This window comes from Juglans microcarpa x Juglans regia, chromosome 6D (genome assembly GCF_004785595.1).
Source record: "Juglans microcarpa x Juglans regia isolate MS1-56 chromosome 6D, Jm3101_v1.0, whole genome shotgun sequence".
Classification (NCBI taxonomy): Eukaryota; Viridiplantae; Streptophyta; class Magnoliopsida; order Fagales; family Juglandaceae; genus Juglans; species Juglans microcarpa x Juglans regia.
The window spans coordinates 20506307-20578395 of NC_054604.1; the positions used below are offsets into that span (position 1 = coordinate 20506307).

Genomic DNA, 72089 nt, shown 5'->3' on the forward strand with positions numbered 1-72089 from the left:
ATCCAATACAAAGTCAGCCTAAGCATCATATATTAGAGAAAAGCCTTTTTTGTAAGACTTTTGGTTTGCATTAATAAAAAAAATATATGCAACCTTTCTTAAATAAATCATGGTACCCGAACACGATCAATGAGCTCATCTTTCTCCTCTTTGTGTACCATGGTCCAGCTTGCATGCCTCATGTTGGCATGACGTCTCACAATCGTTGTCACTCGTCCAGAAAAGACGTTGTAATTTTCGCACGAGGGACCTCTTTGTCCATCCTTAATATTTAAGGGTATCTTTCCAAATTTACGGAGGCGTTCAAACTCCGTGCCCTTTGCTGGTCCCCGACCACGTTTTCGAGTGGGCACATCTGATCAACAAAACCCCAATATCATTAATTGCAAAAGACCACAAATTGCCAAGTGAGTAAATGCCATAAATATAACTGTCAATAACAGTCAAACTTTCAACTTACCTTCAATATCTACACCCCTATGAGCCTCATTATCATCATCCATGGTATCATCTAGGCCAACAATCGGTGATTGAGTTGGATCATTTGATGATGTGTCCACTTCATTATCTCGCAGATTCAATACTGGAGGTTGTGCCTGTGTGCCTCTGCCTTCACCTATTGATACTTTTCCATAGCGTCCATGTCGTCCTTTCCGTCTTCCTCTTATGGATTGCCCCATTGTCAATACAGTGGATATTAGACCTGAACTTATGATAAGAGGAAAAATGGCTTATTAGTTTATTCCCCTATATTCATACACAAGCACTGACCATCAACCTCAAGAGGATTCAAAAGTAAAGAACCATGCTTACTAAATTAATCTCCCAACATAAATCTTACAATGACTCTCAGCTGATATTCTAAAAGTGAAAACTTCAATCTATTTATATAAATAAAAATCAACATATACATTAGAGGAACTTGCAGCATTGTATCCTATGATTGTCAACCATTAAATCATATAAAACATATGTAAACGAAAAGAGAAAAATTTGAAGGAAAAAAAAAAAAAAGCAAAAATGATCCATGAGAAACATTTGAATAACGGTAGGCAGCCATGGTAGAGGAAGGCGAGAATTTTTTTTTTTTTTTATAAGAAGAATTTATTAATCCACATAATTAGGCAAGGCCCAAGTGCACAGGAAGTATACAAGAGATGAACCTAATTACAAGCTAAGCGCTATGAAAAACAACATAAAAATCATTAAAACTAGTCCCATTCAATACAATAGCCGAAGCCCAAAGTAACAATGTATGAAAGAAAAAGTCCCTAAGCCCTCCGGATGAATGTTCCCTATTATCAAAGTAGGGACCATTCCTCTCGTTCCAAGTACACCACATTAAACATACAGGCACCATCTTCCAAACAACAGCAATTTGACGATTTCCCTGAATTCCTCTCCAACATGGCAATAAATCTACCACCCTCCTAGGCATTACCGATGCAATACCAAGCCTAGTGAAGATTTCATCCCATAAAGCCTTAACTACTTCGCAGTGAAGAAGACAACAATCCGCCGATTCACCATTTCTTTTACACATGAAACACCAATCTATTATGTAAAGGCCAGGCTTTCTCAACTTATTGATAGTCAATATTTTTCCATGGAAAGCCAGCCAGCCAGCCAGCCAGCCAGCCGAAAGCAATCTTGAGAGGAACATTACTCCTCCAAATACGCTTCCAAGGGAAAGCAATTGAAGAATGAGTTGACATAACCTTATAATAGGATCTGACCTAGAAGTTCTTATTCTCCGAATGAGTCCAAAGCAACCTATCCTCCCCTCCAGCCTTTACATTCAGCGTGTATAATGCACTGTAAAATGCAGTAATATCCCCCACCTCCCAATCCTGGACAGCTATAATAAACCTCACAAACCATTGAAGAGAACCAGTAGAAATGTCCATGTTGTCAGCCAATGAGGCACCCTTATCCAACGCAATCCTATAAAGAGAAGGGAAAGCATTCTTCAAACTTTCAAAGCAACTCACCACACCAAATATCATACCAGATTATTTGTGAGCCGGATCCCGACTAGATTTGTTCCTTGAGGGCCCTTTCGATTCGTTTTGAAGCTGTCTTTGGCCTTAAGGTGAATTTATCGAAATCTGAAATGGTTCATGTTGGCTTGGTTAATAATTTTGGCGAATTGGCTGGCTATCTTGGGCTGCAAGGTCTCATCTTTGCCCATGAAGTATCTTGGTCATCCCTTGGGGGCTTCTCATAAATCCAAGGCAATGTGGGATGGGATTGTTGAAAAGATCGAATGTAGATTGGCGGGTTGGAAGAGGATTTATTTGTCCAAAGGTGGTAGAATAACCTTAATCAAGAGCATGTTATCCAACCTCCCAACATACTTTCTATCTTTATTTCCTTCGTTGCAGGGGTGGCAAATAGATTGGAGAAGATTTTTCGTGATTTATTGTGGGGAGGTTTAGAGGATGAGAAAAAATTTCATTTGATTAAGTGGGATAAGATCTGTACCCCTTTATCTTGTTGTGGTTTGGGGGAGCCTTCAATAATGCCCTATTAGGTAAATGGTTATATCCAATGTTTTGAATACCGTACCGGTCAAGGCACTGGAACGAAATATTTCGATACCGGTACCGTTTCGGGATAGTCGATATATGAATAAATTATATATATAAATATATGTATATAAATTATATTTCAAAATAATAGTCTATATATAAATAAATTATATATAAATACATATATATATATAAATTATAAATAGCCTAGTCTTAATTGGGGGTCAAAAAATGAGCTTGGTAGTGTGAAAAAATGAAAAAAAAAAATTAAGACCGAAATATTGGCCAATACGGGCTGGTACAGCCGGTATTTGGGCCAGTACAAAATATATATAGTAGCTGTACCGGCCTAGTGGCCGGAACAGAAAATACCGGTCGTACTGGCCGGTACGGTACGGTATTAATAACAGTGGTTATATCAGTATCATCAGGAAGGTGATGCTCTTTGGAGGAATGTTATTGATGTTAAATAAGGGAGAATTTGGGGAGGTTGGTGCTCAAATGAAGTAAGAGGGGCATATGGTGTGGGAGAAATCCACATCATATGCCGAATATTTGTAGTCCCTGCCGAAGATAAAAAAGAAAGTGGTCGCTTTTTATATTCAAATGCAATTCATAACACCTGACACCTTTTTTACCCACAAAATCATGCGGCGAGCTGATTTTCACTAGAGTTAGGTGTTAATTGCAATCAAAACTACTTCCCCCGCAAAAGATTTGGCCTCAAAAATTAATATTTGTTGTAGATATAGGTCCCTAAAAATCCTGCTACAGTTACAAATACTACTATTCCCACACCACCCAAGAGACTATTGCTCCAACCATTGAGAAAACCAAAAATCTTCGAATAGCACAAGCATGGGAGTACAAATGAACTCACAACAACAAATATTGAACCAACAATGGCCAAAAGGTTCTCAAAATATGGAAATAATTGGGCAACAACAACCGTGCTAGTGAGTCATCCTATTCTGATAAGCATCAATTCTTTTGATTTTCTGATAGCCCATGTTGAAGGACAGTTGCTATTGGGGTTAACACTAATGCATACTTCATAACAGGAATAAGTAAAGTGGCATATATGTTAACAATGATGGTTACATGTGGCCACATGTGGCCACACACATTTCAATCCCATGCACAACGAAAAGAAAAGAATCTTTGTAAGTTAAATCTAGATAACTACAGGAGTAGAGAGCTTGGTGATTAGGGATTAGGAAAAAAAGAAATTAAACAAATTGGACAATTGTGTCTAGAGTACGATGAACAGATTGACGATTACTAAGTTATCGTTAGAGCTCTTGGTTATGCTATTCTTGCAGAAATCTCTCTCCATACAAGGAAAAACATATAATGATAAAAACAGAAGCTAAGAAAGACAAATAAAGCTAGAAGTTCACGCGATTAGGAGAAATATACACAACCATACAAGTTATAACTCACAGATTTATTCAAGGTACAATGGCTTGAATCTCAAAAAATGGCCCATACTTTCACATAAGAAAGCCCCAAAATTCAAGAATAAACTATGCTCTGCATATGTGCTAAACAGAAATCCATACCTGACCAAGTGACCAGAAATGGCCAAGTGAATAAATACCATAAATATTTTTTGATAACTGATAAATACCATAAATATTACTGTGAATAAGGGTCAAACTTTCAGCTTACCTTCAATATCTACACTCCTATGGGCCTCATTAGCATCATCCATGATATAATCTAGGCTAACATTCGGTGATTGAGTTGGATCATTTGATGATGTGTCCACTTCAGTATCTCGCAGATTCAATACTGGAGGTTGTGCCTGTGTGCCTCTGCCTTCACCTATTGATGCTTTTCCATAGCGTCCACGTCGTCCTTTCCGTCTTCCTCTTATGGATTTCCCCATTGTCAATACTATGGATATTAGTCCTAAACTTATGACAAAGAGGAAAAATGGCTTATTAGTTTATTCCCCTATATTCATACACAAGCACTGACCAGCAACCTCGAGGATTAAAAAGCAAACCATGCTTATTAAATTAATCTCCCAACCTAAATCTTAAAATGACTCTTGGCTGATATTCTAAAAGTGAAGACTTGAATCTATTTAAATAACTAATAGTCAACATATACATTAGAGGAACTTGCAGCATCATATCCTCTGATTGTCAACCATTAAATCATATGAAACATCTGTAAACGAAAAGAGAAAAAAATTTGAAGAAAAAAAAAAAGCAAAAATGATCCATGAGACAAACATTTGAACAACAGTAGGCAGCCATGGTAGAGGAAGGCAATATTATTATTTTTTATATAAGTAAGAAGAATTTATTAATCCACATAATTAGGCAAGGCCCAAGTACACAGGAAGTATCCCGGAGATGAACCTAATTACAAGCTAAGCACTGTGAAAACAACATAAAAGTCATTAAAACTAGTCCCATTCAATACAATAGCCAAGCCCAAAGTAACAATGTATGAAAGAAAAAGTCCCTGTTCAAGGGCAGTTGCTATTGGGGTTACCACTAACGCATACTTCATAACTTCATAACATGAATAAGTAAAGTGGCCTATATGCTAACAATGATGGTTACACGTGGCCACGCACATTTCAATCCCATGCACAATAAAAAGAAAAGAATATTTTTAAGTTCAATCCAGATAACTACAGGAGTAGAGCAGCTTGGTGATTAGGGATTAGAAAAAAAGCTCAACCCTTCTTTGGGCAAAGTATTGACTACTGATAATCTTAAAAGGAGAGGTCTGTTTATTGCTGATTGGTGTGTCATGTGCAAAAGGGAAGGAGAATCTGTAAATCACCTTTTTCTTCACTGCGAAGTGTCAAGATTCTTGTGGAATGAGGTTTTGAGTTGGACAGGATTACACTGGATAATGCCTAGAGAAGTGGTGGATTTATTGGTAGGGTGGAAGGGTTTGAGGGGCTGTAAGAAGGCGGCAAGAGTTTGGAAGATGATTCCTCCTTGTCTTATGTGGTGCATATGGCTTGAAAGAAATGGGAGATGCTTTGAAGATAAAGAACACTCATTGGGAGATCTCAGGGATTTTTTCTTGAGTACTTTGAATTCTTGGGCTAAAGCTTTTGTAATGGCGGATAATTTTCTGCATCTGTTTTAGTTTTCTGGTGTCAGTTTCTTTTTGTTTTTGGAAGTTGTAGGTGTTTCCTTTGTATAAGTCCTGTGTACTTAGGCTTATGCCTATTTCTTTAAATAAAATTATTACTTATAAAAAAATAAATAAATAAACAAATCGGATAATTTATGTCTAGAGTACGATGAACAGATTGACGATTACTGAGTTATTTTTCGGGCTCTTGGTTATGCTATTCTCGCAGAAATCTCTCTCCCTACAAGGAAAAACATATACTGATAAAACAGAAGCTAAAAAAGAAAAATAAAGCTAGACGTTCACGCGATTAGGAGAAATATACACACAACCATACAAGATATAACTTACAGATTTATTGAAGGTACAATGACTTGAATCTCAAAAAATGGCCAATACTTTCACATAAGAAAGCCCCACAATTCATGAATAAACTATGCTTTGCATATGTGCTAAACAGAAATCCATACCTGAGCGTGGTTAAGTTGTTCGAAAATCTTGATACTGCGAGCCACCACAGATTTCCAAATCTGCACTACGTTATGACAATTTCCATTAGGAGCAAAACCATAAATTTTACATACGCATCTAGGGAGAGAGGAGAGACAGAGAGAGAAATAGAGAGGTAGACACGCAGAGAGAGAGAGAGAGAGGGGGGGGGAGAGACCGGAAGAAGTCCGGAATGAAGAATCCTTTAAGAGAGATCGACCATCCAGAGGGCTAAATCAGAAGTTCGAGATGAATATCGTAGAGAGAGGACCGCTTTATCGTACTATTCTGTAACTATGCCGATCGATCTAGGGTTTGGTACACAATGACAAGGATCGGGGTCTCTCAGAGACTGAAGGAGAAGGTTCGGGATGGGAGCCGTGTACTTCCTACTGAAAGTTTAGCTCAACTGAACTCTAGCGAAGCACGTGGGTGAAGATGGGCCGGGCCTGTGGGCCCTGAATCAGGCAACCAGCTTGTGCACCTTCAATTATAGCATTAGTATTAGATTGGTTAACTGTTCTTTAAATTTTAACTAATATATAATTTTTTTACTTTTAATTAATCATTTAAAACTTAAAGTTTATATTAAATTAGTCATCACATTCTCTATAATAATAAAATTTTATTATTTTTTATTATTTTTTATTATTTTTTATTATTTATATTTTATTATTTTATTTTTATAATCTCCAATAACTTCCAACAAATCTTATTCATTTTTATTTTCATAATCTAACAATTTATAATATAATAATCTCATATATATATAGATGGTAAAATCTCATATGAATAAAAATTCTCATATTTATAATATAATAATATCAAAAAATAATTTTAGACTTGTTATAGTTCTTTTCATATTTAAAAAGAATAATAGATTTACTGTAGTCTATAGTTTGGATGAAAATAATTTAACTAATTTAATGTAAAGTAAATATGGATGATATTTGTTAAATTTAAAGATAAAAATATATTTGACTAATCCAATACCAATGTTATTAGGCATGCAACTTTTTACTTCATGCTTGTTTATTTACTGTTTTGTTCTTGTGGTTAATCTTGTTATGAATTTTTAATTGTAATTGCACCAATCGTATTAAAGTATAATTTTAGTAAGAATGAAATCGAATTTATATAAATTTTAAAAAACGTAGGAAATCAATTAAATATAAATCAAATAAATTTTAATCTAGTTCAAAAAGATAAGTTGTAAAATAAAATAAGAAATTCAGAATTAATAAACTAATCACAATAAAAAGAAGTAAAATAAATTCTAAGAATGTAAATTAATCTAAACAAAGAATAAACTATTAATGGAGAATGAATTAAGATTTTGGGATCCACTTCATTAGTTCATAGTAATATATTTATAAGGGTGTGACTACTATGCCGCCCCATATTGACCGTTGGGCGTATTGTCCAATGTAAAATTTTTTTTTTATATTTTTTTTTAATACATTTAAATATTTTTAAAAAATAAAAAAAAATCAATACACTTAAAATCACTTCCTTAATCACTAAGTAAAAAAAAAAAATTACCAAACTGTTAAATGGAGCGGTCACAATGAGTGAGCAAAGTAGTGTTTCTCTATTTATAATAATTTATTCTCTCTCGAATATCTATGTGATAATCTAGAAGTCAATCTTGTTATCATAAAAAATATCATCATTGAATTCTCATTTTTTAAGATAATATCTAAAGTATGTTATTATTCGCTCAAAATTTTTTAAATCAAATTATCACTTATGTCTGTTAAAACAAATCATAAAAAAGATTAGATTTTATTTTTAACAAAACTATAAATCAGTCTCTCAACTGATTAAGATTATTCTAGATCATGAGAAAAATATGATCGAACTCACGTAAAGAATTTTATCTCTCTCAATTAATATGAAGCAAAAATAATATATCGTGAAACATATAAATAGTTAAGGAAAAAATAATCTCATAAATAATATTAATAATCTTCAATGAGATTTCATCCTCAACTTTAGTTGTAAATTTAGCTAGATATATTTAAAAAAAATAAATTCTAAAAATTGCACGTAAATAAACATTAACACTATTTAAAAGAAGAAAAATATTGATAGTTAAGGAAATGTGTGTTAGTGAATATATATTTTTTCGACCGACTGCTGAGCTCCCGTCTCTCGTGCAGTACGTGATCTATTTATAGAGCTTGGCCAAGTCAATCTCCTTTCTCGTTCACTGCCTCAGAGCATTGAATGAGTTATGCATCTTTATATTTATTTTTATATTTATATAATACCTTTTTAAATTTATCTATATTAAATTATGTATCTTTAAAATTTTACATAACTATAAATAGTATTTCTTTAAATTTAAAAAAAATACTATTTACTCTCCAAATATTATTTTACTATTTTTTCTCTCTCCTACCATTTCAATAGCAGCTCTTAAAATATAAAATTTGTATTAAGTTAATGATACAAAATATTTCTAGCACATGTTAATATTTATTGATAAAATTACTCATTTTAATATATGAAATTGATAATATTTGAATATATGGAATTGGTGTTTTTGAGCATAGGTTAAATAATAGAATTTACAGTGAATATTAATTATATTTTATTATTATTTAGTTTATAGGTACATAATTCAATATAATTTTTTTTATATATATACAAAATTAATGCTTGTGCTCTCAGTGCCTCCTCCTTCTCCTCCTCTTTCTTTACCTGATCATCACGACAGCCTTCTCTCTGTCTTTTTTTTATTCACCTTCCCGTTGGTGATTGTCAGAGCAGCCTTCCCTTCACATTGTCAAGTTCACGTTTCCTGGCGTGCTTTGTTTCCAAGTTCACGTTTCCTTCATGTGCATGTGCATGTGCATGTGCATGTGCAGCACGCCAGCTGCTTTGTTTCTTTTGTTTTTTTGTTTTTTTACTCCTATTAATGCATGAGACACATTTGTCTTGTTTTATTATTGTTGATACGATAAAAATTGTTCAACAGGCCGGAATGGGAGAAATAATCATTCCCAGCCCACTAGGCCGACTTAGGCCTCGATCGGCGTTGTATAGAGTCCTCGTGCGTGAACTTGTTTCCCAAGCTTAATAAATCCTAGGCAGAGGAGTCCCGAGGAGATCATGAGGTATCGAGTGGGTAACTCTAGAGCAAGTGAGGTGTTGTCCCGAGCTGGTGGGGTGCCGAGTAGGTCATCTCCCAAGCAAGTGGAGGTGGAGGTTCCCAAGCAGAGGTGCAGAGCAAAGGAGGGATCCCGAGCTAAGTTTCATTTGTTTCCCGAGCTTAACAAATCCTGGGCAGAGGAGTCCCGATGAGATCATGAGGTACCAAGCAAGTAACTTCAGAGCAAACTGAGGTGTTGTCCCGAGCTGGTGGGGTGCCAAGCAAGTCATCTTCGAGCAAGTGTCTCTTGAGCAAAGTAAGGGTCTGTCCCGAGCAGCCGTTTCCCAAGATGCTTCCTGAGCCATGCTTCCTGAGATGGTTCCCTAGCCGTACTTCCCAAGCTTAGTAAGTCCCAGGTAGAGGAAGTGCCAAGCAGGTTTCTCCCGAGCAGGTGACTCCCAACCCGGTGGCTCCCAAGCAGGTGGTTCCTAAGCATATGGCTCCCAAGCTGGTGGGCTAAGGAGGGATCCCAAGCTGAGGGAGGCTGCGATGGAGAAAGAGTCATTTCCTGGGGCGACTTGGGCCTCGATTGGCATTATATAAAACTCCTGACAGTGTTCCGGTGCAGCTCCTCCCTCATCTACATGCGAGCAACCCGAAATGGGTCTCGATACCAGGTTCTCCACCCTTGCACCACCGCGGCTCAGCCCCCGTTCCACCAAGCACCATCATTGAGTTCCCCTCATGTTATGGACCACTTCCATGGAACCCACGACTCGTAACTCATCCCTAGCCCAATGCACAAGTTTATCCTCGTAGCACCTCCGTTAGCCATCCCCACGCCACCGCACCACCACCACCACCAGCCTCCTCCCTCACTGACGACCTCTCCCCTTACTCCTTTCCTCCAGCCAAAGCCCCAGCTCCTCTCATTCACTCTCTCTTCATGAGATCTCAGATCCACCGTCATAGAACCAACACAACGCCGTCGTATGCCACCTCTAGCTGCCACCATGAGGCCACCCACGATGCAGCTTCCCAATCTGCATCCCTCTCTCACAAAGTCTATCTCTATCTCACAGGTTCTTGCTGTCGCATGGCCTAGATCTATCGCCTACAGCCCACGACGCCACCACCAGCCCTTCACGGTGCCTCCCCTGCTCCTCCATGCCTAGACGAGCCTCTACGTCTCACTTGCTCTGTTGTGTGGTGATTTTGTGAAGACGATAATTGTTGTGAGGTTGTACAGAGGGACATAAGTGGAAGAAGAAAGTGTCAAACAAAATTACTATTCATTCATTGATAGGCTCTTTTAAGTCTAAGGAGATATACAGTCGTAGAGTGCGCAAGTGTCGTGCAATCCTTTTAAAAAATGATGAGATCCACTATTAAAAAATTAATTTTTATTTTATGTGAGTCCCTTATTTATTTATTTTTTTCAAAATAATTACACAGCGCTTACACACTCAAGACCGCAGTTATCATTTCTTGTCAATAAAAGTCTATCTTTTGAATGCATCAATATTATATTAGCCTTACAATTCTTCATCACTTCAATTCCTTCGTTGAGATTAAAAAAATTTAAATAAAAATAAGAATAAATAAATATTTCAAAACTAATAAAATTATAAAGATTAACACTACATAATTGTGATAATGTTTTATTTAATTTAGTAAAATTATGCACAATTCGACTATTATCACATTCCCTAACCAACTTATTGATAATCTCTAACAATTAAAGCAACTAAAAATTACAGATAAAAAACTATATATTTTTTTCTTCTTTTTTATTTTTTATTTTCCATTTTCCTAAGCAAAAAGTTTAACGAAATGTTAAAACACTACAAATATTAAAGAAATTTCATATGCCTTCCATACTCATTATGAGTAAAAGTTTTAACCAACACAAAACACACCGCCCGGTTTAGGATACATGTGACTTGAATTTCTATTTGAAAGTATGTTTCAACTCAAATCTTAGGAAAAATCTCATCGTAAACATATTTGCGCACTAATATGCACATCAATATTGAGACACACTAATGCTGAGGTAGAAATATAGACTTTAATAAAATGATCTCTTTCTTTTTTCTTTAATTAACATCTGACAAAATATTTCACGTCAATATTGGTGCACAAATTGGTCCGCGAATCCGCTTGTATGTAGAAGAGTTCCAAATCTTACTAGGGTGTACACTCAATAAATAAAATCACTCTAATTAGGGTATAATAGTATTAACAATATAATATGTGAGTGGAATAATGTACAAAAAATCAAATATCTCACATATAAATTATAAGAAGAAACGCTTCGTAAGAAAAAAATAGATAGTCTCTTGAAATGCTTGGTAAGAAAAAATAGATAGTCTCGTGAAAGGATGCCAAAAATAGAATTTATACCACACTATATTATATAGCCATGTCAATATCTAAATTATGCAATCCTCAAGATCGAATAAGAATGCACATAATGTAAGGTCAAAGAGAGGAAACATATAATATGTGGATAATGGTAAAAATAAGAAGTGTTTTCAAGAATAATTGGACTTAAACTCTTTTTGGCATTTTCATTGCATTAATTTTTCTATCTAAGTGCATGTTTGGAGTTATAGTAAGAAATATAGCTTATAACTTTAGGACTTATAACTTATAACTTATAGCTTAAGTAATAAGTTCTATTACTAAAAAATTATTACTAATCATATGTTTAAACACTTTCAAATATGCTACGTTTGTTTAAAAACAAATTAAAAATGTGCTTTTTGAGGTAGAAATAACGATTATTTGATTTTTTAAAATTATAATCATATCATTGAAAGTTTGAAAATTGTAATTATCTGAAAGTTATATGGATATTTTCGCCTATTGACAATCTTTTTAAAATTCAAATTATGTTCTGCATTATACTGAAAATCAAGTTTGAGAAATATGCTTTTCCTCAAACGTAGTTTTTAACTTATTTGAGATTAAAAAATACTTTAATATGTAACACAAAAATAATTTAATTTTTTCATTAAAGAATTTTTAAGGCCATTTAAGTACTTTTTTAGACTCTAACGCAGCTCCAAACAGGTTTTAATTATTATAACTTCTTCAAATTTCAAAAAAAATATAATCTTTTCAAATTTTAAAACAAAAATAATATTAAAAGAATGAATTATGCTACGTCCACTGAGAATTCTTATAGAATTCTTACCGAACATGTAAAATTTTCTTTTTTTATTTTTTCAAACATTTTTTAAACTATTTAGATATTTAAAAAAAAATACAAAGTCATTAAAAAATATTTTCTTAATTATTAAGTAAAAAAAGTATAATCCGTATTTACTCTCCATGGGTATTATTGGTAGGACTAGCTTTTTTCTAAAAAATAAAATAAAATCATATTATAACAATATTTTAAATTTATAATATTTATATTTAACTTTTTCTTTCTCATTTATGAAAATACTATAAAATATTTTAATTCAAAATATTTTATTATTATTCACAAAATTCTCGTCTCAACTAAGAAATTTAGAAAAAGTTAATTTTATAATATTTATTAAGTAAAATCTTTGCATACAATAATAAATATTATAATGTTTCAAAAAATATATATTATAAGTTTTTTTTATAAGTTATTTTATAGACTTGCCCATCTGCACAAGATGTATCTAGGGGTGATCTCGGTCCGGTTCCAGTCCAGTCTTAGGTGATTTTTTGGACCGGACCGGACCTATTCGGTCCAGGGATTTTCCACTCTGGACCGGACCAAGTAATGTATAGGATCGGACCGGTCCGGTCCATTTTGGTCCGGTCGGTTCATTCGGTCTAGACCATGCCCAAAACGGGCCGTTCAACCCATCTAAATTTGGTTTTTTTTTTTTTGCCCAAAACTTAATAACTTAACATATAATGGGTACATGGCATGAATACCATATTTTTCAATAATATGAAGACCATATTTTCCAGCAATATGAAGATGTTCTTGCAGAGAAAGAGAGAGAGTTTAGAGGAATCCGTCGTAATGAAACTCTATGTTTATCCATTCATTTGTTTTCTTAAAAACCCAAGTCTTTTTATAATTATACTATCACACCATATCAAAATAAAATGAAAAAGAAGTAAAAATTAGGATTTGTTATGGTATATAAACTCATTTTACCCGCCACTTCAATTGTAAAGATTCAAAGAATTTATAATGAAGGTATATCAAACTATACGTGTGTATATATATATAGTGATACTAATATGATATATTATATAATAATACATTAATACTATAGACTTATAGTGATTAGTTATTATGAATTATGATTAGTATAACTATATAATAGTATTAGTATTAGACTAGTAATATAGTATAGATATATATTAGTAATATTAGTTATACTGATTTAGTATAAGTTATAACTATGTTAATATAAGTTTATAACTATAGTCTATATTGGACTATTAGTATTTTTCTTTTTATACCATATTAGAGTCTAGAGTCTAGACTATTAATGGAATACTTGTATTAGTATAAATATTAGTATTAGTATAAAATTATAAATATTGGTAGTAGTATAAAATTATAAATATTAGTACTAGTTAATAATTACTTAACGGTGAGTTAGTGATAGGATTAGGTTAAATGAAAATTATATAATTAATATATTTAAATTATAATATATATATTTTTTAATTTTCATCCAGTCCGATCTGATTTGAAAAACCTCTGGTATTTTAGGACATCTTTCTACCTCTATCAGTATTGATAAGTCGAGTAGTAGAGGCACATGAAGATTATCAACAAACTCAAAGAAGACAGGCCAGCTCTAGACTAGCTTCAAACCAACAGATCACTACATTATGGGAAGCTCCACCTGCAAATTGGATCAAAATTAATTGAGACATAACAGTTAGAGAGGCAAGCAATAGAATTGGTGTGGGAGTGGCTTTTCGAGACATTAAAGGTGAAATACTGGCTACTTTGATGTAGCCACTGTGTTTTTGTTCACAACCTACTATTGCAGAAGCAAGAGGATTAGTATCTGCTGCAATTTTATGTATAGAGTTAGATTTGCATAATGTTGTGTTTGTAGGCGACTCAATGTAGGTTGTGAAGGCAATGTGACAACACACAGAAAACCATAGGTTGTTAAGATGCCTAGTGCAAGATGTCAAGATCATATTGACTGGTACACACTGGCTTATTAAACATGTCAAAAAGGATGCAAGTGGAGTGGCACATCGATTGGCACAACAAGTTGTTATTTTGGATACTAAAATGATAAACATTAATAACATCAATCCATGTATTGAGCCTCTGATTCTAGCTGAATGTAATAGATCTAGTTTAGAGACTTATGTAAGCCATAGTATGGTTTAATGGAATGAAGTAGCAACTTCTCCGAAAAGAAAAAAAAAAAAAAATACCTCTCGTATTAATTATTTAACATATAGCTAAAGGTTATATCGGTCATTAGCAACTCCGACAGACAGACCAAAGTTGAACTCGAGTCCCCAATATCCAATGGAGGCCCTCAAGTTCAACTGCGCACTTAGGAATTTTAGAGGCAGAGGAGGATTAGCTGTAAGTGGCAGAATTTCTCCGGGGTTGAAGCCTAGCCCACCTGAGATTTTGTGCTCTTACAGGTTAGTAGATTTTTTAGAGATTACCCATTTGGAAAATCTCGTTTTCATCAACATCCACTTATCGTTTTGAGTTCATGCTCTCAACGCATATTCTGGTTGGGCTTTTGATTTTTTCCCCATATATTTTTGACGTCTTAGGGTCATCATTTTTATTGGAGCTTCAGTGGAAAAGAAAATTAGGGAAAGAAATGTTGGGCTATGTTCTTCTTAAAGAATCTGTTTCAAAAATTTACTGTAATGGTTATTTAAAAATAAAAATTGATACGTAACTGGCAGTGGCAGAATTGTTAGACTACAAGTGTTGTTAGCAATATTAGCTTTAGTATGCAGGGTTCCATTTGGCTAACATGAGAGTGGTCTGGAAAGTTGAAATTTTTTAATCGATCATGTTCTATTGTGCAAGTTTGATCAGTAACAGGTCGGGGGAGGATATAGGAAAAGTGACTAAATAATGCACTATTGTAGGATTGTTGAACTTTCTCGATAGGCTGGCGCTGTGTGCTTAATTCATGATAAATTGATTGGCTAATTTTCTTATTTCATATAAAAAAAAAAATTTGATCGGCTAATGTCCAGCTCTCCTTTGAAGTGTTACGACTGTGTATAAAGAAATTATAAAGGGTTGTATCTCTGCCTTTGTGGACTGGGAAATGACTCAGATAGAGCTTGTTTTTGAAACCCCTAGGGGTTGGCTCAAGTGGTAAAGGCCTTGGTCTTGGTGGTATGCTCCCTCTAGGTTTAAGGTTCAAGACCTCTTGGGTGCAAAAAACTTCTAGGGGCCATCGGACTGGGGGAACTTTCCCTTGAATTACCCGAGGTGTGCTTATGAGAAACTCCTTACCAAGGGCCTGTGCACCCCTAGAATTAGTCAGGACTTTGTTCTTGGACACCCAGTGCCAATAAAAAAAGTTTTTGAGGCATAACACCGGAAGAATTAGTGGTAGTTTACCTTCGTTGAAATTTGAAAACAATGGCTTCTCTAACTGCTATGCCAATCAATTTAGGTGTATTTATCAGCCAACTTCTGATAGTGCTGATTTCAGGGCTTTCAGGACATACTTGTAGTTCCAGGGAACCTCTCTTTTTATAGCAATCTTAGCTTTCTTTTTTGCTTTTATGGAAACTGTGTAAATTTGTATTGATATAGGATTCCAAATAGAGGATTTTTCATTGTTGGAGATATGCACAATGGTGGCTGTGTTTGTACTAGTTTTCCAGTCCTTTATGCCCTGTTTGGATTCAGAGTTGATCTCAACTCATCTCATCTAATCGTTACAACTTTCCAAAATTTTCACACAAAATATAATAAACAATTCAACTTTTTCAAATTCCAAAATAATAGTAATATTAAAAAAATAATATTCTAACAATATTTTATTCAATTTTCAACTTTCAACTTTCATCTCAACTCACTATCCAAACCTAATCTAAGTGTATGAATTATTAGTACAACTATAATATATTCATATACAAAGGAATGACTGTAACTAACTAATTGACACCAGCTCATTTGCCATGTGGAAAAATAAAAAATACACATTCCTAATAGATTGGGGTTTCTTCTCTCTCCCTGTCTCTATGGATTTACTGAGTGCTCAAGCAATTGTAATCGTCCTCAAAACAAAATAGCTATTGTTAAAAAGTGGGGATAATTTATTTAATGGTTTCTGCAATCAGACAATCTAGGCATTATAAAAATTGCAGCCATGCTCCAAGGAACCATAACATGAGAAGTGGTAGTTCTCAGTTGTACGGAGTGTAGAATCATGCTCTTCTAGTTATACTGTTGAACTTCTAAAGATGAGAAATCTTACTTAACAAAAAAAAAAAAGATGAGAAATCATGTGATATCCTTTGAGTATGAATTATTTGTGTTTAAACCTATGCAGAATAGTCTTGAGAAAAATGGGCACAACACCATCACCAATATGCCGGGAATTCATTTCTGTGGAAGGAAATGATATCTATTCAAGAAGTAGACCTGATGGTATAATTAATTTTTCTCCCTTTCTTTTAGCCTTTATATTTCTTTTATGGACAATTTTTTATAAGCATTTCTTCTATAGGTTGTTATGAACATTTCAGCTTTTGTACACTTTTTTTTGGGCACTAAGTGTGATTTTTTTGCACTCAATACACCATATGACCACTCTCTCTCTCTCTCCCTGGTAATTTGTTAGTATATGATAACTATGTACGATAAACATAATATTTGATGACGGTTTACTATAAATTTAATGACAGGTGAAGTTTTATGATTTCAATTTGTGATTTGATCATGACATCTCTAATGTTATATTACAGGAATCAGATTCCGTCTTGTCTCATATAATATTTTAGCTCAGGTATGAAGACCAATTACCCAATGTACTTATATATTCTTTCTTATTCATTGCATTCACACATCTTCTTACTAGGTGTAAGAACCTTTTTTTTATTGGTAAATAACCAGGTGTAAGAACATTCTTTCAGGGGAAAATCAACCAAATATGACTTTGGAATGATATTAAAGAATTTCATCATGGCCTTTGTATGTCTTGGTTGCGAGTGAACCACATCGAGATCTCCTGTGGAACTCCAACCTTTGCCTCTCCTTTTGGACTTCTCCCTTGATTCCAACCACAATTCCTTCTTTTCTCTATCATCATTCAGGTGCATAAACTCCATAAATAACCAAATAGAAGCTATGTTCCACTTTTTGTAATAAACATGATATTATATGGTGACCTTCACCATCAAGTTTTTCCAACACCCTTTTATTCCACAAAATAATCCCACCGGCAGAGCCAACTACATTGACTGTTAATGACCCTTTCCTTTAATGACACCCCCTTTGATGCTAGATGCTAGTCTTTTAGACGTAACTTCAATCTTTATTTACTAAAGACAAGCCAAATCGCCTTTCTACTTTTGCAACGATATTTCTCACTGGTGACTTAGGGCATGTTTGTGTAATGAGATGAGAATTCTATGAATAGTAGTGAAATGGTTTGAGTTAAGATGTTTTATTGGGTTTTGGGAAATGAGAGAGAAAAAATTGAATAAAAATATTATAAAGTTAAAATATCCTTAGAATATAATTTTTTAATATTATTTTTGTTTTGAAATTTGAAAAATTTGTATTGTTTTTTGTGTTTTGTTTGGAAGTTTGGGAAAGTTGTAGTGATTAAGTAATGATTAGATGGAAAAGTTGAAGATTTGAAATTGAAAATTATTTGTGTTTGAGTGATGTTTGGGAAGGAAATTTTGAGAAAATTTGAGATGAGATGAAATCATCTCACTTCCCAAACAAGTCCTCATTCTAAGGATCCATAATTCCCTGGATATTTCAAGACATAATTCGAAGCTTTATTTTTTTTAAAGTGCAAAAAATCTGTCGCCTTGTTATTTTCCCCTTGGCTCCTTAAGCCGAATCTACTACTCGCACCATATGGTGCAAGGTAGCCCCCACCCCACCCCACCCCCTGCCCCTTGGGGTTTTCACCCCCATACCCCACCCCTACATCCTGGGGGCGGGGTGCGGAGCGGATTCCCAATCCGTCTCGCCTCATGTCTACTTAAAAAATGGACTACATTCCACTAGGTTTAAAAATTATTCCTAGGTCCAAAAGTGATTAAAAATACATTTTTAGACCCAAATTGTAAATTTAAATTTTGCAAATATGACTATAATTTAAAAAGTATGTAGTTTTTAAATTTGCTAGTGCATATTTTGTGCAAGTTGTAGTGTATTAGTTTTTAAACTATGTAGTTTTTAAATTTGCTAGTGCATACTTTGTGAACAAGTCTAATAAATTGTAATATATATTTATATATACACAATTTGTAAAATATAAATATATATTTATGTTTATATATATATATATATATAATATATCTATAAACATGTAAGCGGGGGTGGGGCGGGGTTGGGCCCTCTTGGCCCCCCACCCCCCGCTAGGGGCGCTATATGCCGAGCGGGGGCCCTTGCCCCCGCATAGGCGGAGCGGGGTTGTCCGCCCCGCCATGCGGGGGGCGGGGCGGACGGGGGAGGGGCAGTGGGGCGCGGGGCCCCGCTGCCCACCCCTAGGGCCCGAATCTCTTCACATCATAGTTAAACAAAGTAGTTTAAATTCCATAGTGTCCTAACAGCCCTAACTGAATTTCCAATATTGTGTTATTCAGAACATGGCTTCTCATTATCCTTCCATCTGTTTCTAATGTGATGGCAGAGCGTTAAATTGTTCGCCTGAGCTTGTTTTGGTTCTGATTTTCAGCCAATTACTATTTGGTTTATTTTATTTGAGTTTTTTAAAAGGGTTGTTTTATAGTCAAATGAGTCAATTAAATATCGTCAATTCAATGATTAGGGCAACAATAGGGTTTTGTTCTACCTATAAGTAGAGCTTAAGATTGTAAGCTATCATTTTTGTTTATTCTATCAGAAAAAAAAGAGCAGAGAAACTCGAGTCCAAAAAAACCCTAGAATCCTTGTTCCCTCCTTTAATCTTTATGCTTATGTTTCTTTATTTCTTTCAACTTTGTATTGAGTTATCTCCAATAATCCACTGGGAATTCTTTGCAATAGGAGATATGATTAGTTTAGTGCATTATATTTGGCATTGAAGCAGATTTCAGTCCATTCCCATGGCTGCTCATGGTAAAGGAAGATATGGAGGAGTAGGACTATGAGGCATACTGTTGAGTAGGTTTGGGCTGTTCAAGCTATCCAGTGATGTGAACATGTGGCCCCTTGGAAGGGTTAATCAAAAGGCAACCGCAATCCCTACAAGATGTGGTCTTGAGGATGAGGAGACCAATCCTTATGAAGATGTAAGTCCATTACATGGATGGGAATTTTTAGAAGAGCTGAATTGCCATCTTGGATTGGAGGAGAGATTAGTGAGAGATCTTGATTTAAGTATGGGTGGATTGGAGGTGGAGATTGCTGGATTTTATGGTGATATGTGTGCTGAAGATTTTTTGGATTGGGAATCTGACATTGAATACAATTTTGAGCATATACAAATTTCAGATGTATGAAAGGTGCAGTTTGTGAAGTTTAAAATTACGAGGGGCTGCTCTTCAATGGTTGAAGAGAATTAAGCAGTATGATTGTAAAGGTACGACATAAATCTGCACATGGGACCATATGATAACAAAGATGAGAAAACAGTTTTAGTCGGCTGACTATATGATGTATTTTTTCCAACAATTTCATTTGCTGCAACACAAGTTGATTGTAACGCCCCAATGGAAGACCCAAACCACATGACCTAAACTCTAAAAAGACTGGTCAATTATACAATTGGAGATTCGTTGAAACATTATAAAGAGCAAGAACTTCTTCTTCCCAAGCAATGTGGGATCCCATACACCACCTACCCTTATTCTTATCATATGGGGTATCACAATCTACCCCCCTCATAAATTCCCGACGTCTTTGTCAAGCCAGTCCATTGTAAGTCGCACGGTTCCAGTCCCACAATTTTGGTTGTGATAGGCTTTGATACTATTTGTAATGTTCCAATGGAAGGCCCAAACCACATGACCTATACTCCAAAATGACTAGTCAATGATACAATTGGAGCCCCGTTAGAGCATTATAAAGAGCAAGAACTTTTCCTTCCTAAGCAACGTGGGATCCTATCACCACCTACCCTTATTTTTATCATTTTTTTTATAAGCAAGAATTTTTTTATTAATCCCTATAATGAGGCATAGCCCAAGTACACATGGAGTACATAAGAGATAAACCTAATTACAAGCTAAGCGTTGTGAAAATCAGCATAAAATTCATTAAAGCTAGTCCCGTTCAATACAATGGCTGAAGCCCAAAGTAACAATGTATGATAGAAAAAGTCCCAAAACCCTCCCATTGACCGTAACCCTTATCTTTATCATATGGGGTATCACATTGACTGTAAACGCATATATGTCTGAATTTAATAACTTATCTATCTGAATTGATCCGAATGAAATTAACGAGCAACTTACAGCATGCTATCTTTCGGGATTGACTTGGGTTGTTATGCCTACAAATGTGGAGGATGTGGGGCAATATTCAATGTGGGCTGAAGCAAGGATATCAAGGCATGGACTAAGAAAATCTTTGACAACAAGGACAACTGGTTCAACAGTTCAACCATGGCTTCCTGTTGCTCATAGTTTAAGAGTGATAATAAAGCTTCACGCTATAAGGGCATAGTTGCTGGAAATTCCAACCATAATGGGATGCAACTAGATATGGGGTTGACTGACTGGAGAAAGGGATGGAAGTTGCTAGCATTAGCGTTTCGAATCCTAAAGGCAGCAACTCTACTTTCCGTTATTCCATTGTGGAGAAGAGGCCACATCTTGTTTATGTCTACAAGGAAGAAATCATTTGAGGTAGAAGAAGAGACAAAGAGCCTGGCATTCGATAATTATGGTGATGAAGGGCAGTAAATGGATGTGCTATGAACTTGTTTAGAGATTTTGGTGGTTAGAAGAATTTTAATAGTAGCTAAATTTGGGCAACACTGAGCATTTGTGGCATTGAAGTTTTTTTTTTTTTTCCGCATACGTGTACTAAATGGTGGAGATGTGAAAATATCATCTCCAAGGAAGCTGTTGGAAGAAAAAAGCTTCCTATAGATAAGCATCCGCATCCATAAAATATTGCTTGATTTTAGATACGTCATAAACTTCCCGTTACAATTCTTTGTTTGGTATAATCCATATTAGGAAATAAATATGATGAGGCTTGGTCTGATCTTGTCCCTTTCGATGCATGCCATATTTTACTTCAAAGACTGATTATTTGATCACGACTCATTCATTTAGCCAAAGATAAGACCTATACTTGTAAGAGGGATGGAAAAGTCTCACTGCTAGACCATTCAAGAAGGCAAACCTAGAAGTGGGTGTAGTGTATACGCTAGTTGGTAGAATTAAAGAGAGCAAATAGTTACCACCAAGGGTGTTGGCTTGGTGTCAAGATGCTTACTCCCATGTAGTTTGGTAGCTGAGAGGTCATGGGTTTGAGTCTCCATGGGTATGGTTAGTGATTTTGAAAGCCTTGAGCAAACTTAAGTGCAAATGCTACCGAAAGCCTAGGCTGAAATTTCAAAGCACAAGCATGTGCCTTTATTGAAGTAAAGATCACATAAAAAAACAAAGAATGTATAATAGCAAAATTTCCTTAAAATACAATAAAAAAAGGTTAAAAAGAGATAGTTATATATTTTTCCTTTTGACCAAGTTTTCAGAGTATCATTTCCGACTTGCTCATATAGAAGACAAATGACATGAACAAATTAATATTGACAATTGTCAACAACTATTACTGTACACCCTTTTTTCGATTTACTGGAATTTTAATATTTTTTAGAGATAAATAATAAGAGCAAAAAGAGAAAGAACAAGGAATATGATATTTGATAGGGTTGGTATTTGTTAGATTGGATGCCTTTTGAAGTTTGAGAGACCGGGAAAGCTTGATAGTGTTTTCCAAAGTTGACCTAAGAAGTGGTTATCCCCAAATTTTATGACCTGATTTATAGTAACTTTAGATGATAAATATCCTCCAATATGCCAATTTGTTGACAAAAAACTCGGTAGTTTTTTTTGGTCAGTAAATATGAATTTTATTAAAAGAGGCGAAGCCAAGTACATGGGACATACAAGAGCAATACCTATGCATGAGTGTCTAAAGATACAAGGAAATCATGTATATTCATGCCATTAAAGTCTATTACAATCAACTAATGGAATAAAGTTTGAAGAAAAAAGTTCTAAGCTTGTCCATTGTCCGTTCACGATCCTCAAAGCTGCGACTATTCCTCTCCATCCATATGTACTGCCATAGCTAGATTGGTATCATCTTCCACATTGTTGCAATTTGAGAGTTACCCCAGAGGCCTTATCAGCTGGCCAAAAATTAAACAACCCTCCGTGGCATCACCCAATGGAGCCCCGCTCTAGCAAAGATATCATTCGATAAACTCATTGCCACGTCACAATGCAATAATAGGTGATCCACAGACAAAAACCTTGGTAGTTATGTGCTTATTGTTACTATCCGTTCTAGTTTTGTATGTATAAACTTGCATCAATAATGCGGGGGCTTCCTACAAGTTATGTTTCTAGAAAGTGAAAGCCTTTACACTTTTTAGGATTATTTTAATTTTTTCCTCCCTTTTGGTGTAGGTCTACGTGAAGAGTTCTTTGTTTCCACACTCTCCATCTCCTTGTCTCAGGTGAATTTTTAAAAATAACCTTTCTTTGTTCCTAGAATTTTCTTTTCCTTCCTACTAACAATTTCCATTCTTTGTGGGTGCATCCAATTTGATATATTAATGGGATAAGAGAGTGCCTAGTATTCTATTGTTTATTATCCTCTTTTCTTTTCTTAATTGAAATATTATTTTGATGACGAGGAATCTTAGAGACCGTGTAAATGCCGCGTCTTTTTACTTACTTAAATCCCGGACCCTTGTAATGTGTTCCCATTACTTGGATCAGCTAATTTCCGCACCAAACATGGATCAGCTAATTTATCAGCTTTTCACTGATGGGTTTCACCGATGTGGCATGGGCAGCATGGCCCCTAGAAGTTGTTTGCACCTATGGATTTGAACCTTAGACCTAGATGGAGTATACCACCAAGACCAAAGCCCTTACCACTTGAGCCAACCCCTTAGGGGGGGTTGAAGAAATAATTAGAAATTATAACAAGTATAAAAATGAGTAACAACACATAGTAGAGACTGGTACAATTCAATCAAAACTTTTATTCGTTTGGGTTTGATTGTGTCATAGATCTAAAACTTGAGTGAAGTTTATTGTTGTGAATTGTATTGCTGATGTGACCATATATAAGAAACGATTGGTACAGCTTGTCCATGAGCAGCCAACCATCGTAACAACCGGATACATTCCATCATGGTCATTGGGGTCTCTCCTAAAAAGGCCAACTAAATTCATCTCGATTCTCCTTCTTACAAAGTATAAAATTTGCCAGTTATTACTGGAATTCCTTGTCAACTCTCTGTAACATACTTGTCTTTAAATGTTGAAAGATGAACAAGGGGGATAAATGTATTTGTGAACTACGAAGAGCTGGGATTTGTTTTTTATGTAAATATAACTTAAAAAATGCATTTTTCCCTGAAGAGATGTGGTAAGTCGGTACTCTACATATTCCTAATAACATGCTATTTTTCTCTGTAAATTCTTCACTTTTCCCCGTTGCATTGTTCAAAATGTTTAGAATTTTGTTGCAATTTGGTGAAGAAGAACAAGGCATTATATCTCACGGTTTTGTATTCGGTCATTGTATACAAACCAGGCTATTCACTTTGATTTTCTGCTGATATTTACTATTTTTAAGATGTATGTAGGGTTGTTGCAAGATTCATGTCTTGTGGAAAGTCTTTTGCATTTGAATTTTTTAGGCTTGTAAAAATATATGGAAACATACCCTGTTAACTGATCTGTTTTCATACTCTGTTAACTGATCTGTTTTCATATACTTTATATATCAAGAAAACAATGGCCCTGAATCATGTAAATTACTCCCATGAGAGAAAAAAAAAGTTCTAATTTTATTTTTAATTTATTCTCCCAAGGTTTGTAGAAACAGTACTTCCGCTTGAGCTTCTTAAAACCATTTGTGATGTCAACTATCAGTCGCGATATCTGATGAAAAACATAAAAGTTTTCAGTCTGCCATATGGCATAAATCTACAATGACAAACCTTAACTTTATTAGTTGGATGTCTATACCCTGTCAAGGAGGACTTCTGCAAGTTATGATTATCTCCCTTCTTCTTGAAACTTCGTTTTCAAGAAATCACAATGCCACTTCTAAAATGTGTCAAAATATCTTCCCGAGCAAATAATATGCAATCCTATCCAACTTAACCATGTTCTTTTAAAGAAGTCTGATTATACTTGCAGTAACCATCATTATAGTTTGGCCCTCACATGGGGTTATTCTTCTTCTAAGTGTTTTAGATGGCATTGAGTGGCATGTGTGGTTAGATTCTGACATCTGGGACTTGAATCTTACTTTTATGTGTAACTTTTTTAGTCATTAATTTTCCTTTCTGACTTTTCAATGGTATATTTTATTTTTTCTGTTGCTGAAGGTTTATTGACATTAGAGTCAGTGAATAAGTTTGTATATGTTACTTGTGCTCATTACAGGTGGAAAGCTCGTTCACATTCAATTTTATCTGTTCTCAAGAACTTTGGAGCTGATTTTCTCTGTCTACAGGTTTTTTATTCCTTGTTGTCTCCATTTTCGGGCTGTTTACTTTCTGCTTCACACAAAATAAAATCGAATGTTTTGTGAATGCTTTCTAGTTTTGAATATTCTTAACATTTATCATCCTTCATCCTATACATAAATATATAAATGAATGTTATTGTTGTCTGTATTACTAACCGTACCAGGAAGTTGACGAGTATGATAGCTTTTACAAAGAACATATGGAACGTCTTGGTTATTCTAGTATTTATGTCCAGAGAAGCGGGCAGAAGCGTGATGGATGTGGAATTTTTTATAAGCCAGACAGGTATTCAAACTTCCTCTTTCTTGTTTCAAAATAGATGAGCAGCAGTAGCTTTAGATTCGTATGGACCCCAAGTTCATAATTGAAAGAGCAATCTAACGAGGATGACTTCACTAATATGAAAATAGATTTTAGCTTGCTGAACAAAGAAATGGTCTGTAAAAGGTCAATTGGCTACATTTCATTCCCAAATGTGTATCACAGTTATCATGTCTCTTCTCACAGCTTTTATACATTTTTTTTTTTTTTTTTTTATCTCGTTTTGTGCAGCCTCCAAGCTGAATTATTAATAACAAATTGTAAAGGAAGCTTCCTAACCATTGTCCAATGTAAGCATGTCCTTGGTATCATTGGCAAAGGGCTTTTCCACTCTTTGTTAGAGGATGCAATAAAATGATGCTTCAAACAAAAACATGTATATTTGTCCATTCTAAGGTCATGTGGAAGTTTGCTCAAATGTTTGACATGTCTTGAAAAATCTTGCTCTCACCAAAGGGGAGCTTTGTCTGGCAAATTGAACATTTTCTTGGATGAATGAATTGGGACCTCAATTGAAATCATGAGATGTACTCACAACTTTTCATTAAACTCATTAAACTCACTGATCTCTCTTTATTTCACAAATTCATTTTCTCATAATGCTGTCAATATATTTCAGATGTCCATCTTCTTTAAGTATATCTGTGCTATTAATTCAGTGCAGAGTTGGTTTTGGAGGAGAACATAGAATACAATGATCTTGTAAATTCAGTTCAAGATGGAGATGTTTTAGGTGCTGATGAACAAGATGACGTGCTTACTAAAGGAAATAGGGGAGCTGAACTGAAAAATGGTATTTTGTTTTGCTCTGTTATATATACCTCCTTTTCTTTTGTAACTAGTTTGGGTTGGCATACGCATCTTTTCTTGTGTCCATGTTTACCAATATCATACAGTAATTATTTTATGATTTACTTTACTTTAGAAAGGGAAAATGATTTTGTAACGCCCCAATGGAAGACCTAAACCACATGGCCTACACTCCAAAAGGACTAGTCAATGATACAATTGGAGCCCTATTGGAACATTATAAAGAGCAAAAACTTCTCATTTCCAAGCAATGTGGGATCTGATACACCATCTACCCTTATCTTTATCATATGGGGTATCACAATCTATTTCTGGTTGGGATATGCTTTGATACCATTTGTAATGCCCCAATGGGAGGGGGGGGGGGGGGGGGGGGGGGGGGGGGGGGGGGGGGGGGGGGGTTAGATGTTATCATCATCATTGCTGCATCCTAAAAGAGAAGAAGATTATAAAGCATTTTATCCCATGTTAAACATGCAACTTCAAGATCTAGGATCCAAGACTTTCTCCCTTTAAAATATGAAACTGAGTTGAAAACTGGGGGAGAATGATGGATAGTGTAAGGAATAATAAAAGAGTTCGCTGAAAGAAGTGAGTGAATATTCTTTACCAATCAGTTAAATTTCTGGGCAGTTGCAAATTGAAATTTTGGCAGTTAGTACTGCAGTAGCCACACATCTTTGTACGTGTAAAATAAGGGTAGAATTTGCTTGGTTAGGGTAGGATTTGATGGGCGACCCACAAGTAATTTGTAATTTGGCCCAGCAACTTTTTACCTGGCTTCCCGACTCTGTTTGCATGTAATATGTTGTGTCAGGTTGGATCAGTTTGGTGGATATTTTAGATTTACTTTTTGGTCAAGTATGTTGACTTGGACAAACATGGCTGGTAGCAGCCTATTCAAGTTTTGTTGTAACTTTTATTTTATTTGAATGAAAGATGGAAAAACCAGTTCCTTTGCTTTATCTGTGATGTGTTCTGTTGGGCCTGACGTGAAAGAACCCCTGTTGTGATGTATAGGGATTGATATAGTTTCTTTTGTTTAAGAGTATTTAAATAAGGGAAAGGGTTTTTAAGAAAAATTACACCCCCTTTCTACTCATTCACTTCCCGCTCAAATACGGATGGATTTGGGGAAAATGAAAATGTTTTAATGAATGAAATTCATTCATAAAATGACCCCCAATATTCAATAGAGGGGCGTAGTTTGAAAAACGAAAATATACTTAATTCTTTGCTTTCATCCCATTAACTAAACAATGGATGATCAATTTCTCAACTTTCCATCTTGAACACCCAATGGGCAGGTTTTGCATTCCCTATCCTTCACCTTTCCCTGTGCACTAGTCTTGGACTTTTGATTCATTTTCTCCACAAACTCACAAAAGTAATGTTGGTTTGAGTATTCCATTTAGGTCACGGTGAAATCTGTTGATATAATTTCTTGGTAAAAGGAGCTGAGGATCGACCTCCTTGTGTTGGTATCTGACCCTATTGACAGTTGATAGTTGGTTGTTGGTAGAGGGTTTCTGATAACCAAACCAACAAGGAGTCGCTTCTTCTCCTAGCAAAGCTAGATGCTGCTGCCATATTGGCCATATTGGTAGAGGTGGGAGGGATTTGGAGGGACTAACCTTTGTGAGTAGAGAGGAATTGAGAGTTATAGATTTTAGAAGTGTAGAAGACTACTCTTATGAAACTTTCATGGCAATCTAACATTAAAATCTACAGACCCAACCGACTGCTATATATATACCCAACCAACCCAACTGACACAAACCCATGCCTGACCCCTCTATGCTGCAACTCTCCCCTCCCTTATTGATTGACTGACTGAAAAGGGGGGGGGGGGGGGGGGGCTTGCCAAACCTGTCTGGTTTGTGTCAGTAACATCGTAACACCATATCGGTCAGGTTGGATTGACCAGAACCCCTAATGGTAGCAAGCATAGTTCTTTAAAAACTTATTTCCGTTGCTGCTTTTTTCCTTATTATTTTTTTCAGATTTTTCAATTGTACTTTTCCTTGGATGACAGCTTTCACCATAGAACCTCAGAAGGTTGCCGATTATAATCTGATTAGCAAACATGGTATGCTGGCAGCTCATATCAAATTATATTTCAGGTTCAGCATTAAAGAAAGCTGCGGATGAGCGTGGAGATCCCAATGATCCTCGTGTGAGACTCAAACGTGATTGTGTTGGAATTATTGCTGCATTCAAACTCAAAGATCCTCCACATCATGTTGTTGTCGTGGCAAACACACACCTGTACTGGTAAAGTTGCTAATCTTCTATTAGCATGTTTTATTACTCATTTGACCAGTTGATGTATTATGATGTTTTCTGCTGCAGGGATCCTGAATGGGCTGATGTCAAGCTTGCACAAGCTAAATATCTTTTATCACGCTTGGCTCAATTTAAGGAACTAGTATCCAACAGACTTGAATGTATACCTTCAGTAATAGTGGCTGGTGACTTTAATTCAACTCCTGGGGATAAGGTTTGTAAGATTATTTTTTTTCTCCCTTGATTTATCTGGTTTCCTCGCTAGCCCATGATTTTTTTTTTTTTGTTCTTTTTAAGTTTACTTTTTTTGGTATTGATAGACTTCTTTGACTTTGATCTTAGTCCTAGCCATTACGTTTAGTACCACCAAACTTCCTACCACAAGAGGTCAACAAGTTAGTCGCTGAGTTGGGCACAACCCAACACGCCCCAAATATCAATATTATGAGCAACAGAACAATGTAATATATGGTCCCGCGGTTGTCCATCTTTTTTTACACACATAGGAAAAACAAAAGTTATTGTTATTTTGTTTGCAGAAATTATCAGCTTCAATTGACTTGAATCGGCTAACTTTTCATGATTTTCTTGTATCTAGATAGGTTGACTTCTTGGATACATCATATGTACCTGGTGCACCTTTTGCTTTTTAAGTTTTATTACTTATTAAAAAAAAAAACTCTCCGCCATTATGTGGTCCACACAACAAATGAAAGTGTATACATCCATCAAAATTCAATCTTTTGAAGCTGTAATTAATTCTTAAACTAGCCGTTTCTTCTAAAATCCTTGGTCCTAAATCCACAAATTGTTCTAATCTTGAACCTGCAACAAGCACATGTAAACATCTTTCTCTATCCTATATCGCTAGGTCTCCTGTCTGCAGTTTCTGCATAAATCCTAAATCCTCTACAGAAGCCTGCTGCTTCTGTTTACACTTCTTCCTTCCTAGAGGTCATGTGGATTCAGCAATTGGACAATTTGTGGAAAATTTTGGGTTGCTTTCTCTCACTTTAAGCCAAACAGCTTTGGATTCCTTCACCAATCATTTTCTTTAACAGGGAAGTTCATTCATGTCGAAGTTTGGCTTCTTTCCTGATCTTTTGTGGATAAAACCTATTCCTCTATAACAGAGCTCCAGATTTGATCTAACTTTTTCCCTTCTGCACCAAAACCTGCCAAACACCTCGTTCCACTTTTCTTTATAATTTTTCAGAGAATTGAGTTTACTCCCTAGGAGTTAATTGGTGTCCTACATGATAAAAATATTCAATCACTTGTTCACTGGATCCACCAAACCATCCACCTTCTACCACATATTCTCAAATAGAAAAGATGCTTATCCTTTCTGCAAGACATGACATTCCACCAGCACAATTTAGTAATTAGGAGGATGAGGAAGTCTACAGTTTGCAACATTTGATGAGTGTTCCTCCTAGTCTTGGAATGCAACGTTAGTGAACAGTCCTATTAGTCTCCCAAATTGGACACAGAATTTAAATTTTTGGGATAGTTTGCAATGTCATATTACCAAACATATATATCACCCTCCTAGAAGTGGCTAGATCCAAGAAAAATAAAAATTAGGAATCAGCGGTTGCAGTTGCAATTCCATAACAGCCACACTCCATCCTACTAGAAATTTGACCCCTTACAAAATCTCCTTGTAAACATCATGGAAGCGCCCAAGAGTCTTTCATCTAAGATAAGTCAACTACAAATTTCTTCTCTTTAGGTCATCATCTGGTCCTTCAATTCCCGTAAAGCTCCTGGGAAACCAGCTTACACTGTTTTGAATATACAAGAAGTTAAAACCTCCAGACATCCACCATCTCCACAAGCACACACAGATCACTAGTATTAATCTGAAACGCATGCCTAAATGTTTCTATTGGAAATTGGGGCTTTATATTGGCCCATAACCTTGCCAGAATGTACTCAGAAATCAAAACTCCTGTATCATACTCATACATTGGCCTCCTCACTTTCACAATCTTTCTCATTAGGATCAGTTTATCGTACCCCCAGGCCTTTGTTGCGATAACACTTGGGTTCAAAACTTACCAATTATAATGCCATGAGAAAAAGAAAGAGGTTACTTTTTTCACCTTTGTAAGCTATCAAGCTTAAACAGAAGCTGAACATTGTGAAATGAGCTTGGTTGCGACCTATGTGCAAGCAGTTCACAGTAGCTTCTCTGTTTCCTGGGATCATAGAGTGTTTGTGCCCTAGGTATCATGTCTTTATAAATACGTAGCAATGCTTTAACCTTTGTGTTGCAGGTTTACCAGTACCTGATTTCAGGCAACTCTTCATTGGCACCAGTGGTGGAATGTTTAGAAGACATTCCTATTCCGTTGTGCAGTGTCTATGCTTTTACTAAAGGAGAACCACAGTTTACAAACTGCACCCCTGGCTTCACTGGTACACTTGATTATATATTCTTTTCTCCAAATGATAACATCAAACCCGTCAGTTTTCTGGAGCTTCCGGACCCAGACTCACCTGATGTTGCTGAAGGATTACCAAACTATAGTCACCCTAGTGATCATCTTCCAATTGGTGCTGAGTTTGAAATTACCGGGGAATAAGTTTTCATGGTGCATTCCTGAAGAAAGATAGAGCATGACCAAGAGGACTTGAAAAACTAGTTAGCAGGTTCTATTTTTTATAAAGTTTTTTTTTCTTTAATTGATTACTAGCCTTGATAATTTATTTGTGATGACCTTCTAGACTGTAATAAGCAAATTGATTTGTGATAGTTAAGGACAGATTATTGATCCATTTTTTTAAAAAGCTATTTAGGCAAGGGATTTTTATCCCATTTTGTAGACTTGTCTGGTGTTTTATCTGAAAAGCATGAGATTTTAATGTTGCTTAGTGTTTTGCACGTGTATTGAAACATGGGTGGTTGGATTTTTAGAGATGGAAAAGAATTCAGCCCCCCCCCCCCCCCCCCCCCCCCCCCCCCCCCCCCCCCCCCCCCCCCCCCCCCCCCCCCCCCCCCTACAAAGATAGATAATGTAATTGCTTGCTTAGAAGTTAGAACATGAGCCTACGGGTTGAGAACAATTTCATCTTTGCTGGTGGGAAACCTTTTTCCTTGGGTGGTTGGGCTTTATCTCTTGTTTGGCAAGATTTGTAGCCTCTTTGGCATTGAAGGGTGCAACATTTCTGTTTTAATTCTCAACTTTCTAGCTTCTAGTGCATATATCAAGGAGCAAGAGACTCAAGAGAGCAAGAAATCAAGAGAGCAAGAAATAAGGCGAGTGCTGTTTAGCCTTCTCCATCAATTCCCCCATGAGTCATTACACCAAGACATCTTCATAACCAAAAAACTCGAGGTGAATAGAGAAAAGCAAAGAGCCTCTAACCCAAGCCTTGCTGGGAAAACTCATTGCTCAAAAACAACTGCCACAACTGTAATGCCCCGAACCCAAAACTACAAACGGACAGATTCCCGTTTTATAATTTAGAGTTCATTCATGTTTACAAAATGTCATGTACACAATATCCAAGCTATTTCCAATGATAAATATGTATATTGCTGAAAAAAGATGATAGATGATGGATTCGATCACTGAAGCTAGAATCAAATGTGTGTATGTATATATGACTCTTTTAGGTGTTATTTTACTTTTGTGACTGCATTGGGAATTGAGTGTCATAACTTACGAGATTATGAGTTGAAATGAAATGAAAGTTGAATAAAAATATTATAAAATTAAAATATTGTTAGAATATAATTTTTTAATATAATTTTTATTTTGAGATTTAAAAAAGTTGAATTGTTTATTATATGTTGTTTGAAAGATTGAAAAAATTGTAATAATTAGATGAAATGAGATGAGTTGAAATGATTTTTGAAAACAAATGAGGCCCAACTTTATTTTAATAAAAATGACATGATGCTCATCAAGTTTAAGCAATTGTTTTATGGAAAATGATACGATTAATATACTTACTATTCATTTATTACTCTTTTTTATTTGATTTTTTTTAATTTTTTATTTTACTTAATGGTTAAGGAAGTGACTATTAGTAAACTTATATATTTTTAAATTTGTTTTCTTAATGATTAAAGATGTTAAAAAAATACTTAAAAAAAAATGATAAAAAGTTAAATACACTATAAGTAGTAAATGAGTAATAAAATAGTAATAAAAGGATAGTAACGTTGTCACTACCATTATTTTATTACATCGTCGAGAAAAAGAAAAAGAAAATTGTTTTGTTACATCATGGCTATTGTACCACTTTTTTAAAATTTTCTCGTCATGTAATAGCATTGGTTGATCATCCCTTCCAAATCATCCCATAACTGTCAATTTAATAGTTTAGGTTTCGTTTGCTTCATCAACTCATCTCAACTCATCATTACTACTTTTTCAAATTTCAATACAAAATATAATAAACAATTTAACTTTTTTAAATCTTAAAATAATAATAATATTAAAAAATAATATTTTAACAATATTTTATCATCTCAACTCAACTCAACTCAACTTAATATCCAAACGCAACCTTAAAAGTCAAAGAATGAGATGTGAGAAGTGCGGCAAACCTCATGATAAGAACGTTTTACCCCAAAGGCTCACTCTTTAAGTATCTTTGGTTTGGTCAGACTCATTATTGTTATATAAACGTATATTTTTGTGTAATTCTGTTGACTCAACTGAACTCAACATCCAAACGCAACCTTAAAAATCAAAGAATGAAATGCGAGAAGTGCGGCAAACCTCATGATAAGAACGTTTTATCCCAAAGGCTCACTCTTTAAGTATCTTTGGTCTGATCAATTTATCTAACAACTAATTTTATCAATACTTAATATGTTTATCTCTCTTCTACTTGAGTATATATTCGGACAATAACTTAATTGTAAAATTGATAATTTAAACTATAAAGATAAATATTATTTGTTATGTGCTTTCATTTTGCTTAGAACATAATATCATTAAAAAATAAGTGATTATGAAATAATTTTAATAACACGATAATTTTGTGATTGGGGGAGAATATTACATTGTCTGTACTTACCTAATGATATCCCTATTTTCAACGGTTTGTGTATTTTATTTATATTATAAGTCGGTAATTAAGGCACATGCTTTTTCATTGCCAATATGATAATATTTTATTTATAGAAAAATTAATTTTGAATTCGTAAAAAATTAAAATCCTATCCTTTAATAATAATTTAATGGGATATAGGAAAATTTAATGAGATATACCATATATTTCATAGTAATATTATAAATCTCGTTAGGTAAGATGTGGTACGGTTATCATATGGTATATCATGATACTTTAATGGGTAATTTTAAATTTTATTGAAAAAGTATCGAGAGCATCTCCTGTTCACGCATCGTCCAAAACACACCTTAGGTGCCTAAGTAAATTGACAAATTTATCCCTAAACAAATTGACAAGTCCCACGAAGTCCCCTTCCCTCCTCTCGAATTCATGTTGAAAACACTCTATTTCGGGTTGCCGTGACTGGGGTTGATCCGAGCTGTGATGGAGAGGGAGAAGGGAGTTGCCGTGATTGGGGTTCGACAATGGGGGTTGCTGCGAGGTCGTGAGGCTCGGTGATGGTGGCTGGGCTGGTGTACGGTGGCGGCGAGAGAGGGGGAGACCCATTTCTGGTTAGGCTGATCTGAGCTGCGATGAGAGGTTGCTGTGACTTGGGTTTGGCGGTGGGGGTTGTTGGGAGGTCGTGCGGCTCGGTGGTGGTGGCTAAGCTGGCTTACGGCAGCGGCATTTAGGATCTACATTCGTATGAATCCCATTTCGGGAGTGGAGAGGACACTGCGCGTGGAGGCTCGAAGGTGGCTGGAGGGTCGCCGGTGTGAGGGAGAGCCGGTGAGGTGGTCGGTGGTGCTACTGGATGGCCGACAGCGACAGAGAGAGGCCGAACGCGATTTCATTGCTTGGCTAGGAAGGAGTACGCGGCGCGGCGCGGCGAGGGAGGAGTACACGAGCATCAACGGTACTGACGTTGGGGCTGACGATGGTGGTGGTCGGTGATTACAGGTGGCACACGGTGTGATTGGGTGGGCTGAGATAAGGAATCGGGTGAGAGTAGGGACTGGGTGGGAGGAGAGAGAGAGTCGGTTTTGGATTAAAAAAAGAAAAAAGAAAAAAAAAAAAAAGAAAAAAACCAAGCACACGTCACGTGTGCTACGGATCAGCCGTGAACAGGGGCTGATCCGGAGCACAGCTCAATTTTATTTTAACCGAAAAAATAAATTTTAGGATTCACTGTAAAATTCCCGAAAGCCCTAGTACTATTTCCCACCGTAGAAACCTCGCATGCGCACCGGAGTCGTCCCCAGCCGCTGCGAACTACCGAAGAAAGGCAGTTTTTTGACTGATTTGATCCGCTTTGAAATTGCTTTGTTTCCTCAATAGTTTCGTAATTGGCAACCAATTCACGCTCCAAAACCCTTCCATAAATCTTCTCGTTTTCCCTCACAAAATTCCTTTAATCAAACCTGCAGCACCCTTGCGGCTAAATCCATTCTCACAACAAGTCCCCACGTTGAAACAAAAACCCCGTAGCCTTCCTTCCAACAAACCAAGCACCCACTCGCCGGAAACAGCCACAGAAACCGCCGACCCAGCCACCTGAGTCAGACGCACGGCCTTTCCTCTCTCAACCACCGAAGGGAACGTCGGAACACCTCTCAGAAGCCAGAGAACTCGCCGACCAGGCACTCCCCCATCACCTCGCGCTATTTCCAAAATTTTTACCGCCGTGGTTCTCGGCCAGCCACCCAGATCTAACATCGCACCTCCATTTTCACTTGGTGAGTTTTGAATCTCGGTATCGCAAGGTGCTTCCTCTCCGGTAAAGTACACGCTGGTGTGTTTCCTTTTTATTGTCTTGTTTTCAGCTTTCCCAAAAAGTGCATGCTTGTTTTTATTTATTACATAAATACCCTTCAACCACTGCCCATAGCCTTTCCGTAAGATGCCTCTTGAAGGAACTTTTGTGTAATTACGTTTTTGCCCTTAAGTGTCTATGTTAGATTTGTGTTTTAACTTTATTCATTTAGGGGCTGCTAATTGAAATGTGGTGAGAATTTCGTGAATAGTAATAAGATAATTTGAATTAAGTATTTATTCAGTTTTGAAAAATGAGTCTTCTACTCATTTGTTTGTTTTTCTGTTTTTATGTTTTAATGTTCCAGATTAATTTTGTGGATACAGAACATGAGTGTCAGGAGTAGAATAAATTTCTAGAGAAGTGTATGATTTAGACATTTAAGCAGTGTTGGTATCACATAGAACTAGCTTATGTCATTTCTTTCATGTTTAGCTTTTATGTTATGAAGGACTGTCATGCTAGATAAGTTTTATGATCCAATAAATGAGGTATTTTTTGAGATTGAATCTCTTTAACAGGGCATTACACTACTTATGTACGTGACATTCTTGACCTACAGGAAGGGGTGTTACATTATATTAATATTATTCGACCTTATGATTGGCGTTCTTTCTCATTTTGGCTGCTTGTTAATCCACTGTCTTGAGTTTGTTTTATTTTGTGCTCTTGAGGTGAATGGAACTTTACAAACGATACCTACCTCTTTCCCCTACTGGGACATGCCATGCCTCTTGAGATGAGATATTTCATGTTGATAATTTTGTTCCTAACTATGACTTCATTTTCATTCTTGAAGCTTATGCATATATATTGCTGCTTCTGAAAACAGAATGGCAGCCTCTGTGGCTATAGAGAAAACCTTTGTTTCAGGTTCAGAGGAGACATCTATTTCTGAAGATTCAGACTGCATTTTTGACATGAGGTCACATAGGCCATGGAAAAGATCACTCTTTGATGATGGAAATTTTGAGCCCACTTCTTTTCCTTCTTCAAAGAAACACAGAACGGCCTTGGACGATCGTGATGAAGAAGATCCACCAATGGATGAGGATTACAAGAAATTTATGTACACCTTAGAGAAATACTGTAAAGAGCACTTCCACTCTTTGGAGGAAGAAGTAGGAAAAGGAGAAGAAGAAGAAGATGAAGATATGGATCCTCAGTATGGCATGTTCATGGAAAATTTGAGGGAAGATGGGAAGTCCTATATGCTGGAAATCTATGGAGAGGACGTGATGCCACTTTGTATAAAGTACGAAGGGGAGGACAAGCCATCTGGTGGGAGTGGGAACAAGTGGGCAACTCCTGGAGACAAAGAAAAGAGTCACTCAGCTACTTCAGCAGGAGAAGATATAGCGAATTCAGCAACGCCAAGAGAAGATGGGAGTACCTCAACAACTACTGGAGAAAGATATAGCAGGAACGCCACAATTCCAAGAGAAGAAGATGAGAAAATCTTAGCAACTCCAGGCAAAGAAGGCAGGAGAAACTCATCAGTGCGAAGAGAAGAATATAGGAGGAATTTGGCAACACCTAGAAATGAAGACAGGAGAGACTCAAGAACCTCCAGAGTGAAGAAACATTGGTGGAATGCCACGAGGATGGAGGGAAAAAAAAGTCTGGAAGTTCCATACAATGAATCCAATATTATGAATGAGATAAAGATGGAGACATCATATCCCACAAATCGTGTTTCTAATGAGGCAGATTGGGGTTCTGCAGTAAACCCTGAGATTTATCAGTTACACCCAAATCGTTGGCAACTAGAGAACATTGCTGCGGATATTTTGGCCAAATGTGGTAAAAGATTAAGATATGAAAATAATGATGGTGAAAGTTTTCTCCATGCTAGAAAGATTGTGACAAACTCAGCCGTGTGTATCTAGTTTGCCTACAATTTTGCTTAATTTCTTTATTGCTTTTGTTCTACATTGGTTTACTCATCCCTAATAGCGGATTATTAATCTCAATTGATATTATATATGAAATTTGTTTGTATTGGTTTGCTATCAGGTCAAACTTGAGGATGATGATGAGGGAGCTATAGCTGGTAAAGAAAAGTTGGCTGATACGAAAAGGTTGCCAATGAACTCATCTGTATGTATCTAGTTTCACGTTAGCTTTGCTTAAATTGCTTTCCTTTTGTTATATTTTGTTTTGTATTTGTCTTTGAATCTGTCTTTTCAATTGATGTTGTGTATGAGCTTTCTTATATTGGATTGAATGTCATCAAGATGGATATACATAACCAGTGGCATGCAAAGAAAATGACCGGAGGAGCCCGTGCTCAGTTTAGGGAGAGACTTTTGGAAATCCTTAGCATACCTTACAACCAGAGGGAGTACAAGGAACTGTGGCATGAGATAACTGATCGCAAACCAATGAAGCGCCATAGAGATTTGCGTGGCCGGATAATAATATATGATGCAGGTCCTGGCAAATCATATCTTGACTACTATTCTGGTAAGTTGGATATGTATACTACTTGTTGCTTTTATTTCTGACATTTTAATTTATCTTCAAGATGATTATGCTTTGTTGATCTTTTTGGTAAGTAATTATGGTTTTGATGATAAACATGTCAAAGACACTGTTTCCTTTCTGTATTTTATTACTACAGGAACTTATGACTTTTTTGCAAATCATGGCATGTTATATCCCTTGATTTCAATTAGAATTGCACATAGGATTGAAGTAGCTAGTCCCTTTTCTTTTGCAGGGGAGGGGGGAGTTTCTTTGCGCTGAAGTGCCCAACTGTACATAGTGTTCTTTGCTAATTCTGGATCTGAATATGTCTACTTTTGTTCTAAAGATATAATAATAGCATTGACAATAATTGCAATTATATTTCTCACACTTAATCTAAAATGTACTCAACGCCATGTGAATTTTATTTTTGGGTCTATATTTGAAGGTGGCTATTATGTGAGTTCGTATCATGAAACTTGAACTGAATAGGCTTATCAGAAAATCATTTTTGAAGGGGATATGGCCATTGGTTCTTAGGAGTCTAAGCTTAAGAAATGATCGTTTCCATGGAAATTTATATTTTTTCGTGAGTGGGTGGAAATTTATATTATGAGCTAGTTAGAAGGAAACCTTGAGAGGGGATGGATTCTTTAATAGACTATTGATCCGGGGGCTGTTAGGTGGTTGAAGAGTCCATTTCAGGAGGGTGAGATGAGTAGGACTTCGAAAAATATGAATGGGGGATAGATGACAGGGTGTAAACCTTTTTTCCCTTGCTTTTTTCCCTTGTGTTGTTGGATTGTGGGGGAGGATGATATATGTGGGGTTGCTATGCTTTTTACCAGAATGGAACCGTGGAAGAATATTTTTTTTACAAGTAGGAACCATGGAAGACTATTGAATGCTTGTTTTCTTCTGTCGAAAAAAAAAAGACGGGGATCTTTGGATGTCACTAACTGTTTGTTCAATAAAAAATGATAAACTATACTTAGAAAAACACTGAATTTTATAAATAAAAAATAAAATAAGAAACATCAAAATAAAGTTAGAAAACAAACTAAAATAACATAAATGAAGAAAAATACATGTAAAAACTAAACAAAAAAGTCATAATTGAATAAAACTGAAAGAAACCAAAACCAGAAAACTAGTTAATACCAAATTTAACTCGAAAAAATTTAATAAACTGGAAAAAAAGAGGTCTTGCTGCCCACAAAGGCGGTCCAGCGCCACCTCTATGAGTGGCCATCTGCAAAGCTTTCATGGTGGCCAGAGCGGGCCAGCACACAGGATGGCTCACTTGAAAGCAGCCTAGAGGGGGGCTCTTGACCACCTTTGTTGGCCATCTCTGGGTTGCCCCGATTTGGGCTTCCAATAATTGTTTGCTTTCGCCAAAGGTGACCTCTCACGAAGGTGGTTCACTTTTTGTTTTATGTATTTTTAAGTTTAAAATTTTTACCTATTTTTTATTTTATTTTGATTTTTGAGTTTTTAAGTTTTTTTTTTAATTGTTCTTTAGTTTATTTTCTAATTTTTTTAGTGCATTTTTCTCCTTTTCAAGTATTATTTCAAATTTAAGTTTCTTTTCTTAATTTTAGTTACATTTGTTATTGTGATTTTTATAATTGATGTGGCATCTTGACTTGTTATTTTTTTTTAATTTCTTTTTAAAATATTGATTGCATATTTGTGACTTGTATCATGACATGATAGGTTTTGGCATGGCAAATGAGTGCCACATCAAAATTTTCCATTATAGGTTTAACGGATTAGTGGATATTAGATGGAAGGATCACTTTAGGAATCATTATTTTCAAAAATGTACTCTAGGTACCCATCTCAAATTGTTCAAAACTCCATTCAGGTATGAATGAATTTACCCTAAAAGTTTACCTGAACATGCAACAAGTGTGATTGTTTAGATTGTGAAGTTTACTTTGTCCTTCAATTCTGTTTGTGCTTGGGTCAGTAACATTTCTAAAATTAGTCAAATCCTTGTTGGTGTAGATCTTGTTACAATTGCATATTGATACAATGTAACGTGAAATTTATTATTGATCAATTATTCATAATGTTGCAGATCTTGCTAAGAAGATAAATTTAGTCCGCTTGGATCATGCTGAAGTTCTGAATCTTTTACGTGGATTTTTCTATTGGTTAATGGTGAGAATCTTACATATTTGCAAAGCATCTCGTATTTGTCTTAATTCTCCTTGATCTCGTGGTCCTGGTTGATTTTCTTATTGTTGTGAAGCTCTCATATTTGCATGAATTAAGGTGAGTCTTCCATCTTCTTCTATTCCTAATTTACTCTTTCTTGCAATATTGTTCTCGTAGTTTGTACTTGAAAAAATAAAAACTGTGAAGGAAATTTGATTTTGATAAATTAAGGTGGTCGATGGGCACCTATTTTGCATTTTGTGCAGCAGGTTTCTCCAACTCTGTTTCTTATAAATTGTTCCAGTTCTAAAATATGAATTGTAATCCAAAAGCTGTTTCAATTACATAACTGAAAATCTCAGCAACTTTTTGATGTGTTTGGATTCTGTTCTAATTAATATCTTTGCATCCTAGCGACTGTAGTCTAATGCATTATATATGTTGTGCCAGAATTTGTCTCATGAAGGGGCATTTCAGCCCTGGTTGGATTCGTCGTGTTTGGAAGTAGAACAGCTGGATGCTGCCTCCGATTAGAACTGCTGGCCAAAAAATGATGTAGACAAATGGTCTCAAGTATTTAGTTGATATTGAAGATCATATTCATACCACAGCTCCACATAATGTCATAAGTGATGTACATGCTTTGAACTTAATGCATGTACAATTCTTAAGCTATTTGATTACTTATTCTAGCATAGAAATCAATACCTACAATTCTTATGGTTTTTTGTCATGACCTTTTTGGTATACTTTGATTCAAACATGTACTTCAATTTGATAATTATTGTTTCAGACATGTTTTGCATCCTTTCTAACGACCTCAATCAACCTGCACTAGAGAGAATGTAAGGGCTCGGTGTGTTGGGGATACCTCCGATGCCTAAGTTAGAATTTTGTATTACGAAATTAAAGTGGTAAATGGGTTGAGCAAAAAGATACCTCAAATCACCAACTTCCGATGTTTATGTAGGCGATCATTGAATTAATGGAGATTGTATAACTGCCCGATTTTCTCTATTGATTTCATGAATGTTGAATATCAGGTTTTTGAAATGGACGCTAATCCTAGGAAGTTACCATAGTTGATGGATATCTCGGGTATTTATTTGTTTAAGGATGGGTTGTGAATATCCTCGCGATTGCCCATTGTTTCATAATTAACTAGGGTAGGTTTCGAATAACCTACCGGCACCATCATGGGGTCGCTTCGTGTATCCCTTCACTCGTGGTTTGTTGGGCTCATGGTGGGTGTTTGTGGGCCTCTCTTAGGATTTATCGTCCCAATTGCCCCGCTGGGGGGGGGGGGGGGGGGGGGTGATATCGTCCCTCTAGTTACCACAATGGCCTTGCACAAGAGTTTGGTGATGTTTTCCGTGATAGTCGCTAGCACTTTTGCCTCCACCCATTTGGTAAAATAGTCCATGACAACAACCACAAACCTTACACTTCCCTTGCTCAAGGGCAAGGGGCTGACAAGATCGACTCCCCATTATGCGAGCGACCAAGGTGACATGATTTACGTTAGTTCCTTAGGTGGGTAGTGTAGTACTGGATCAAACAATTGGCATTTTACGAATTTCCTGACGAATTCTTCTGTGTCTTTATGGTGTGTGGCCAGTAGTAACCTACTCTCGCGACTTTTCCTGCCAAGGTTCTCCTTCTAATTTCCACACACTCCCTCATGTATCTCAGCCAATATGTATTGGATTTCTTCCACTGAGACACATCTCAAAAGAGGGGCCGATAAGCCTTGCCTATACGACACCCCATTTATCACGCTTTGTTCTTGACCTTCCTAGCCTCCCAGTTTTTGTTGGGGAGTTCTCTAACTTCTAGATATTTTAGTACGCCTAATACCCACTTTGGCGTCCCTGGCCTTACTTCTGAGACTCCAATTCCGACTGTGGGAACTTCTATTGTTCTGGTAGGGTGGACTCCTCCTGTCTTGAGGTGGTTCGTGCCAGTTTTTTCGCCTTCCAATTTTCTCTTCATGGTATTTGTTTGACATCGAAGTATTGGAAATGATTGTGCTTCTCCCACACTAGCTGTAGGTATTTCTTTACTGGTTCGCCTTTTGCTGTGAACTCTCCTAAAATTTGGTTGATGACTACTTGGGTGTTGGCTTTTACCATGACCTCTATAGCACCTAGTGCCTCAAGTATGGACAACCCAACCAACAATGTTTCTGTAATGACCTGGCCCAATAATTCTAAGGTTGGAATATTGATAATTTTTATTAGGCTTAAATTATATTTAATGAGCCATATTAGATAAGCTCACGAGCGATAAATTATGAGATTGATTAGGATTTTTAATTAGATTCAATAACTAGGTTAAATCCAATTTATTATTTATTGAAGAGTTAGATCCTTTTTAGAATTTAAAGATCGACCATTAGAAATTTATTTTAATTTTAAATCATCACTAATTGAAGTCCCCTACACAGTCCCAGTCACTGACAATCCTAGATTGAATGAACTATTAAATCATGTTTTTAAATTCAAACTCTCTTCTTGAATGATCATTACCAAGTCCAATTCGAACTCGAACTCGTTAGCACCCTTTCCCAAATCTCTCTATAAATATATCCATTCCATGTGTTATTTGGAAAAAACTATAAACCTCCATAAGTGCATCAACCAAACCCAAGATACCTAGTCTAGCACCGTGATCGATTTTGTGTCGAAATTTTTATGATGCAATACTACAAGATAAGTAGCTTGATCATAAATTATGATTAACATATGTTAGCTAGTTATATATATTATTATTAAAGCTAGTTCTTTGGAAGCTAGTGTTTACGTACCACACATGTTATAATATTTACAAGCACTTCATTCATCATGTTTCATTTTGCATATTATAATTATATATGTATTATACATCTCATGTCACATAAGACACGTAAGTTTTCGTAAGATCAAGTGTAAGATAAGTTTAGAATAGTTAATCAAATGGTCATTCAGATGCATGGTACCAATGCGATTTATGGGTGGATGGGCAAGCCACAAAGCTAAGCTTGGTCCACTATAGTATGCTAGAATACTATTAGCGGCTCACTTTACGGCAGCGGGATGTGGGGCCGGTGTACAACTTTACACACATGGTTAAGTGTGTGGACTAGTATGATAAGTACAATAAGTTAGATAAACTAAGATAAGTCATGCATGTCATAAACACACATATGAATGATCATGATTTTAATTCTCAGCATGAAATATTTTATGAAAACCTTATATTAAGTATGTTTACATTATGATGTGTTTTTTATTGAGTCATAGACTCATTTTAGTTTGTTTTTATATTTTTAAACCGCCCCAAGTCAGAATATTTATGAAGGCAAAGCTACAGGATGAGACTTAGGCCAAGGATGCGTGATAGTGACTTAAATCATGTACAAAGATTTTAAGTTATAATTTTTATGGCACGGATTTTGAGAAATTTTAATAAATATTTTCGCGCACTGTCTTTTATGATTTCAGTATTTTAATACAAAATGACTCAATTTATTATAAGAAATCTTTGTACTTAGTACTTCTTTTAGAAAAATAAATAAATATATTTTTAAGTCAGGTTCAGTATTAGCACTTCGTCTTCCCTGAGAATTTCTAAAAGTGACTTTTTTTTTTTAACTGTTGGGAGTGTGGTGTTATAGTTTCTTATTTTGCTTCGTTATTGATAGTTTTGAATGTGAGTTTTATTGTGTAGTGGCTTTCTTCCCCAGAGTCAGTTGTGATATGTACTCTGACTCCCTTTCGAGCATGGCAAGATGAGCTGTCAATGAGGACTTGACAAAGCTTTCCTATCGATGCATTTTGGACTTCTTTTGGGAACTCGATAAATTCGATGATGAAATCTGACAAGATTGGCCCCTTCATAGTGTTCTGAGGAAAGTATTCGATGTCGAACTCACTCAATTCAATCGACCAGTTCATGAAGCGGTCAGAGGCATCTGGTTTTTGCAGTATCTTTTTCAAGGGAGCTTCTGTTATGACCTTGATCGGTGGGCTTGGAAAGATGACCTTAACTGCTTGGCAGCCGTCACCAATGCGAAGGCCAACATATCCATTCAGGGATATCTCACCTCGGCCTCTCTAAAGGCTCGGCTTGTGTAATACACTGGCTTCCGAGTGCCCTTCTCCCCTTTCAGCAAGGCTGTTGAGATCGCGTGTGAGGAGACCGCTAGGTAGAAGTGTAAGGCTTCCCCCAGCCCTACTTGGCTCAGAAGTGGTGGGTTCAATAGATACTCTTTCAGCTTCTCGAAAGCTTTTGGTTATATTCGTCGTTCCAGGACTATGCCTTTCACAACACTTTGAAGAATGACATGCACTTGTCTGTTGATGTAGAGATGAGCACGTTAAGAGCGGCTATTTGTCCTGTCAACCTTTGTACCTTGTTTACGTTCCGAGGTTGTGTCATGTCCATTATCACCTTGATATTCTCTAGGTTGGTCTCTATTCCCTCTCCAAGACCATACAAATCATAAATTTGCCCAAATCTACATCGAAAGCACACTTTGTTGGGTTTAGCTTCATCTTGTATTAGTGTAGCACAACAAAGGTTTCTCATAGGTCATCTAGATGGTGCTCAGGTTCTTTACTTTTGACGAGTAAATCATCCATGTAAACTTCAATGTTGCGACCTATATGCTCTTTGAACAAGCGTTCTTGAGCCTAAACGATGTTTCCTCTTCATTTGTTGGGTTCATCCAGATTCGATTATATCTTGAGTAAGTGTCCATGAAGCTCAGCATGCAATGTCCTGCAGTGGAGTCTATTATCAAGTCTATGCGAGGCAATGATAAATTATCTTTCGGGCATGCTTTGTTTAGATCAGTGAAGTCAACACACATTTTCTATTTCCCGTTTGACTTCTTTACAAATATTACATTGGATAGCTATTCGGGATAATGGGCTTCTTAGATAAATCCTTGGGTTAGGAAGCAGTCAACTTCTTCGGCTATGGCCGCATACTTTTTTGCACTAAAATTTCTTCACTTTTACTGGACCTTATTGGCTTTTGGGTTCACATAGAGGCGATGCTTGATACCTTCGTTGTCTATCCCAAGCATTTTCTTGTGACTCCAGGTGAACATGTCTTTGTGCTTGAACAAGAGTTGCTTCATCAAACACCTCATCTCTGGCCCCAACCTGGTGTTCCGAGTCTTATAGTGGCCTCTAGATGGTCTGGTTTTATGGCCTCCAACTCTAGGGGCTCGTTTGCCTTTGCTTGCCACAAATCTTGCTCATCCCTCATTTCCATCTCACTGTCAATGAGCGTTGGTGATAGTTGTGGCATCTTGTCATGATTTGGATTTTTTGCTCGAACATCTTTTCCTCCATTTATGAGTTCTTGTACATAGCACCCTTGTGCTAGTACCTACTCCCCATGGATCTCCCCTACGCTTGCCTTCGTTGAGAACTTCATTTTCAGGTGGTAAGTGGAGGTCACATCCTTTAGGTTGTTCAAGGTTGGGTGCCCTAAAATGACGTTATAGGAAGATAGAGCTTTCAGTACTAGGAAGTCGGTCATGGTTGTGGTGGCGCAAGGCCCATTGCAAAGTTACGGTGCCCTAAGATTGCACCATACTCCCCCGAGAACCCTTTCAGCGACATTGGTAAAGAAGGGGAGCAACTTTATCGGTCTGAACCGAAAAATTCGACTGGACCGGACTGATATGGAGTTTGGTTGGTTTTGATCCTTGCTTCTTGCAAAATTTGATTTTCGGTCCAGTCCCGGCGTATGGTTTTTTTGTTGATCGGATGGGACCAAAACCGATCGAGTTGTTTACATATACTTTCTTTAAATATTATATATAATATGTTATTTTATATAGTATTTATATAAGTTAATTATATAATTTTCATATAATCTTTCACCATTGATCATATAAAATGTTAAATAATATATGCTATTAGTTAACAAATATATCATATTATAAATCATGTTATTATATGTAGATACATAATCTAGTATCTACACTTAATTAAAGTAATTAGTTAATTTTTTTTACGATACCTAAGTTGCAAGTAAACATGAAGAAGAACACACAAAGTCTCTCTCTCTAACCGTTTTCTCTGAAAATGACTGAGAGGAGTTTTGTTAGTCCGTTTCTGCTTTTGCTGAAGGAGGCGAGGGTCATATCTGCGCGCCATGGCGGGTATAGGTGAAGGTATGGAGGAAATGAAAAGGGTCAGGGAACTATTGAAGTTGAGTGAGGAAGAAAATATGGCCATAGCGGTTAATTGTAGGTATTTGGAGAAAATAAAAAATAAAGGAAAGAGAAGTGTAGTTGGGAAAATCTGTTCAGAGAGAAAGGTAGGGAAGGAAATTGTGAGATCAACAATGGAGAAAACATGGAAGGTAGGGAGACCGATGGAATTTTAGGAGTTTGGGACCAACTGTTTTATCATTACCTTTGCATCGGTGAACAATAAGGAGAAAGTTATGAGTGTTGCCCATGGCTCTTTGTTAAATTCTTGTTTGTGATTAAGGACTACGATGGTGAAACACAACCATATCTGATGGATTTTGATCAGGATTGCTTTTGGATCCAGATGCTAAACTTACCACTAAGTTGTATGACGCAGGGGATGGGAGAACATATTGGTGGTTCTGTGGGAATTGTGAAGGGTGTCGATGTACATGAGGATGGGTTGGCTTGGGGTAGAGTTTTAAGGGTTCAAATTGCTTGTGACTTAAAGAAACCTCTGGCAAGGAGAAGAACTATAGAAGTGGAGCGGAAGAGAATGTGGGTTCCCTTTCAGTATGAAAAACTGTCAAAATTATGCTATTATTGTGGTAGAATTGTACATGACAAGGAAGGATGTGGGGATGAGAAGATAGGTAAACAGGGGATAAAGGGTGGGGAATTACAATATGGTGCTTGGCTGAGAGCTCCATCAAGGAATCGATGGTGGTTTGAGAGAAGGGAAGAACACAAGAATAGTGAATCAGGGAATGAAGCTTCGCAGGGCTCTTTTACAAGTCAAAGGATAGGGAGGACTCATATGAAGATGGGGAGAGGATGAAGAAAGGAGTGAAAGTTGAGGTTGAGGGGAGAAGGGAGGAGTGGAAGTTGAGATAGAAGGGGAGAGTAATGTGGTGTGCCAAATATGTGGGACTGATGAAGGTGATTTTAATTAGGAAACAGAAAAGAATCCTCAAATGAACAATGGTGATCTAGACATCTTCTTAGTTGAGAGAAATGTAACTTTGGTGATGGCTATGGAGGAAGAACAAAATCAGGAGAGCTTTCATGGTGGAAGAAAGGGCAGTTGGAAAAGAAGAGCCAGAGGTAGATCAAATACTGGTAAACTTCCTATTCCTAATCCTTTGAATAAAAGAGGTGGTGATAGCATGGAGGGGGATAAGGGGGAGGGTGTAGTGAAGAAAGCTAGAATGGAGGAGGTAGCTGTTGAGCAGCCTTGCCTGATATTATGAATATTATAAGTTAGAATTGCCGAGGTCATGGCAACCCTCAGACAGTTCAAGACCTTTGCTTAAGACAAAGGAAAAGAAGGCCAACATGGTATTCTTGATTGAAACCATGATTACAGTTGGGAGAATAGAAATTCTGAAGAGAAAACTTGGGATGGAGGGATGTTTTGTAGCAGATTCTGTTGGAAGAAAAGGGGGTTTGGCACTGTTTTGGAGGAGTAATGAGGAAGTGGAAATAAAAAACTATTCTACTTGGCATATCAATGTTGAGATCAGTATAGAAGGAAATGGCAAGAAGTGGTTATTTAATGGGTTCTATGGGCATGCCGAGACACAGAAAAGGAAGTGGTCTTGGGACTTATTACGAAGCTTGAGGCCAAGAGAGCAGGAACCTTGGTGTGTGGTAGGGGATTTCAACGAGATTTTCTTCCAAAATGAAAAGGTGGGAGGTAGGCTAAGAACTGAAACACAATTAAGTCAATTCAAAAAAGTGTTAGAAAACAATCAACTTTATGACTTAGGCTGTTGCAGTTGTTTCTTTACATGGAGCAATAGGCATGCTGACCTTTCATTTACAAAAGAGAGGCTAGATAGGTGTGTGACAAATAGCAAGTGGAAGGAATTGTTCAGAGGAGTAAGAGTGGAAGGTTTGCCAGTAAGAAGTTCAGACCATTTGCCTATATTGATGTCAATAAAAGGGACTGTCAATAGGCAAAGAAGATGGCATGCTTTGTTCAGGTTTGAGGATAGTTGGATTAAAGAGGAGGACTGTGAATACATAATAAAGAAAGAATGGGATAGAGGATAGCAGATAAATGACCATGCGATAAGGGTGCAATCTCGATTGAACTTTTGTAGCAGGACTTTGATGACATGTTTTAAAAGCAAAGATAAAAGGAGAGCTAAAGAGATTGAACATATTACAAGAAGGATTAAAGAAGTGTAGGAGGAGTTGGGGCCTCATAATGTAGAGGAGTTGAAAAGCTTACAGAAGCAGGTGGGAGAGTTGATGGAACATGAGGATACTATGTGGAAACAAAGGGCCAAGAGAAAATGGTACAACCTTGGTGACAGAAATACAAGGCTTTTTCATGAGTGTGCAAATGAAAGGAAGAAAAGAAGTAAAATATCTTCAATTGTAGATAGAAAAGGAACCTTGAGAATAGAGCAAGGTGGAGTTGTAGAAGCCTTTAAAGATCACTTTGATGAGGTGTATAAAACTACTAGCCAGAAAGTTGAAATGATTGACTAGTGCCTAGAAAAAGTAGAGAGAAAGGTAACTGATGAAATGAATGAATCCTTGGAGAAGAATTTTAAGAGGAAGGAAGTAGAGGAGGCTCTAAAGATGATGGGGCCATTGAAATCCCCAGGACCAGATGGTTTTGGGGCATGCTTCTTTTAATCCTTTTGGCATATTGTGGGTGATGATGTGTGTGGGGTAGTGCTTCAGTTCCTCAATGGTGGAAGGATGAATTCAATCTTAAACCACACCTATATAGCTTTAATTCCTAAAATGAGTGACCCCAAAAATGTTAATGAGTTTAGACCAATAAGCTTATGCAATGTTGTGTATAAGCTTGTAGCAAAAACTCTTGCCAACAAATTGAAGAAAGTTATGGACGTTATCATTTCTAAAAATCAAAGTGCCTTCATTCCTGGGAGGTTGATATCTGATAATATTATAGCAGCTTATGAAGTGCTTCATTCTATCCAAACAAGGCAAAGATGTAAGGATGATAGCATGGCTTTAAAGTTGAATATTTCAAAGGCATATGATAGAGTAGAATGGTCTTACCTTGAAGCAGTGATGAAGAAGCTGGGATTTGGGGATAGGTGGACAGGTTTGATAATGGAGTGTATATCTTCAGTGTCTTAAGCTGTTTTAACTAATGGTAGACCAAGAGAAACTATCTTCCCTACAAGGGGACTAAGACAAGGAGACCCTTATCTCCCTACCTTTTCCTTTTGTGTGCTGAAGATCTAAGTGCAATGCTTAATAATGCTGAAAGAAGATCAGAACTGAAAGTGGTGTCAGTAGCTAGGGGAGGTATAAGGGTCACTCACTAGTGTTTTTGGTACCGTACCGTACTGTACCGGCCAGATGGTACCAGCCGATATTTGATGTTTCGGCCGAAACATAAATTTCGGCCAGTACGCATTTCATCAACTGCAGCTGGGTGTTTTAGTTGATGGCATTCTCGAAATTCTGGCAAATTATTAGGGGCAATTTCGGACTTTCATCTCAAACATTAAACCTAGGTGAAAGACAAAGAATTGTGATTTCTAAAGCATCTCTTTTTCGCATTTCATTTTCGCGGCCAACTTCACGCAGCAGTGCAGCTGCAGCAGCCGAGTCCCAGACGGCTAGCCAGCGGCCCAGCAGTCCACCGCCCTCCGTCTCGTCGCTGACCACCTTCCTCATCTCGGTATTTTATTATTTTTTTTGTTTATTACTTAATTTGATTATTTTTTTGTTACTTTTTTGATAAATAAATTATAATTGTATTTTTATAGATGTTTTAGATTATATGTTTGTAGATGTTTTAGATTATATTGTTATAGTGTTTGTTTGTATTTTTATAGATATTTTAGATTATATTTTTATAGATGTTTTATGGATGTTTGTTTATAGTTTATATTTTTATAGATTATATTTTTATAGATGTTTGTTTGTATTTTTATAGATTATATGTTTGTAGATGTTTTAGATTATATTGTTATAGTGTTTGTTTGTATTTTTATAGATGTTTTAGATTATATTTTTATAGATATTTTATAGATGTTTGTTTATATCTTTATAGATTATATTTTTATAGATTATGTTTTTGTAGATGTTTGTTTATAGTTTATATTTTTATAGACTATATTTTTATAGATGTTTGTTTATATTTTTATAGATTATATGTTTGTAGATGTTTTAGATTATATTGTTATAGTGTTTGTTTGTATTTTTATAGATGTTTTAGATTATACTTTTATAGATGTTTTATAGATGTTTGTTTATATTTTTATAGATTATATTTTTATAGATTATATTTTTATAGATTATGTTTTTGTAGATGTTTGTTTATAGTTTATATTTTTATAGATTATATTTTTATAGATGTTTGTTTATATTTTTATAGATTATATATTTTTGTAGATGTTTAGATTATATTGTTATAGTGTTTGTTTGTATTTTTAGACATGTTTTAGATTATATTCTTATAGATGTTTTATAGATGTTTGTTTATATTTTTATATTTTATATTTTTATAGATGTTTGTTTATAGTTTAGATTTGATGAGTTTCTTCTTAATGGCTTACTTATATAAGTGTTAATGTTTTATACTTTAATAGTTATAAATGTCTAGTTGTCAATCAACCGGTGGTATGACTTCAACTCCAGCACTTGCTCCTGTAAGATCAGAAGATCCAGCATGGGCCCATGCACGTGCAATGCCAGGGGCAAGAAATAATACTGAATGTTTATATTGTAATAAAGTAATTAGAGGTGGCGGGATCACTCGGTTGAAGTATCATCTTGCTGGGATTCCAGGCGATGTATAAGCATGTAAAAAGGTCTCTGAAGATGTAAAATGGCAAATGAAGGAGTTGCTTAATGAAATGAAAAAAAGTGAAGAGAAGAAAAGAAAAATAAGTTCAGAGATTGGAGGCGATATAGATTTAACATCTGATGATATTGATGATAGTAATAGTATGAAGGGACAGTCTCAGCTTTCAAAAGGTAAGGGAAAGTTGAAAGAATCTGGAACTGGAAAGTCAGTGGGGGGATTGAGTAGATTTTTTGCTCCAAGAACAACTCCTGGGGCCCAACCTTCAATTAAGAGTTCTATGTGTTCAAATGAGATGATTGTAAAAGCAAAGATGGCTGTAGCACGCTGGTGGTATGATGCTAATCTGCATTTTAATGCGGCTCAATCCAAGTTATATTAACCAGCTATCGATGCCATGACTGCCATTGGACCAGGATTCAAGGGCCCATCTTTATATGAGTTGAGAGGAAATTTGTTAAAGATGGCTATAGATGAGGTTCAAGATTATTTGTAACAAATTAAGAAGGTTTGGAATGAGACCGGTTGTTCACTAATGGCAGATGGTTGGACAAACTAGAAGCAACAATCAATAATCAACTTTCTAGTTTATTATCCGAAATGTACAATGTTCTTGAAGTCTGTTGATACATCTGGCCTTAGAAAAGATGCTGAAACATTGTTTAATATCTTTGATGAGGTTGTTCAAGAAATTGGAGCTAAGAATTTTGTGCAGTTTATAACGGACAATGATGCAAGTTATAAAGCTGCAGGAAAAAAGTTACAACAAAAGTATGGCTCTTTCTACTAGTCCCCATGTCCAGCTCATTGCATAGACTTAATGTTGGAGAATTTTTCTGATCCAAGATATTTTCCCCTTAGTGATGATACTATAAAAAAAGCAAAAAAGATAACAAAGTTCATCTATAACCATGGTTGGGTTTTGGCATTGATGAGAAAAGACTTTACCAAAGGTCATGATTTGTGTCGTCCTGCAATTACAAGGTTTGCGACAAATTTTTTAAGTATCCAATGCTTGCTCTTGTTTAAGAAAGAACTCAAAAAAATGTTTACTTGTGATAAATGGATTGCATCAAGTCATTCTAAGAGCAGCATAAGGAAGGAGATAGCTGAGATCGTTTTAGACGATAAAGAGTTTTGGGCTCAATGTCAATTTATTGTTAAAGTTAGTGAGCCTTTGGTTCGTGTTCTACGACTTGTTGACGGGGATGAGAAGCCTGCAATGAGATACTTGTATGATGCAATGGAAAGAACTAAAGAGAACATGAAAGCAAGATGCAATAACAAAGTTAGTTTATTCAGTCCATTCACCAGGATCACTGATTCAAGATGGGATAGGCAGTTTCACAGTCTATTACATGCGGCGGGTTGTTTTCTTAACCCTAGCATTTACTATAGCCCCAATTTTAAAAATAAAAATGATGTTGTAAGAGACTTCAACAGCTGTGTTATGAAGATGGAACTTGATCCCGATAATTAAGACAAGATCATTGCAGAACTTGACTTGTATAAGAATGCAATAGGTGAGTTTGGACATTCTTTAGCAATCCGCCAGCGTGATAAGATTAATCCAGGTATTATCATTTATCAATATCATTTGTTAAATAATGTGACTTTGTACTTTGAATTTTATCTTATTTTATTTTTACTTATATTTGATTAATAATTTATAATTGCATTATTGTTATAGTTGCATGGTGGACCCAATTTGGTTGCGAGGTTCCAACGCTTCAAAGGTTTGCTGTTCAAGTACTAAGTCAATGTTGTAGTGCAACTGGATGTGAGAGAAACTGGAGCACATTTGATTTTATTCATTCGAAGAAGAGAAATAGATTAGTGCATAAATGTTTGAATGACTTAGTATTTATTCGTTATAACTTGAAGCTGAGAGAGAGGTAAATTTTTTTAATACTAATGTTTTCACTGTTGAAAAATATATAACATTTTTACTTATTTTTTATTTTATTTTGACAGGAGCATAAAAAGGGAAGAGATGCTTTAGATCCAATCAATCTTGAAAATATTGATTTGATGGAAGAATGGGTGGGTGAAGAATCTGAGCTTCTTAATGGAGAAGATTTGGATTGGGCAAGTATTGAGGAGCCATTAGCTTCACTAAATGAGGAAGACAATGATAATGTTAGTGTTGATGTTGATGACAGTGATGATGTTGATGAAAATATTTTGATTAACATGTCAAATCCTTATCCTTATTGTCTTTTTGATGAGAATGAGTATCTTTGATAATGTTGTGACGTTAATAATTTTATCATGATAATGTTGGTGTTTATAACTTTATGTTAGTTATAACTTAAAATTAAGACTTGTATTGAGAAGTATTGAGTTTATGACTTATTTTGTTGTTATTTTGGAATACAGTTAATGCTTGTATATATATAATTTATCTAGGTATAAATTATTCCGAAACGGTACACGAAACGGTACCGGTACCGAAACGGTATCGATACCGAAATATTATCCCGAAACGGTACACGAAATGGTACTGGTACCGAAATATTTCGTTCCAGTACCTTGACCGGTACGACTTCCGGTACGGTATTTAAAACATTGTCACTCACTCACTCTTTGCAAACGATTGTATTGAAGTTGCCACGTGCTTTCTATTAATGTTGATGGTTGACAAATTTAACAAAGGATATTTTTTTTCTAATTAATTTATACTGTGTGGTTAATTCTCAAAATGTTTTTAAGGATTTTAAACCTAATTGCATGGCACAAAAGTGTCTAACCAAGATTTATGTAATTAGTTGATTACTTGATTTTCATGGTCATTACTTTAATAAACTGAGTTAATATGATAAATATATTACAATCTTGCTTGCTTTTTAAATAGTTTTATTGAATTTTGTGAATTTTCTATTATCATATATATACTAATTTTAAAAGTGCGCGCTTACGCTTTGTGCCTAAGCTCTAGACAGTGTTTGCAAAGTGCGGTTAGCGCTTTTAACCAACATTGTATTAGACTAAGAATATATTAAATGGAATTTAAACATCTGTGATACATGATTAAGGATTTTGTGTGCAGAGAATGTTGTACAAGAGAATGATAGATCTAGAGACAGAGTTGTGCCTATATACATGTTTTCTAGACACCTCCCTTTGAACCACCTTGTGTGGGGCTTTGTAAAGGACCTTTATCCCCTTACTAATGGGTCACGGAGTTTGTAATGGGTATGGGTGAAGTCATGGAGGATAAGACTTTTCATCCTTTTGTACTTGTAATAAAAGAGAAGGGCGCCCTTAGTAGGCAAGCCCCTCATCCTTTTGAACTGCTAGGTGGTAACATTTGACATTACTCCAAGCGTTATACTTGGAGTGAAGAAGCAATGAAGGCTGACCTTAAAGTTGCCAAATCACTACTCCTTCCCATATTAGATGGTGGTTTTGGTTTCTTGAAAAACTCTCTCAAAAGTTCATTCTCTTTGAAAAAGCATCTAGGGTGTTGGCATTTTGAGTGTCTCTAGTTTAGCTACATACTACACTCACGCATTATGTGGAGATGAACTCAGATCGATTAAAGATTGGTAAACTGGATTCACTTGTGGAACAACTACAAAATTTGAGTTTGAGGTATTTTTTCTTTCGTTGTGAATATTTTTCATGAGACCTAAAATTGGTATCAAAGGGCATATGTTGTTTCCAGTGAAATTACACCTCTGTTTTTGTTCATGATATAAGCATGCTTAAATTTTTTTTCCTGCTTATATTTGCACACGTTAATGTCTTTGCTATTTTTCATTCTAGTCTTTGTTTGTTGATGAGTGAAATATATGCCCCACTTTTTTCCTCACTCGAGTGAAAATAAATATATTGCTTATGTAGTTTACCATGTTCATGCATATGGCTTGTTATTTTGTTTTTTGTTTTTTTTCATTTTTTCACGAACTGCCATGAATGAGAGTCCCTTTATTAATAATATTTTTACAAAAATTGAGATTGACCCATATAACATTAAAGAACTTCGCACAACACTCGCCATGACAGTAAGCGCCAAAAGGTGTTGTGCACATGGTGCCGCTCATAGTAGGTGCTGCTCGTATTTGTGTCGCGTGATTGAGATTAAGAGTATGATTGAGATTAAGTTGGGTTTTTTCTCCCAAAAAATTTAAGTTTGTGCCAAAGTTAAGTGAAAAATTAATAATTAGACATTGTGGCGCAATAAAAATTAGGAAGTCTAGCGAAATTTTGATCTTGAGACACATCTTAATGATTTTTTACTTTTAACTTAGATTGACACAAAAAATTCTTAAGTTGTATGTGTAATATCTTATTTGTACTTTTTAGTTACATAGCATCCAAAAGTATTGTTACCAACTTGAGCAAAGGAGATAAATTGGATAGGGAGAACTATGAACTTGGCATCACAAGAGCAAAGGGTCTTGGAGACCTTAACTCACTCCCTGATTGAGCCTAAGAAAGGGGACTCAGAACAACAACAAAAGGATTGCGATGCCTTTAGGAATTGGCCTAAGAAGGATCAATCTATGCACTTTACTATATTAAGCAGCATGTACAATGATCTTATCGGTGAGTTCGAAGAGTTAAACACTATCCATAGCAAGCACTAAAGTTGAAGTTTGGGGTAACTTCTCCAATGAGGCTGGTGGGTTGACTATGATGTTTAACTCCTACAAGTAGGCGTGCTACCCACACCCCTCGGATTGGTGGACGCTGCCCTTGCCCCCAGTGTGAGGGTTCCCCTGTTCGGATCCTGGGGGGGCAGGGGGAGGCTGCAGATTGGCCCCCACGACCATTCACCAACTGCCCACCTGCAATGAAAAATCCAAAACCAACTTAAAAACCACCAACCAAAACCATTCTTTAAGCACGACACAAAAGCAAGGGCAGGAAGAACAAATCCAAGCTATATTGCTTCAACTGTGGAAAGAAAGGTCACTTTGTTTGTGACTGCACCAAGCCGAAGAATGTACAACCTAGCTATTCTCTTTCTGTTTATGTAATAAGTCATGTGATGGTTGTTCACTCCTATCCTATGTGGACTATTGATCTAGGAGTGATACTGCACATAGTGCAAGATAGAGTTGGATTTATGAAGTATCATTGAGTTCTAGTTAGGAGTTGTAATATCAAGGTGGAGAATGAGGCTAGTGTGGAGGTGCTTGGATTTGGTACCTACAAACTATACTTGCGACTACATAAACGCATTTTATGACTCCACAATGTTGTATAAGCTCTAGAAATCTGACGAAACATACTTTCCATAGTTACTTTAGTTAGACTTGATTTCCATATTTTATTTGAAAGTAATGATGTTTCTATATATTTGGGAAATAATTTTATGGTTGTGGTTTTCTTTGAGACAATTTTATGATAATGTATTTGGATTACTTTTTTTTTTTTATAGAAAAAGAACTTCATTTCATAAAGGCATAACACCTTGAGGTATTTGGATTACTTAGATGTGAATGAATCTATTGCTTTTCATATTACATTTAATAAGTTAGATTCATATAAATGACATGCTAGGCTTAGCCATATTGGGGAAGAAATGATGACTATGCTAGTTAGGGAAGAGCCTTATAGGCAATCTCGCTAAAGTCATATTGCCTACATGTGACATTGTTTGATGAGAAAAGCAGAGAGAAAGCCATTTAGAAAAGCAACGAGAGCATCTTTTCTATTGCACCTTAGTCCATTAGATATATGTAGCCAATGAGTGTGAGGGCAAGACATGGGGCTATCTATTTCATAACATTTATAGATCATTTTTCATGATATGGTCTTGCCTATTTGATCTTCCATAAGTCTGAAGCATTGGACTGCTTTAGACAATATGTAAGCTTGGTTGTGAATTAATTAGACAAGAGTGTAAAGTAGTGCAAACCCAAATTGATATGGGGTATCTAAGTCTAGATTCTACGTTGATTGCATTGAAATACTATCTTAAGAAGATAATCTGTACAAATATGGAAGGAAAATATTAATATCTTCTTTCGACTAGGGCAATATTAGTTATTTTTGCTCAAATAATATATTTACACTCATTTTTGCCTTGTTAATAAATATTTAGTTTCAAGTTTAGGAAGCGATTCTGATTTCAACTTTGGCTAAAAGTTTTGTAGGATTCTTGTTTATTTATGTATTTATTTTTCATACAATAATTTAGATTTTTTCATTTTTGAAAAAATTGTCATAATTCTGAATTTGCAGCTATTTAAGTCCAACTTATGGCCTTCAAAGAATAATTTAGAATTTCACTATTAATGGATATTATTCTTGAGTTTTGATAATTTTCAATTGAAAGCATAATTGTTTTCTTTGTGTTTTGAGAAAATCTCGTATCTTCTATGTTTCGATTATTTATTGAAACTAGTCACTATAATTAATCTAAATTCTGTTGAGGGCAAGACATGGGGCTATCTAGTTCATCACATTTATAGATAATTTTTCATGTAATGGTCTTGTCTATTTGATATCCCACAAGTATGAAGCATTGGACTGCTTTAGACAATACATCAGCTTGGTTGTGAATCAATTAGACAAGAGTGTAAATGGTATGAGAATTGGTCGTGGATGTGAATATCTATCTGAGTACTTTAAAAAGTTCTATGATGAAAAATGAAACAAAAGGCAGCTGATGATGTAGAATATGCCACATGAAAATAGCATGATAGAAAGGAGAAATCAGACACTTCTTAAGATGCTTAGGTTGATGATGAAGTAAGCGAACCTACCAATATCATATTGAGGGATGCACTTTTGACTACAACCTACATCCTTAACCAAGTGCTCCTACCAATATCATATTGAGGGATGCACTTTTGACTACAACCTACATCCTTAACCAAGTGCTCTCCAAATCAATACCTTCCACTCTGTAAGAATATTGGACCGGCGAGAAATCCAACTTAAGTAACTTACTACAGTGGGGTTCAGTAAGTTTTATTTGTGATTCTTCTCATAAATATAGGAGGTTCGACCCTAAGAGAAATAATTATATCTTTATAAGGTACCCTAACCACTCTAAGGGATATGTATTGATTGATGAACAACTTGATGCAAGTGTGTCTGAAATGGAGTCACAAGATGTGAATTTCATCGATGATGAATTTTCCAGTAGAGGTAAGGTTGATAGGGGTTTGGAACTCCAAAAGGTTGTGGATCAAGAGGAAGCCACTCTAAGTATCCTAGTTGTGAATGAAAAAATTTCTCAAGCTCATAGGAAAAGTGGTAATGACTTGGCTTCGAGTGGTAGCGCACCAGTTGTGGGTCATCCATAACAGTCTCAACCACATAAATACTCATGCAAAAATATTTTCCGTTGTAGATTTGAAATTGAAGGGGAAACCTTTAGGGTGCCTTTGCAAGATACGATGAGCCTAGGACTATTCAAGAGGCTCTATCATTTTCTACTAGAAATGAGTGGATAAAAACACTAAATGATAAAATAGAGTCTATGAGGACCAACTAGGTTTGGGATCTAGTAGACTTACTGCTAGGGTGGAAGGCTATTGGAAACAAATGGGATTTAAAGGTCAGATGCAAAGCGGTACAAATCTTGTCTCGCTATAAATGATATATCCAACAATAGGTGTTGACTATGAAGAAACTTTTTCTTCAATAGTATGGTTTGCATCAATTTGCCTGATTCTAGCTATAGAAGTATATATGAATTTGGACCTCTATTAGATAGACATTAAGATGACATTTCTTAATGGAGAACTAGACGAGAGATTTATTGAATCAACCCACATGCTTTGTAGTTAAAGGTTAAAAGAGCAAATTATGCAAACTCAAGCAATCTATATATGGCCTAAAGCGATCATATAGACAATGGTATCTTAGATTCCATCGACACATTCTCTTGAACGAGTTTACGATGATCACAAAAGACCACTGTGTCTATGTGAAATGGTCCAAGAAGAGTTTTGTACTGTTGTCATTGTACGTTGATGGCATTCTATTGGCTAGAAATGAGAAGAGATGATTGTTGCCACTAAGGAGTGGTTATCTCTCAACTTTGAGATGAAGGACATGGGTAAAACATAATACATTTTGGGAGTTAAGCACTATAGAAATCGTTCAAAGAGACTTCTGTATTTGTCTCAACAAATTTACATAAAGAAGGTTCTTTAGCGTTGCATATGAATGAGTATAAACCCATTGACACCTATGTTACCAAAGGCGAGAGCTTATGCCGAGAAATATGTCCCAAGACTCCAAGAAATAGAAAAGACGGCTCGTGTTCCCTATGCTAGTGCTATTGGTAGCCTATTGTACTCAATAATGTGTACTCAGCCAGACATATACTATGCAGCCGGCTTGGTTAATAGATTCCAATCTGATCCTGGACTAGCTCATTGGAAAGCAGTCAAGTGGATTTAGATATCTCAAAGGGACTGCAGACTATATATTGTGATATCAAAGTTAAGATTTGGAGCTAAAATGTTATAACGATGGTGACTAGGGCAGTGACCTAGAAGAGTGCAAATCGATGACTGGGTATGTTTTTTCATGAGCAATGCACCATTACATAAAGTAGTAAGAAACAAACTTGTGTAGCCTTGTCCACCATGGACATGTGTTGGGTTTATTTGTGTAGAGCCTAGTTTGTTTGTGTGTGACCCAGTTTGATGACCTGACCCAATGAGGACTCGTTGCAATTTTTTGATAAATGTTCAATGAGGGTTGGGCCATGGAGTGCAAGCTTGGATCAATAAAGTTTACTATACATATGGAGCATAGGCATGTTGCAGTTTATTCGACCGGATCTGCTAATAGGGTTTACTTTTTCTCGTGTAGCCACTGTACTGCTGCATTGAATATCTATTTTCCATCTGAAATAAAATCCTTTACAGCTCCGTGGACGTACGCATGTTGCCAAATCACATAAACATTGTGTCGTGTGTGATTGATTCCCTTTTTGTTTACTTTTTTTTTTCTCTTTTCATTCTTAACAAGGTGGAGTACATAGCATGTTTGGCAGCAGTTCAAGAGGCTATTTGGTTGAGGAGGTTCCTTCAGCATCTAGACATCAACACAAATACTTCTGGTCCAATGATGACTTTTGAGACAACATGGTTGCTCTCACATTTGCTAAAGACTCGAAGTATCATGTAAGAACCAAACACATTGACCGTTACCACTATATCAAAGACATGGTGGCACATAAGGAAGTAGTCCTGAAATATCTTTCTACAAGTCGTATGGTTGTTGATTTCCTGACAAAGCCCGTAACAAAAGACACTTTCTTGTAGGGCTGGGCAAAATTCCAGAAATTCCAACTCTGCCCGACATTCGCTCAGATTCCGACTCCGACGGAGTCGGAGTGGTTGGATTTCGGAGTCGGAGTTCGGAGTAGCTCCGAACTCAGTTTCGGAGTCAGAGTCAGAGTTCGGAGCTCTATGGAGCTCCGACTTCCGACTCCGAAGTTTTTAAAAAAAACCCAGAAAACGACGTCGTTTTACATCTGGAGTTTTTTTTAAAAAAAAAAGAAACGACGTGCGACGGCTTTTTATGGAACGGAGGAGGCCAAAACGCAGGAGCCCCCCCTTCCCTTCTTCTTTCTTCCTTCTCATTTCTCTGTTCTTTCTCGTCTGGCATCTGCGATTCTGCTGCGTCCGCGATCTGCTGTCATGCTGCATCTCACGTCTCTCTCGCGTCTCGCATCTCCGTTGCCCCCGTTCATCTTTGCTCCTCCGTGCGACTTCAAGCCGAGCTTCAGCATATGGTGAGAGTGACGGGTTCCGAACTTCCGAGCCCTAGAATTAAATTTAGTAGTTTAATTAATTAATTTTATGTAAACGTCTCTCACTCTCTTGTGAATTGATATTTTGTTGTGATTCCTATGAATTGATTTTGTTAATTTGTAGTAAGGAAATGTGTTTAATGAAATGTATGATGTGTTTGTAATTTGTTTTGTATGCATGCATAATGTTTGATAAAATGTGTAAGAGATGTGTAAGAGTCAAGAGATGTGCATAGAGTCAAGCTGGTTCATTTGCGTTGTTTTCTTTACATGTAAAACAAATAACAAAGTCATTGAAACCACCCAACTGCTGGTAGTGTCTTTATGTCAATGATCATAGTGTGTTGACATGGATGGGTATGAAAAGACTTATTTTCCAAGTTCTGCCAAAATTTATTTGCCTATCACTTCTAATTTGTGTGTGGAAGATTGTACTGAGCGTTTAAAATGGTTTTCACAAAAAGTGCACCATCAATTTTGGTAAGATAGGTGTCGGTAGAATTACGAAGAACAGCCATTTCTTTTACCCTATAGCTGGGTGGACACATTTGTCACTGATCGCCTCCGGAGCTCATTTTGTATGAGCTTTTAGTTTAATGTTTCTATTCAGTTGACATGGTTGATGACAAGAACGAGAACTTATTGAATCAATCGTTTGTTTCTTACCGTGTCAATTTTAAATTCTTGATCATTAAGATTCATGTCCAATTGGCTTTGCCTATTTTTAGTAAAATTATTATTTACTGATTAAAAAAAAAAGCTTCATGTGCAATACATAATAATATTTAAGAATAGATATTACCCCTCTTTTTCCTTTCAAACAAATTGAAAGGATTGAAGTTTTGCTATTTGAAATTGTCTTAGGTCTAATTCCTATTGCTTTGGCTGGATTATTTGCAACAACATATTTACAATATAGAAGATGAAGTTACCATAAACTTCATAAAATTTTTCGATTAAAATTAAATGAAATTATGTGGCAAATGAGAGGCCTGTGGCAAATGTGATGACAACGAAGTGGCATAAATATGAAGGTGTGGGTAATTCATATCACTTATCATAATGGGGTATCGCATAGGATCTCCTTCATAATGTCCTAATGCATAAACTTTTGAGGCCTGAAGTGAGTAGTGTAACCTCTTAACATCGACATTGGAGGAGAGGACATTTTTGAGTTAAATATGTGTTGCTAGTGGCATAATTCCAAAAAGAAGTAGGAAACATTAGTTGATGTTTTATTCGGCGTTTTCTGAAGTGACGAGATTAAAATCTCATTTAGATTATTAAACTAATTTTTTTTTCATTATTATTTTTTTAGCTTCTTTGATTGTGACATGGATCGTCCACAAAAGGATGTGGTGGATGCCAATGCTACAACTCCTACACCTGTGGGTACTTCCACTCCTAGAGCCACATCTAGGGCAGCTACATCTAGAGCAGCTACATCTCGAGCAGCTACTTCTTGTGCGAGTAGTCGACTCCCACTCCCAGTTGATATGGAGGATGAGAATATGTTCAACGAAGAGGAAGAGATGCCCATTGAGCAAGATCAACCACCACGGCCTTCTAAAAAGAGGTCGTGGACATGGGAGCATTTTACCAAAATTCCTGGTGATGTTGCGAACCCGATAGCAAGATGTCATTACTGTGGATCACTTTGTGGATGCCATTCGAAGAAGCAAGGTACCAGTGTGTTAATAGCACATCTAAATGGTTGCCAACGATATAAGATAGTGAAGGGATTACAAGCCACTGATCAGATCAACCTCAGTTACCAAACTTCTACAGCCACTGATGGTACACAAAGTAAGAAATTGGTCATCCCTCAATATAGTGAGAAGATGTTGAGGGATATGCTTGCAGAGATGATAATTACTGATGAGATGCCATTTACCACAGTCGAGAAAAGAGGCTTTCGAAAGTTTCTAAATTTTGTTGAGTCACGATTTCCGATTCCATCACGGTATACAGTGATGCGAGATTGTATGAAGAGGCATGTGAAGGACAATGAGGAGATGATGAAGATGTTTATTACCACTGGCCAGAGAGTGTCGTTTACGATTGACACATGGACTTCCATACAAAACGTCTGCTACATGTGTATCACAGCACACTACATTGACAGTGAGTGGATTTTGCATAAAAAAATTATTGGTTTTAAAGAAATTATGGATCACAAAGGTGCATCCATTGGGGCGAAGATGGATGATTGTTTAAAAGACTGGGGAATTCGAAAAGTGCTGTGTATTACAGTTGACAATGCCAGTGTGAATGAAACAGCAATTGATTGGTTTAAGCGGAACACGACGGTGAGAGATAATGTCATTCGGGCCCACGAGTTTATTCACGTTCGATGTTGTGCTCATATCATTAACCTCATAGTTGTTGAGGGGTCAAAAGAGGTTGATGATTCCATAACCTGAGTCCGCAACATTGTATAATATGTGAGGGATTCCCTTCAAAATCTTGCCAAGTTTAAGGCAATAGCAGAAGATCTTAAGATTGAATGTTCTAGTATGCTGTGCTTGGACGTTCCAACTCGATGGAATTCTACATACATGATGTTGGATGTGGCACATAAGTATCAAAAAGCATTCGAGCGGATGGAGGTCGAGGATGGGGGCCTGAGGTATGCTTTGTTGGAGCCAGCAGGACAGGGGCTCGGTGCGCCAGACGCACATGATTGGACCAGTGTGAGTTACTTTGTTGAATTTTTAAGAACTTTTTATGACATAACCATGCGGCTATCTGGATCTAAATATACGACTGCGAACTTATTCTTCAGTGAGCTCTCGGAGCTTCACTTCCAGTTGAAAAATAGTTGTACTGACTCTGTTGGATTGTTATCTGCTATGGCTATGAGGATGAAGATCAAATATGATAAATATTGGGAGAATATTGAGAAGATAAATAGATTGCTATTTGTGGCTGTGATCCTTGACCCTCGAGTTAAGTTGGCCGTTCTAGAATTTTGGGTAAATTCCGTCCTCGGGGTAGTGAAGGCTGCAAAGTTTATTAGATTGCTAAAAAGTGATGTTGATGACTTATATAATCACTACAGTAATAGTTGTCAGCCTTCATCCGCAGCTGGTAGCTCCTCACATTCGAGGCCGACGGGATCGACAGTTTCCTCAGGTGATACTGACCCATCTGTAGGGGTTAGAAGCAATCGTATTATACAGCAGTATCATCAGCTCATGTCAACAAGGAATATTATGCATTGTATATCTGAGGTTGAACGATATTTTATGGAAGCTGTTGAGGCACCTAGTGATGTATTTGAGTTATTAACTTGGTGGAAAATTAATTCCACCAAGTATCCAGTCCTTTCCCGTGTGGCCCGAGATGTGCTAGCCATTCCTGTCACTATGGTTGCCTCAGAGTCGGCATTTAGCACTGGAGGTCGTGTGTTGGATGCTTATCGGAGTTCATTGTCACCGTCAACCGTGGAGGCCCTCATTTGCACATAGAATTGGATAAGTGAAACACCCATTGGACTAGATATCGTTGGCGTTGATGCCGAGAGCTATAGGCTTGAATCGGGTAAGTTTATCTGCTTTTAAATGATGATTTAATTATTTTTAATGTTTCTAACTTCTACTTTTTATAATTTTATAGATCTAATTGTGAACCCTAATATAATTGCCGATGATCGAGAGTATGGAAAGGACGCCACTTGAGAGTTGAGATGGAGTTGAGAGAACTCCCTTTATTGGTAAGAATCAAATTATTCTTTTACCGTGTTCAATTTTTTATTATCAATTTTTTTTCATTTATTGATTGCAACTTTCTATCTTCATTTCAGGCATGACCAATGGAACAAAAAGCATTTGAGTGAAATCCGTGTTTAATTTTTATGTAGTTATATTTCAAGGCTGAGTCATATTGTTATTACGTTATAAATGGGACTGTTATAACTTATGGCTACATCATACATTTTATTTACTTTTTAAAAACTATTTATGTAGTTATATCCCGAGGAAAGACATGGGATAACTACTCTTTATTCTATAATTTCTATTAGTACTTATACATCCTCTCTCAAACGTTTATAATTTATTATCCAACTGAAATTAATCGAATTATACAAATTCATACCATCATTCTTCTCTATATATACATACATCATCTAAACTTACCTCAGCATATGGAGGATATTTGTGGTCTAAAAGTACAACTAGTGATGAGAACAGATTTGAAGGGATAAACAAAAGCCTTGAAAAAGCAAGTGTTGCATCAACAACAAGCCTCCATACTCTAGTGTTGAGGGAAAAATTAGTTGATTGGCATATTCTTGTGAAAACCTGTGTAAAATTGAGTTGTAACAAATGTTGAAGCAGTGTAATATGAAAAAGATTGAAGTGTGCTCAACATGGCTCAACTGGTGCTGGATCAGCGCTCGAGCAAAACCCATCCAGAGAGGTTCGCTCGATGTGCGCTCAACTCAGCGCTCGAGCGGAACCCATACAGAGAGGTTTGCTTGATGTGTGCTCGACTCAGCGCTTGAGCGGAACCCATACATTGTGGTTCGCTCGATGTGCGCTCGACGTGGCGCTCGAGCAGAACCCAATAGAGTGATTCGCTCGATGTGCGCTCGAATTCTCGCTCGAGCGGTTTCAGAAGACAACGTGTGCTCGACCTTCGCTCGACACCTAGCTCGAGCCAATGTTCAAGACAACCTAAAATTCATGATTTTGAGCGCCGTGTCTTGCTGGGACTATAAATAGAACAGCTTGTTTCTGTTCTTTGGTGTGGAGAAACAGAGCAAAAACCATAGTTGCTTCAAGAGTCATAGAGAGAAACCTTTCCTTACATTGTGAATCTCTTTTGAACAAACACATCTCCACCACACCACACTCAAGATCAAATCATATTCAAAGTCCATTGAAGTGGACGTTTTGTTTGGCCGGAAGGTTTCCGGAGCTGCTGTTGATGCAGAGATCGAGAGGTTCTCGTGGGATGCTATAGAAAGGTCGGAGATTTAATTCGGAGTCAAAGCTCCGACCACAGTTCGGAGTTCCGATCGGATGCCGGATCTCCGACCACCGTTCGGAGTTCCTATCGAAGGTCGGAGCTCCTACATCCTATCGGAACTCTGAACTGTGGTCGGAGCTCCGACATCAGATCGGAGTCGGACTCCGACTCCAATTTGGAGTCGGAGTCAGAGTTGCAATTCGGAGCCGGAGGTCGGAAACGACAACTCTGACTCCGTCGGAGTCGGAGCCCACCCCTACTTTCTTGGCTCATATTTGGAGTTTAGAACTACTTAGATTGTAATTATAGCTTTTTTTCAGTGAATATGTAATGTATACTTTCCATTGAGATATTAATGAAAGATTATTGTTTTTTAATTTGTCTTTACCATAAACATGACTTGTATACACACAAGGTATATCAACACACTTAGATCGGCTTACTCATACGATCGATCGTCTTTGATGCTATAAAGAGGTAGCGAGCAGAGATGAGACATTGTGTCCCTCGATACTTGTCCAAAAATGAATAAGTTGTATGGCACAAAATGTATGTTACTTTAGTGGGAGCTAAGATGCGGTCCATCATATTTAAGAGGACTGTGCACGGACACCCTCACTTAATGCATCTAGTAGTTAGCTAGATGTGAGACCCTCTGTGAAGCTTTGGAGGTAAGCAAATATAGACTTTGGCTAGACGTAGAAATTGCGTCTGGACTAAGATCTATACGGTGTTTGATATGGACATAAACTCTTTGAGAAAGAGAAATCCGCTATAGTATATATTTTATACTACACGTGCTTATTCGACTAAATGTGGAGGTGAGTAAATGATTCTCTGTTTCTTCATTGTGTGATTCCTAGTCTTACTTTTGAGTGCCATTCTTGAGCTTTGAATATGTCATAAGATAGAGATTATAATGTTTGCTACTCTAGCATGTTGTTTATGACCATTACTGATGTGGTCTAAAGAAGCATTGTTGGGAAAGCAGTTGGATTAAAGTTTAGTGACTTGAGGGCGAAGGGAAGGCTAATCGACATTGCATCCTCGATTGTGTTTATTGACGTCAAACTTTGGTGTTACAATGTGGTAGTGGCAAAATTTGTGAACACAACGCGATTTATAAGTGATAAAGCATGGTTATAAGTTTTTTGAAACTTCAAAGGGATCAAAGATGCTTAATTAGATAGTTTAAGCATACGAGACAATTTAGTGTTGTTGCTATGCTGATCTTCTGTAGGAGAGATTTGGTATCGTGCTCCAAAACATTTTTCTTAGATGTACTCGATAATCTCACAATCTATTTACTGGTATGAATAAGATTGAGAACACATTGAGACGTATAGGCTTGGGGCATGCCCACTATATGCTATTATGAGATGTAATAAAGGAGAGGTGTGCCCTTAGTGGGCAAGCCCCTCATCCTTTTGGATTGCCAGGCCGTAACGCCTAATAAGGCGTTATGCTTGGAGTTAAGGAGCAATGAACGCTGGCCTTTAAGGCTAGTCGTGTGTTACCAAATCAGTCGTCCTTCCCCTACCAGATGGTGGTTTTAATTTCTTGAAAAACTCTATCGAAAACTCGTTCTCTCTAAAAAAGCATCTAGGATGTGGGCATTTTGAGTGTGTTTAGTTTATCTATGTAACACACTCAAGTACCATGTGGAGACGATCGAGATCGGAGATTGGTAAATTGGATTCACTTGCGGAACAACTAAAAAAATTGAGCTTGTGGTATAGTTTCTCCTGCTGTGAATATTTTTCATGAGATCTAACATTACCAAAAAGAGAAAACAACGTAACGATAGATTTGAGAACGAGAGCATGACAAAGTGAATACGGTAAAAATTGAAACAAGAGGATCGAATTTGATTAGTATAATTAATAATGGGGATTTGGCTTAATTTTTTATTCTATAAAAGATTTTATCAGTTAAATAATTACTACTACATTTTACAAATTAAGAATTCCAATAAATAAAAGGGTTTAGCAACATTACACTTAGGTTCGCGGTGAAAAAGTGCACAGCCTGCTGAATGTGTTTTAAATGACTTTATTTAGTGAAGTTTAGAGATTTCAATTATTATTTCCAAATAAGAATGATATTTTTGTATCTGATAGTCATCATATATATTTACTGATATAGTATTATTCACATGCAATAGAAATTAATAAAAAACTTGTTATGACTTTTTTAAAACTAATCAATATTAATGAGATAGTACTCAAGTTCCAAATATTTAATTTGAAAACTGTTGTAGATATTTCATAAACTCTATCAGGTAAAAGAATTGAGAATATTATCTTTATGTAGGATAATTAAGCTCAATTTACATAACCTCTTGATTCTCATGCAACTGATTACTCTCTCAGGTCTTGGAAACCCGCTTTAAGCTTAGTTGTAATCTAATAGAAGGTCTAAATTTTATGACTTATACTTCAAAATGACTGATATGTGATACAATTGGAGTTCTATTGAAACTTTATAAAGAGTAAGAACTTCTTCTTCTCAAGCAATGTGAGATTTCATATACCAGCTACTCTTATACTTATCATATGGAGTATCACATTAGTACTCCAAAATACTCTTAATGAAGATGAATTAGCTGGAGAACTGGTCCCACCCTCCACCAAACCCACTTTAAGGCAAATTGCAATCACAACATCTTGTGATATACATCCATTATCCTCTCTCTCCACTGCTCCTTCATTCTCTAGTTTAATCATAATGTGAGACGAAATGCATACACTCATGTTGAGTACTAGAGTTGCCAAAACATGATGAGTTCTTTTTGTCTATTTCATGTTATGAAAGCGCTAGATCGGCACAAAACACAAGGCACCCACATGGCAGAATAATCAAACTTCTAGTTCAGCTTTTATTATCCCTAAATTGTTTTTTTAAATAATTAATATTAACCCTATTAGTGGTCACTTAATATTAATAAACTTATTTGCTATATATCGGTGTTTCAATTAGGTGAAATTTAGATAATGAGTTGAGATGAGAGTTGAAAGTTGAATAAAATATCGTTAGAATATTATTTTTTAATATTATTATTATTTTGAAATTTGAAAAAATTAAATTGTTTATTATATCTTGTGTGAGAATTTAAAAATATTATAATAATAAGATGAGTTGAGATCAATTCTGAATCCAAACGGGCCGTTTGAGTTCACAATTACTCTTATGGCTTGGAGCCATGTCCAAAGTTCCTACTCAGCTAGCCGTGTTGCCATGGGAAACTGGAACTAGTGAGCGTCGACTCTGTGGAGCCAGAAACTTTTGCTTAGTATTGCGATCATAGAATGTTTACTCAATTAGCAATGTTTATGATATTGTCTCGGGTTTAAATTCGAATATAGATTCACCTTAAATTAATACCAATTGGTATTAATCGCTTGTTAAATTTTCTAATGGCGTTGAAATTTAAGTAATGGCTCAAACCTAACCTGAGGGCTGGAATGCTACTATGGTTACCTCTTGCCCCTCCTGTCCATTTTTACTGAGAGAAATAACCATGACTTCTATTGGATACAAACAATAGCTACACCTAACAGTGAGTGGGAAGAATTCTTTCAAGCTCTATAGCGCCAACCACAATTGCCACTAAATAAGGCCGGGAAAATGCAACTATAGTAATAACTACCAGGTTTTCTATGCAGCGCTGATTTCACATACATAGCCATTTAGCGGCATTTTGGCAACGCTAGTGAAAAGGTTGTCTTGTACCAATATTTACTACAAACACAACTAATTTTTGTACCAATATTTATAGCGATATTCATTAGACGATATATAGAGAGTATATACTTCATATTGTTGACATGATAAGATTTAATTTATAAAAGAATTTAATTCTAAACTTATCTTATAAATCAAATTATGTTATGTTAACAATGTAGAAGGTGTGCCCTCCGCACTAGCTTCATTGCAAGTAAAATGACTCTTTACACAAATGCTGCTAAAACTCAAAATCCTTATATCGCTGTTAGGATACTGTTGGGGGTAAGAGCTGAGGAAGGAAAGCAAATTAGATATGCAAGGATGGGAAGTGACATAAAACTAATTTTCTCACCTACCACTAACTTGCCACAATAAAAGGGATCTGATAGGGGGAAAGAAGGGATTTCGTAGCAACTTCAGGCAAGGATCTTCTTCAACCTCATGAGTCAAGAAGCCATTCTTTTCAGCTTGTCTTTATATTTAGGCTAAACTAAGGGTGACAAACTCCTATTGTATTGTGAGATATGGGAGACCATGAATGATTGTAAAATACTCCCATCATAGTGAGTTTTCCCTCCAAATGACCTATGGACGTACGTCATATGTTGAACTACGTAAATCTGTGCATCTCATCCTCTTCTTACATTTTTGATATTTCTTTTCTATATACTACTATAGATGTACGTACGTATATCATGCTGACTCCCCAAACTAGTATTGTGGGCTTCAGACGACACTGATCGAGGCCTGGGTCACTATCGTGGGTCAGGAATTACTTTTTCTCCCATTTGGACCTGTTGGGCGGTTTTATGCTTCAATAGATACTTCAGTCTTTATACCATACTTAAGCATACTTCGGTCTATATATAGCACCCTTGTTCAATATGCTACTATATATATACTATACACTACGGTATAAGCATTTTAGTGGAACACATGTAGATGGTGCATTGCATGCAGTGATGTTTCCACAAACTCTATTATGTGTATTTTATAACAAACCATTTTCTCATCCACTTAATTTGTATCTCCTACCTACGCGAAATCAATCCAATCGAATAGCACAAACCGTTCTTAAGGTAATAATTAATTCAGCCCGAGAATGTACGTCTATGTATAGCGTTAAACTAACTTTTCGATCTACTTCGTGTTGCTTTGCCAATTTCACTTTCTTTCTTGCAAAATGCAGTGTCATTTATAGCTAGTACGTAGTATTATCATTTGAATCCCATTCTCATTTTTGTACATGTACAGATCAGAAAGCTATCTAACTCTAGAGTTGGCCGGTGCCCTAAACTTACACGTACGTATACAATATTCACAAGCTAGACCTATTATATATAATGCGAAGAATGAGGATATACTAATTCCGGTATCACCACACCTTGTCTTGATCCTCAAGCTAGACCTATTAATATAGTACGTACATCTGTCCTACTATAGGAAAGGTGATGCATAATTATGTAGATCACTAGAAACCAGTACTCACAACATCTAAGGTTAAAAACATCATTAATATTGTTTTTGTCCTAATTAATCTGTCTTTGTGGATCGAAGTTATGATCTAAGAGTAATATCATCATTGCTTATTTCGTGTGTACACCATAAAAAGGATGCATGCATCTAGACATGATATAATGTGTCAAAAAAAAGAAAGAGATCACTTACGTTTGGAACCAGACTATATTGTTATCACATCAAGTTGGATTATACCAAAGTTCGTCCCTTTGGTGTTTAGTAAAATTCCAAATCCCACAAGGCCTTACTAGATATTGAAATTGAGATATTTTATGAAGATTCACGGGCTGATATGTTTATCAAATGTATTATATTTTCTCGATTGATTCCATAATCTTTGTGACATTTAGCTATTGCGGGGACCGGAGTACTACTGTCAAAGTTCTATTCTATGATTTTAGAGAAACGTTAGATGGATCCTCATGCAAAGCTTTCATAAAGATAAATTAAAGTGGAGAGCTAGCTGGTTCTTCGGCAATCAAATTTAATTTAAACCATAACAGCTAATTCTGATCTCCATATATTATCTTGATGATCTCCCTCATATTCTCCTTGATTCTCTTAATTAATGTTCATACAAACTAGTTAATTAGAGCCTGAAGAAAACTGTAGATCATAGGTTAGAGCGCAATTAATTTATGGAAATGGAAATGGAAAAGACAACCAACGATGACGGCAGGGATCGAAAACAAAACTTCTCCTAAAATGATGTCTTTTCCCCCATTAAGCGTAAGATTTAAGACACTGATGTCATTATTAACATGGTGGATTAGTAGGGTCTTGTCTCAGGCTTCTAACTACTTTATGGATAAAGTTCTCGATAAAATACTTGGCACTGAGGTTCATTGTATCTAGTTTTGTTTTGTTAATGCGTACATGATCATGATCTAGTTCTGTGCATTAATATTATTTTGATCTCATTTAATCATGTGTGTGCTTGCTTAGTGAAGATCCACCAATATTTATGAAATCCATCCATGATAACAACAAGGATTATGAAACCATGCATGTACCACTGATGATCCCAAACATGGCCGGCTCTGTCAATATAAATCTCAAACCATGTACATTTTGTCGGTATACCCATCTACCTACTAAGC

General features: G+C 36.2%; 3 protein-coding genes and 1 long non-coding RNA gene across 14 annotated transcripts in view; 3 read left to right on the forward strand and 1 right to left on the reverse strand.

The window, feature by feature from the left end:
• LOC121234676 overlaps positions 1-6412 on the reverse strand; it is an 8664-nt gene extending 2252 nt beyond the window's left edge. The window contains exons 1-6 of one of the 7 annotated variants that reach the window (XM_041130725.1): positions 6349-6412; positions 6110-6169; positions 4203-4445; positions 461-703; positions 117-355; positions 1-18 (exon numbers count right to left, since the gene is read on the reverse strand). The exon at positions 1-18 is cut by the window's left edge and continues 192 nt beyond it. In XM_041130725.1, coding sequence (XP_040986659.1) covers positions 1-18; positions 117-355; positions 461-703; positions 4203-4422 — 720 coding nt within the window. In that variant the 5' untranslated portion in view covers positions 4423-4445; positions 6110-6169; positions 6349-6412. Of the gene's footprint in view, positions 19-116; positions 356-460; positions 709-4202; positions 4451-6109; positions 6170-6306 lie in introns of those variants that run through there. The other 6 variants (XM_041130726.1, XM_041130723.1, XM_041130724.1 and 3 more) reach the window with 6 other exon arrangements.
• Positions 1211-5140, forward strand: LOC121234678. The gene is made up of 2 exons (XR_005934435.1): positions 1211-1253; positions 5001-5140. It is a non-coding gene; the product is annotated as an uncharacterized LOC121234678 (long non-coding RNA).
• Positions 6413-14678: 8266 nt separating the features above from the next.
• On the forward strand, positions 14679-31358 carry LOC121234675 (carbon catabolite repressor protein 4 homolog 4). 3 transcript variants are annotated; one of them, XM_041130720.1, is made up of 10 exons: positions 14679-14850; positions 16740-16837; positions 17155-17195; positions 23020-23069; positions 25021-25090; positions 25270-25391; positions 26087-26220; positions 28361-28511; positions 28590-28737; positions 30806-31358. In XM_041130720.1, exons 1-10 carry the CDS (start codon positions 14729-14731, stop codon positions 31112-31114), a joined length of 1245 nt encoding a protein of 414 aa, XP_040986654.1. In that variant the 5' UTR covers positions 14679-14728; the 3' UTR covers positions 31115-31358. The 3 variants fall into 3 exon arrangements, with proteins under 3 accessions (XP_040986654.1, XP_040986656.1, XP_040986655.1); XM_041130722.1 differs by having other exon boundaries at positions 14719-14850; positions 16745-16837; XM_041130721.1 differs by lacking the exon at positions 14679-14850 and adding an exon at positions 16350-16650 and having other exon boundaries at positions 16683-16837.
• Positions 31359-34882: 3524 nt separating this feature from the next.
• LOC121234674 lies at positions 34883-40840 on the forward strand. 3 transcript variants are annotated; one of them, XM_041130717.1, is made up of 6 exons: positions 34883-35335; positions 36212-37289; positions 37429-37512; positions 37650-37878; positions 39965-40047; positions 40495-40840. In XM_041130717.1, the coding sequence occupies exons 2-6, from the start codon at positions 36246-36248 to the stop codon at positions 40576-40578; spliced, it is 1524 nt and encodes a 507-aa protein (XP_040986651.1). In that variant the 5' UTR covers positions 34883-35335; positions 36212-36245; the 3' UTR covers positions 40579-40840. The 3 variants fall into 3 exon arrangements, with proteins under 3 accessions (XP_040986651.1, XP_040986652.1, XP_040986653.1); XM_041130718.1 differs by having other exon boundaries at positions 36245-37289; XM_041130719.1 differs by lacking the exons at positions 39965-40047; positions 40495-40840 and adding an exon at positions 38135-38408.
• The last annotated feature ends 31249 nt before the right edge of the window (positions 40841-72089 follow it).

Bases quoted from the DNA above. Each gene is read 5' to 3' on its own strand.
- LOC121234675 (XM_041130720.1), top strand. From the start codon at position 14,729: ATGGAGGCCCTCAAGTTCAACTGCGCACTTAGGAATTTTAGAGGCAGA. The intron at 25,392-26,086 runs GTATTCAAACTT...CTATTAATTCAG, and splicing joins ATTTTTTATAAGCCAGACAG to TGCAGAGTTGGTTTTGGAGG. The intron at 28,738-30,805 runs GTTTGTAAGATT...TTTGTGTTGCAG, and splicing joins ATTCAACTCCTGGGGATAAG to GTTTACCAGTACCTGATTTC.
- LOC121234674 (XM_041130717.1), top strand. From the start codon at position 36,246: ATGGCAGCCTCTGTGGCTATAGAGAAAACCTTTGTTTCAGGTTCAGAG. The intron at 37,513-37,649 runs GTATGTATCTAG...AATGTCATCAAG, and splicing joins GGTTGCCAATGAACTCATCT to ATGGATATACATAACCAGTG. The intron at 40,048-40,494 runs GTGAGAATCTTA...ATGTTGTGCCAG, and splicing joins GATTTTTCTATTGGTTAATG to AATTTGTCTCATGAAGGGGC.